The sequence below is a fragment of the Lampris incognitus genome, chromosome 10 (genome assembly GCF_029633865.1).
Source record: "Lampris incognitus isolate fLamInc1 chromosome 10, fLamInc1.hap2, whole genome shotgun sequence".
Taxonomy (NCBI): Eukaryota; Metazoa; Chordata; class Actinopteri; order Lampriformes; family Lampridae; genus Lampris; species Lampris incognitus.
This window is the reverse complement of record NC_079220.1, coordinates 41,090,867-41,162,955: the sequence shown is the minus strand read 5'-3', so window position 1 is coordinate 41,162,955 and position 72,089 is coordinate 41,090,867.

Below are 72,089 nucleotides of genomic sequence, written 5' to 3'. Positions count from 1 at the left end.
AAACGACTCCCGGCCTTATTTAATTCACATTTTTACTTTTGGTAAGCTAGCCCGTATTCATAACGCACTAAACCTTTTTATCGCGTGAAAAGCTTTTTCTCGACGAGAAAAGCACAATTTCATCAAAAGCAAACAAAACAAGAAAAATGAATCTATTCAACAAGTCTGCAACACGTCCTTAAGAGTTACATGATTTCACCCAATGTCAATGTGTAATTTCTCCAGTTCTGATCATTTTTTAGGTTGTTGGTAGCTTGGTCAATGCCAAAACACAGTGAAATCTTTTTATGGCTTTAAACGCATTTTCTCCTCGAGAGAAACATGATTTCACTAAAAACGTTATAGCTTAAACATGCCTGTTGTACAAGTCTGCAAACATTCAGAGCCTTAAAATAGGGGTTTCACCAATGTGCTTTTTGCTGAGAAACCTTCTATTTCAAGGTTCTGTGCGTTTTCAGACACGTACAATATGTATTTTAGCGTTTCTGATGAAATCCCTCCTTTTAATGCAATTTCTCACAGAAAATGCGTCTCTCGACATAGGAAAATGGCTTTTTAAAAAAAGCATATTCTGGTCGAGAAATCGTGTTTTAAACAATAAAAACGACTCCCGGCCTTATTTAGTTCACATTTTTACTTTTGGTAACCTAGCACGTATTCATAACGCACTAAACCTTTTTATTGCGTTAAACGCCCTTTCTCGACAAGAAAAGCACAATTTCATCAAAAACAAACAAAACAAGAAAAATGAATCTATTCAACAAGTCTGCAACACATCCTTAAGAGTTACATGATTTCACCCAATGTCAATGTGTAATTTCTCCAGTTCTGATCATTGTTTAGGTTCTTGGTAGCTTGGTCAATGCCAAAACACAGTGAAATCTTTTTATGGCTTTAAACGCATTTTCTCCTCGAGAGAAACATGATTTCACTAAAAACGTTATAGTTTAAACATGCCTGTTGTACAAGTCTGCAAACATTCAGAGCCTTAAAATAGGGGTTTCACCAATGTGTTTTTTGCTGAGAAACCTTCTATTACAAGGTTCTGTGCGTTTTCAGACACGTACAATATGTATGTATAGTGTTTCTGATGAAATCCCTCCTTTTAATCCATTTTCTCACAGAAAACGAGTCTCTCGCCATGGGAACATGGCTTTTTTGAAAAAGCATATTCTGCTCGAGAAATCGTGTTTTACAACAATAAAAACGACTCCCGGCCTTATTTAGTTCACATTTTTACTTTTGGTAAGCTAGCCCGTATTCATAACGCACTAAACCTTTTTATCGCGTTAAACGCCCTTTCTCGACGAGAAAAGCACAATTTCATCAAAAACAAACAAAACAAGAAAAATGAATCTATTCAACAAGTCTGCAAAACGTCCTTAAGAGTTACATTATTTCACCCAACGTCAATGTGTAATTTCTCCAGTTCTGATCATTTTCTAGGTTGTTGGTAGCTTGGTCAATGCCAAAACACAGTGAAATCTTTTTATGACTTTAAACGCGTTTTCTCCTCGAGAGAAACATGATTTCACTAAAAACGTTATAGTTTAAACATGCCTGTTGTACATATGTGCAAACACTCAGAGCCTTGAGATAGGGGTTTCACCAATGTGTTTTTTGGTGAGAAACCTTCTATTTCAAGGTTCTGTGCGTTTTCAGACAAGTACAATATGTATGTATAGTGTTTCTGATGAAATCCCTCCTTTTAATGCATTTTCTCACAGAAAACGAGTCTCTCGCCATGGGAACATGGCTTTTTTGAAAAAGCATATTCTGCTCGAGAAATCGTGTTTTAAACAATAAAAACGACTCCCGGCCTTATTTAATTCACATTTTTACTTTTGGTAAGCTAGCCCGTATTCATAACGCACTAAACCTTTTTATCGCTTGAAACGCTTTTTCTCGACGAGAAAAGCACAATTTCATCAAAAGCAAACAAAACAAGAAAAATGAATCTATTCAACAAGTCTGCAACACGTCCTTAAGAGTTACATGATTTCACCCAATGTCAATGTGTAATTTCTCCAGTTCTGATCATTTTTTAGGTTGTTGGTAGCTTGGTCAATGCCAAAACACAGTGAAATCTTTTTATGGCTTTAAACGCATTTTCTCCTCGAGAGAAACATGATTTCACTAAAAACGTTATAGTTTAAACATGCCTGTTGTACATGTGTGCAAACACTCAGAGCCTTGAGATAGGGGTTTCACCAATGTGTTTTTTGGTGAGAAACCTTCTATTTCAAGGTTCTGTGTGTTTTCAGACACGTACAATATGTATTTTAAGTGTTTCTGATGAAATCCCTCCTTTTAAAGCATTTTGTTACAGAAAATGATTTTCTCGCCATGGGAAAATGGCTTTTTTGAAAAAGCATATTCTGGTCGAGAAATCGTGTTTTAAACAATAAAAACGACTCCCGGCCTTATTTAGTTCACATTTTTACTTTTGGTAACCTAGTACGTATTCATAAAGCACTAAACCTTTTTATCGCGTTAAACGCCCTTTCTCGACAAGAAAAGCACAATTTCATCAAAAACAAACAAAACAAGAAAAATGAATCTATTCAACAAGTCTGCAACACATCCTTAAGAGTTACATGATTTCACCCAATGTCAATGTGTAATTTCTCCAGTTCTGATCATTTTTTAGGTTGTTGGTAGCTTGGTCCAATGCCAAACACAGTGAATCCTTTTTATGGCTTTAAACGCGTTTTCTCCTCGAGAGAAACATGATTTCACTAAAAACGTTATAGTTTAAACATGCCTGTTGTACATGTGTGCAAACACTCAGAGCCTTGAGATAGGGGTTTCACCAATGTGGTTTTTGGTGAGAAACCTTCTATTTCAAGGTTCTGTGCGTTTTCAGACAAGTACAATATGTATGTATAGTGTTTCTGATGAAATCCCTCCTTTTAATGCATTTTCTCACAGAAAACGAGTCTCTCGCCATGGGAACATGGCTTTTTTGAAAAAGCATATTCTGCTCGAGAAATCGTGTTTTACAACAATAAAAACGACTCCCGGCCTTATTTAGTTCACATTTTTACTTTTGGTAAACTAGCCCGTATTCATAACGCACTAAACCTTTTTATCGCGTTAAACGCCCTTTCTCGACGAGAAAAGCACAATTTCATCAAAAACAAACAAAACAAGAAAAATGAATCTATTCAACAAGTCTGCAACACGTCCTTAAGAGTTACATGATTTCACCCAATGTCAATGTGTAATTTCTCCAGTTCTGATCATTTTTTAGGTTGTTGGTAGCTTGGTCCAATGCCAAAACACAGTGAAATCTTTTTATGGCTTTAAACGCGTTTTCTCCTCGAGAGAAACATGATTTCACTAAAAACCTTATAGTTTAAACATGCCTGTTGTACATGTGTGCAAACACTCAGAGCCTTGAGATAGGGGTTTCACCAATGTGTTTTTTGGTGAGAAACCTTCTATTTCAAGGTTCTGTGCGTTTTCAGACAAGTACAATATGTATGTATAGTGTTTCTGATGAAATCCCTCCTTTTAATGCATTTTCTCACAGAAAACGAGTCTCTCGCCATGGGAACATGGCTTTTTTGAAAAAGCATATTCTGCTCGAGAAATCGTGTTTTACAACAATAAAAACGACTCCCGGCCTTATTTAGTTCACATTTGTACTTTTGGTAAACTAGCCCGTATTCATAACAGACTAAACGTTTTTATCGCGTTAAACGCCCTTTCTCGACGAGAAAAGCACAATTTCATCAAAAACAAACAAAACAAGAAAAATGAATCTATTCAACAAGTCTGCAACACGTCCTTAAGAGTTACATGATTTCACCCAATGTCAATGTGTAATTTCTCCAGTTCTGATCATTTTTTAGGTTGTTGGTAGCTTGGTCAATGCCAAAACACAGTGAAATCTTTTTATGGATTTAAACGCGTTTTCTCCTCGAGAGAAACATGATTTCACTTAAAAACTTTATAGTTTAAACATGCCTGTTGTACATGTGTGCAAACACTCAGAGCCTTGAGATAGGGGTTTCACCAATGTGTTTTTTGGTGAGAAACCTTCTATTTCAAGGTTCTGTGCGTTTTCAGACAAGTACAATATGTATGTATAGTGTTTCTGATGAAATCCCTCCTTTTAATGCATTTTCTCACAGAAAACGAGTCTCTCGCCATGGGAACATGGCTTTTTTGAAAAAGCATATTCTGCTCGAGAAATCGTGTTTTAAACAATAAAAACGACTCCCGGCCTTATTTAATTCAAATTTTTACTTTTGGTAAGCTAGCCCGTATTCATAACGCACTAAACCTTTTTATCGCGTGAAACGCTTTTTCTCGACGAGAAAAGCACAATTTCATCAAAAGCAAACAAAACAAGAAAAATGAATCTATTCAAGAAGTCTGCAACACGTCCTTAAGAGTTACATGATTTCACCCAATGTCAATGTGTAATTTCTCCAGTTCTGATCATTTTTTAGGTTGTTGGTAGCTTGGTCAATGCCAAAACACAGTGAAATCTTTTTATGGCTTTAAACGCGTTTTCTCCTCGAGAGAAACATGATTTCACTAAAAACCTTATAGTTTAAACATGCCTGTTGTACATGTGTGCAAACACTCAGAGCCTTGAGATAGGGGTTTCACCAATGTGTTTTTTGGTGAGAAACCTTCTATTTCAAGGTTCTGTGCGTTTTCAGACAAGTACAATATGTATGTATAGTGTTTCTGATGAAATCCCTCCTTTTAATGCATTTTCTCACAGAAAACGAGTCTCTCGCCATGGGAACATGGCTTTTTTGAAAAAGCATATTCTGCTCGAGAAATCGTGTTTTACAACAATAAAAACGACTCCCGGCCTTATTTAGTTCACATTTTTACTTTTGGTAACCTAGCACGTATTCGAAACGCACTAAATCTTTTTATCGCGTTAAACGCCTTTTCTCGACAAGAAAAGCACAATTTCATCAAAAACAAACAAAACAAGAAAAATGAATCTATTCAACAAGTCTGCAACACGTCCTTAAGAGTTACATGATTTCACCCAATGTCAATGTGTAATTTCTCCAGTTCTGATCATTTTTTAGGTTGTTGGTAGCTTGGTCAATGCCAAAACACAGTGAAATCTTTTTATGGCTTTAAACGCGTTTTCTCCTCGAGAGAAACATGATTTCACTAAAAACCTTATAGTTTAAACATGCCTGTTGTACATGTGTGCAAACACTCAGAGCCTTGAGATAGGGGTTTCACCAATGTGTTTTTTGGTGAGAAACCTTCTATTTCAAGGTTCTGTGTGTTTTCAGACAAGTACAATATGTATGTATAGTGTTTCTGATGAAATCCCTCCTTTTAATGCATTTTCTCACAGAAAACGAGTCTCTCGCCATGGGAACACGGCTTTTTTGAAAAAGCATATTCTGCTCGAGAAATCGTGTTTTACAACAATAAAAACGACTCCCGGCCTTATTTGGTTCACATTTGTACTTTTGGTAAGCTAGCCCGTATTCATAACGCACTAAACCTTTTTGTCGCGTTAAACGCCCTTTCTCGACGAGAAAAGCACAATTTCATCAAAAACAAACAAAACAAGAAAAATGAATCTATTCAACAAGTCTGCAACACGTCCTTAAGAGTTACATGATTTCACCCAATGTCAATGTGTAATTTATCCAGTTCTGATCATTTTTTAGGTTGTTGGTAGCTTGGTCAATGCCAAAACACAGTGAAATCTTTTTATGGCTTTAAACGCGTTTTCTCCTCGAGAGAAACATGATTTCACTAAAAACGTTATAGTTTAAACATGCCTGTTGTACATGTGTGCAAACACTCAGAGCCTTGAGATAGGGGTTTCACCAATGTGTTTTTTGGTGAGAAACCTTCTATTTCAAGGTTCTGTAAGTTTTCAGACAAGTACAATATGTATGTATAGTGTTTCTGATGAAATCCCTCCTTTTAATGCATTTTCTCACAGAAAACGAGTCTCTCGCCATGGGAAAATGGCTTTTTTGAAAAAGCTTATTCTGCTCGAGAAATCGTGTTTTACAACAATAAAAACGACTCCCGGCCTTATTTAGTTCACATTTTTACTTTTGGTAACCTAGCACGTATTCATAACGCACTAAATCTTTTTATCGCGTTAAACGCCTTTTCTCGACAAGAAAAGCACAATTTCATCAAAAACAAACAAAACAAGAAAAATGAATCTATTCAACAAGTCTGCAACACATCCTTAAGAGCTACATGATTTCACCCAATGTCAATGTGTAATTTCTCCAGTTCTGATCATTTTTTAGGTTGTTGGTAGCTTGGTCCAATGCCAAACACAGTGAATCCTTTTTATGGCTTTAAACGCGTTTTCTCCTCGAGAGAAACATGATTTCACTAAAAACCTTATAGTTTAAACATGCCTGTTGTACATGTGTGCAAACACTCAGAGCCTTGAGATAGGGGTTTCACCAATGTGTTTTTTGGTGAGAAACCTTCTATTTCAAGGTTCTGTGCGTTTTCAGACAAGTACAATATGTATGTATAGTGTTTCTGATGAAATCCCTCCTTTTAATGCATTTTCTCACAGAAAACGAGTCTCTCGCCATGGGAAAATGGCTTTTTTGAAAAAGCTTATTCTGCTCGAGAAATCGTTTTTTACAACAATAAAAACGACTCCCGGCCTTATTTAGTTCACATTTTTACTTTTGGTAACCTAGCACGTATTCATAACGCACTAAATCTTTTTATCGCGTTAAACGCCTTTTCTCGACAAGAAAAGCACAATTTCATCAAAAACAAACAAAACAAGAAAAATGAATCTATTCAACAAGTCTGCAACACATTCTTAAGAGTTACATGATTTCACCCAATGTCAATGTGTAATTTCTCCAGTTCTGATCATTGTTTAGGTTCTTGGTAGCTTGGTCCAATTCCAAACACAGTGAATCCTTTTTATGGCTTTAAACGCATTTTCTCCTCGAGAGAAACATGATTTCACTAAAAACGTTATAGTTTAAACATGCCTGTTGTAAAAGTCTGCAAACATTCAGAGCCTTAAAATAGGGGTTTCACCAATGTGTTTTTTGGTGAGAAACCTTCTATTTCAAGGTTCTTCGTGTTTTCAGACACGTACAATATGTATTTTAAGTGTTTCTGATGAAATCCCTCCTTTTAAAGCATTTTGTTACAGAAAATGATTTTCTCGCCATGGGAAAATGGCTTTTTTGAAAAAGCATATTCTGCTCGAGAAATCGTGTTTTAAACAATAAAAACGACTCCCGGCCTTATTTAGTTGACATTTTTACTTTTGGTAACCTAGCACGTATTCATAACGCGCTAAACCTTTTTATCGCGTTAAACGCCTTTTCTCGACAAGAAAAGCACAATTTCATCAAAAACAAACAAAACAAGAAAAATGAATCTATTCAACAAGTCTGCAACACATCCTTAAGAGTTACATGATTTCACCCAATGTCAATGTGTAATTTCTACAGTTCTGATCATTTTTTAGGTTGTTGGTAGCTTGGTCCAATGCCAAACACAGTGAATCCTTTTTATGGCTTTAAACGCGTTTTCTCCTCGAGAGAAACATGATTTCACTAAAAACGTTATAGTTTAAACATGCCTGTTGTACATGTGTGCAAACACTCAGAGCCTTGAGATAGGGGTTTCACCAATGTGTTTTTTGCTGAGAAACCTTCTATTTCAAGGTTCTGTGCGTTTTCAGACACGTAACAATATGTATTTTAGCGTTTCTGATGAAATCCCTCCTTTTAAATGCATTTTCTCACAGAAAATGCGTCTCTCGACATAGGAAAATGGCTTTTTAAAAAAAGCATATTCTGGTCGAGAAATCGTGTTTTAAACAATGAAAAAGACTACCCGCCTTATTTAATTCACATTTTTACTTTTGGTAACCTAGCACGTATTCATAACGCACTAAACCTTTTTATCGCGTTAAACGCCCTTTCTCGACAAGAAAAGCACAATTTCATCAAAAACAAACAAAACAAGAAAAATGAATCTATTCAACAAGTCTGCAACACATCCTTAAGAGTTACATGATTTCACCCAATGTCAATGTGTAATTTCTCCAGTTCTGATCATTGTTTAGGTTCTTGGTAGCTTGGTCCAATGCCAAACACAGTGAATCCTTTTTATGGCTTTAAACGCATTTTCTCCTCGAGAGAAACATGATTTCACTAAAAACGTTATAGTTTAAACATGCCTGTTGTACAAGTCTGCAAACATTAAGAGCCTTAAAATAGGGGTTTCACCAATGTGTTTTTTGGTGAGAAACCTTCTATTTCAAGGTTCTGTGCGTTTTCTGACACGTACAATATGTATTTTAGCGTTTTTGATGAAATCCCTCCTTTTAAATGCATTTTGTCACAGAAAATGCGTCTCTCGACATAGGAAAATGGCTTTTTTGAAAAAGCATATTCTGGTCGAGAAATCGTGTTTTAAACAAAAAAAACGACTCCCGGCCTTATTTAGTTCACATTTTTACTTTTGGTAACCTAGCACGTATTCATAACGCACTAAACCTTTTTATCGCGTTAAACGCCTTTTCTCGACAAGAAAAGCACAATTTCATCAAAAACAAACAAAACAAGAAAAATGAATCTATTCAACAAGTCTGCAACACATCCTTAAGAGTTACATGATTTCACCCAATGTCAATGTGTAATTTCTCCAGTTCTGATCATTTTTTAGGTTGTTGGTAGCTTGGTCCAATGCCAAACACAGTGAATCCTTTTTATGGCTTTAAACGCGTTTTCTCCTCGAGAGAAACATGATTTCACTAAAAACGTTATAGTTTAAACATGCCTGTTGTACATGTGTGCAAACACTCAGAGCCTTGAGATAGGGGTTTCACCAATGTGTTTTTTGGTGAGAAACCTTCTATTTCAAGGTTCTGTGTGTTTTCAGACACGTACAATATGTATTTTAAGTGTTTCTGATGAAATCCCTCCTTTTAAAGCATTTTGTTACAGAAAATGATTTTCTCGCCATGGGAAAATGGCTTTTTTGAAAAAGCATATTCTGGTCGAGAAATCGTGTTTTAAACAATAAAAACGACTCCCGGCCTTATTTAGTTCACATTTTTACTTTTGGTAACCTAGCACGTATTCATAACGCACTAAACCTTTTTATTGCGTTAAACGCCCTTTCTCGACAAGAAAAGCACAATTTCATCAAAAACAAACAAAACAAGAAAAATGAATCTATTCAACAAGTCTGCAACACATCCTTAAGAGTTACATGATTTCACCCAATGTCAATGTGTAATTTCTCCAGTTCTGATCATTGTTTAGGTTCTTGGTAGCTTGGTCAATGCCAAAACACAGTGAAATCTTTTTATGGCTTTAAACGCATTTTCTCCTCGAGAGAAACATGATTTCACTAAAAACGTTATAGTTTAAACATGCCTGTTGTACAAGTCTGCAAACATTCAGAGCCTTAAAATAGGGGTTTCACCAATGTGTTTTTTGCTGAGAAACCTTCTATTACAAGGTTCTGTGCGTTTTCAGACACGTACAATATGTATGTATAGTGTTTCTGATGAAATCCCTCCTTTTAATGCATTTTCTCACAGAAAACGAGTCTCTCGCCATGGGAACATGGCTTTTTTGAAAAAGCATATTCTGCTCGAGAAATCGTGTTTTACAACAATAAAAACGACTCCCGGCCTTATTTAATTCACATTTTTACTTTTGGTAAGCTAGCCCGTATTCATAACGCACTAAACCTTTTTATCGCGTTAAACGCCCTTTCTCGACGAGAAAAGCACAATTTCATCAAAAACAAACAAAACAAGAAAAATGAATCTATTCAACAAGTCTGCAAAACGTCCTTAAGAGTTACATTATTTCACCCAACGTCAATGTGTAATTTCTCCAGTTCTGATCATTTTCTAGGTTGTTGGTAGCTTGGTCAATGCCAAAACACAGTGAAATCTTTTTATGGCTTTAAACGCGTTTTCTCCTCGAGAGAAACATGATTTCACTAAAAACGTTATAGTTTAAACATGCCTGTTGTACATATGTGCAAACACTCAGAGCCTTGAGATAGGGGTTTCACCAATGTGTTTTTTGGTGAGAAACCTTCTATTTCAAGGTTCTGTGCGTTTTCAGACAAGTACAATATGTATGTATAGTGTTTCTGATGAAATCCCTCCTTTTAATGCATTTTCTCACAGAAAACGAGTCTCTCGCCATGGGAACATGGCTTTTTTGAAAAAGCATATTCTGCTCGAGAAATCGTGTTTTAAACAATAAAAACGACTCCCGGCCTTATTTAATTCACATTTTTACTTTTGGTAAGCTAGCCCGTATTCATAACGCACTAAACCTTTTTATCGCGTGAAACGCTTTTTCTCGACGAGAAAAGCACAATTTCATCAAAAGCAAACAAAACAAGAAAAATGAATCTATTCAACAAGTCTGCAACACGTCCTTAAGAGTTACATGATTTCACCCAATGTCAATGTGTAATTTCTCCAGTTCTGATCATTTTTTAGGTTGTTGGTAGCTTGGTCAATGCCAAAACACAGTGAAATCTTTTTATGGCTTTAAACGCATTTTCTCCTCGAGAGAAACATGATTTCACTAAAAACGTTATAGTTTAAACATGCCTGTTGTACATGTGTGCAAACACTCAGAGCCTTGAGATAGGGGTTTCACCAATGTGTTTTTTGGTGAGAAACCTTCTATTTCAAGGTTCTGTGTGTTTTCAGACACGTACAATATGTATTTTAAGTGTTTCTGATGAAATCCCTCCTTTTAAAGCATTTTGTTACAGAAAATGATTTTCTCGCCATGGGAAAATGGCTTTTTTGAAAAAGCATATTCTGGTCGAGAAATCGTGTTTTAAACAATAAAAACGACTCCCGGCCTTATTTAGTTCACATTTTTACTTTTGGTAACCTAGTACGTATTCATAAAGCACTAAACCTTTTTATCGCGTTGAACGCCCTTTCTCGACAAGAAAAGCACAATTTCATCAAAAACAAACAAAACAAGAAAAATGAATCTATTCAACAAGTCTGCAACACATCCTTAAGAGTTACATGATTTCACCCAATGTCAATGTGTAATTTCTCCAGTTCTGATCATTTTTTAGGTTGTTGGTAGCTTGGTCCAATGCCAAACACAGTGAATCCTTTTTATGGCTTTAAACGCGTTTTCTCCTCGAGAGAAACATGATTTCACTAAAAACGTTATAGTTTAAACATGCCTGTTGTACATGTGTGCAAACACTCAGAGCCTTGAGATAGGGGTTTCACCAATGTGGTTTTTGGTGAGAAACCTTCTATTTCAAGGTTCTGTGCGTTTTCAGACAAGTACAATATGTATGTATAGTGTTTCTGATGAAATCCCTCCTTTTAATGCATTTTCTCACAGAAAACGAGTCTCTCGCCATGGGAACATGGCTTTTTTGAAAAAGCATATTCTGCTCGAGAAATCGTGTTTTACAACAATAAAAACGACTCCCGGCCTTATTTAGTTCACATTTTTACTTTTGGTAAACTAGCCCGTATTCATAACGCACTAAACCTTTTTATCGCGTTAAACGCCCTTTCTCGACGAGAAAAGCACAATTTCATCAAAAACAAACAAAACAAGAAAAATGAATCTATTCAACAAGTCTGCAACACGTCCTTAAGAGTTACATGATTTCACCCAATGTCAATGTGTAATTTCTCCAGTTCTGATCATTTTTTAGGTTGTTGGTAGCTTGGTCCAATGCCAAAACACAGTGAAATCTTTTTATGGCTTTAAACGCGTTTTCTCCTCGAGAGAAACATGATTTCACTAAAAACGTTATAGTTTAAACATGCCTGTTGTACATGTGTGCAAACACTCAGAGCCTTGAGATAGGGGTTTCACCAATGTGTTTTTTGGTGAGAAACCTTCTATTTCAAGGTTCTGTGCGTTTTCAGACAAGTACAATATGTATGTATAGTGTTTCTGATGAAATCCCTCCTTTTAATGCATTTTCTCACAGAAAACGAGTCTCTCGCCATGGGAACATGGCTTTTTTGAAAAAGCATATTCTGCTCGAGAAATCGTGTTTTAAACAATAAAAACGACTCCCGGCCTTATTTAATTCAAATTTTTACTTTTGGTAAGCTAGCCCGTATTCATAACGCACTAAACCTTTTTATCGCGTGAAACGCTTTTTCTCGACGAGAAAAGCACAATTTCATCAAAAGCAAACAAAACAAGAAAAATGAATCTATTCAACAAGTCTGCAACACGTCCTTAAGAGTTACATGATTTCACCCAATGTCAATGTGTAATTTCTCCAGTTCTGATCATTTTTTAGGTTGTTGGTAGCTTGGTCAATGCCAAAACACAGTGAAATCTTTTTATGGCTTTAAACGCGTTTTCTCCTCGAGAGAAACATGATTTCACTAAAAACCTTATAGTTTAAACATGCCTGTTGTACATGTGTGCAAACACTCAGAGCCTTGAGATAGGGGTTTCACCAATGTGTTTTTTGGTGAGAAACCTTCTATTTCAAGGTTCTGTGCGTTTTCAGACAAGTACAATATGTATGTATAGTGTTTCTGATGAAATCCCTCCTTTTAATGCATTTTCTCACAGAAAACGAGTCTCTCGCCATGGGAACATGGCTTTTTTGAAAAAGCATATTCTGCTCGAGAAATCGTGTTTTACAACAATAAAAACGACTCCCGGCCTTATTTAGTTCACATTTTTACTTTTGGTAACCTAGCACGTATTCGAAACGCACTAAATCTTTTTATCGCGTTAAACGCCTTTTCTCGACAAGAAAAGCACAATTTCATCAAAAACAAACAAAACAAGAAAAATGAATCTATTCTACAAGTCTGCAACACATCCTTAAGAGCTACATGATTTCACCCAATGTCAATGTGTAATTTCTCCAGTTCTGATCATTTTTTAGGTTGTTGGTAGCTTGGTCCAATGCCAAACACAGTGAATCCTTTTTATGGCTTTAAACGCGTTTTCTCCTCGAGAGAAACATGATTTCACTAAAAACCTTATAGTTTAAACATGCCTGTTGTACATGTGTGCAAACACTCAGAGCCTTGAGATAGGGGTTTCACCAATGTGTTTTTTGGTGAGAAACCTTCTATTTCAAGGTTCTGTGCGTTTTCAGACAAGTACAATATGTATGTATAGTGTTTCTGATGAAATCCCTCCTTTTAATGCATTTTCTCACAGAAAACGAGTCTCTCGCCATGGGAAAATGGCTTTTTTGAAAAAGCTTATTCTGCTCGAGAAATCGTGTTTTACAACAATAAAAACGACTCCCGGCCTTATTTAGTTCACATTTTTACTTTTGGTAACCTAGCACGTATTCATAACGCACTAAATCTTTTTATCGCGTTAAACGCCTTTTCTCGACAAGAAAAGCACAATTTCATCAAAAACAAACAAAACAAGAAAAATGAATCTATTCAACAAGTCTGCAACACATTCTTAAGAGTTACATGATTTCACCCAATGTCAATGTGTAATTTCTCCAGTTCTGATCATTGTTTAGGTTCTTGGTAGCTTGGTCCAATTCCAAACACAGTGAATCCTTTTTATGGCTTTAAACGCATTTTCTCCTCGAGAGAAACATGATTTCACTAAAAACGTTATAGTTTAAACATGCCTGTTGTACAAGTCTGCAAACATTCAGAGCCTTAAAATAGGGGTTTCACCAATGTGTTTTTTGGTGAGAAACCTTCTATTTCAAGGTTCTTCGTGTTTTCAGACACGTACAATATGTATTTTAAGTGTTTCTTATGAAATCCCTCCTTTTAAAGCATTTTGTTACAGAAAATGATTTTCTCGCCATGGGAAAATGGCTTTTTTGAAAAAGCATATTCTGCTCGAGAAATCGTGTTTTAAACAATAAAAACGACTCCCGGCCTTATTTAGTTGACATTTTTACTTTTGGTAACCTAGCACGTATTCATAACGCGCTAAACCTTTTTATCGCGTTAAACGCCTTTTCTCGACAAGAAAAGCACAATTTCATCAAAAACAAACAAAACAAGAAAAATGAATCTATTCAACAAGTCTGCAACACATCCTTAAGAGTTACATGATTTCACCCAATGTCAATGTGTAATTTCTACAGTTCTGATCATTTTTTAGGTTGTTGGTAGCTTGGTCCAATGCCAAACACAGTGAATCCTTTTTATGGCTTTAAACGCGTTTTCTCCTCGAGAGAAACATGATTTCACTAAAAACGTTATAGTTTAAACATGCCTGTTGTACATGTGTGCAAACACTCAGAGCCTTGAGATAGGGGTTTCACCAATGTGTTTTTTGCTGAGAAACCTTCTATTTCAAGGTTCTGTGCGTTTTCAGACACGTAACAATATGTATTTTAGCGTTTCTGATGAAATCCCTCCTTTTAAATGCATTTTCTCACAGAAAATGCGTCTCTCGACATAGGAAAATGGCTTTTTAAAAAAAGCATATTCTGGTCGAGAAATCGTGTTTTAAACAATGAAAAAGACTACCCGCCTTATTTAATTCACATTTTTACTTTTGGTAACCTAGCACGTATTCATAACGCACTAAACCTTTTTATCGCGTTAAACGCCCTTTCTCGACAAGAAAAGCACAATTTCATCAAAAACAAACAAAACAAGAAAAATGAATCTATTCAACAAGTCTGCAACACATCCTTAAGAGTTACATGATTTCACCCAATGTCAATGTGTAATTTCTCCAGTTCTGATCATTTTTTAGGTTGTTGGTAGCTTGGTCCAATGCCAAACACAGTGAATCCTTTTTATGGCTTTAAACGCGTTTTCTCCTCGAGAGAAACATGATTTCACTAAAAACGTTATAGTTTAAACATGCCTGTTGTACATGTGTGCAAACACTCAGAGCCTTGAGATAGGGGTTTCACCAATGTGTTTTTTGGTGAGAAACCTTCTATTTCAAGGTTCTGTGTGTTTTCAGACACGTACAATATGTATTTTAAGTGTTTCTGATGAAATCCCTCCTTTTAAAGCATTTTGTTACAGAAAATGATTTTCTCGCCATGGGAAAATGGCTTTTTTTAAAAAGCATATTCTGGTCGAGAAAACGTGTTTTAAACAATAAAAACGACTCCCGGCCTTATTTAGTTGACATTTTTACTTTTGGTAACCTAGCACGTATTCATAAAGCACTAAACCTTTTTATCGCGTTAAACGCCCTTTCTCGACAAGAAAAGCACAATTTCATCAAAAACAAACAAAACAAGAAAAATGAATCTATTCAACAAGTCTGCAACACATCCTTAAGAGTTACATGATTTCACCCAATGTCAATGTGTAATTTCTCCAGTTCTGATCATTTTTTAGGTTGTTGGTAGCTTGGTCCAATGCCAAACACAGTGAATCCTTTTTATGGCTTTAAACGCGTTTTCTCCTCGAGAGAAACATGATTTCACTAAAAACGTTATAGTTTAAACATGCCTGTTGTACATGTGTGCAAACACTCAGAGCCTTGAGATAGGGGTTTCACCAATGTGGTTTTTGGTGAGAAACCTTCTATTTCAAGGTTCTGTGCGTTTTCAGACAAGTACAATATGTATGTATAGTGTTTCTGATGAAATCCCTCCTTTTAATGCATTTTCTCACAGAAAACGAGTCTCTCGCCATGGGAACATGGCTTTTTTGAAAAAGCATATTCTGCTCGAGAAATCGTGTTTTACAACAATAAAAACGACTCCCGGCCTTATTTAGTTCACATTTTTACTTTTGGTAAACTAGCCCGTATTCATAACGCACTAAACCTTTTTATCGCGTTAAACGCCCTTTCTCGACGAGAAAAGCACAATTTCATCAAAAACAAACAAAACAAGAAAAATGAATCTATTCAACAAGTCTGCAACACGTCCTTAAGAGTTACATGATTTCACCCAATGTCAATGTGTAATTTCTCCAGTTCTGATCATTTTTTAGGTTGTTGGTAGCTTGGTCCAATGCCAAAACACAGTGAAATCTTTTTATGGCTTTAAACGCGTTTTCTCCTCGAGAGAAACATGATTTCACTAAAAACGTTATAGTTTAAACATGCCTGTTGTACATGTGTGCAAACACTCAGAGCCTTGAGATAGGGGTTTCACCAATGTGTTTTTTGCTGAGAAACCTTCTATTTCAAGGTTCTGTGCGTTTTCAGACAAGTACAATATGTATGTATAGTGTTTCTGATGAAATCCCTCCTTTTAATGCATTTTCTCACAGAAAACGAGTCTCTCGCCATGGGAACATGGCTTTTTTGAAAAAGCATATTCTGCTCGAGAAATCGTGTTTTACAACAATAAAAACGACTCCCGGCCTTATTTAGTTCACATTTGTACTTTTGGTAAACTAGCCCGTATTCATAACGCACTAAACCTTTTTATCGCGTTAAACGCCCTTTCTCGACGAGAAAAGCACAATTTCATCAAAAACAAACAAAACAAGAAAAATGAATCTATTCAACAAGTCTGCAACACGTCCTTAAGAGTTACATGATTTCACCCAATGTCAATGTGTAATTTCTCCAGTTCTGATCATTTTTTAGGTTGTTGGTAGCTTGGTCAATGCCAAAACACAGTGAAATCTTTTTATGGCTTTAAACGCGTTTTCTCCTCGAGAGAAACATGATTTCACTAAAAACTTTATAGTTTAAACATGCCTGTTGTACATGTGTGCAAACACTCAGAGCCTTGAGATAGGGGTTTCGCCAATGTGTTTTTTGGTGAGAAACCTTCTATTTCAAGGTTCTGTGCGTTTTCAGACAAGTACAATATGTATGTATAGTGTTTCTGATGAAATCCCTCCTTTTAATGCATTTTCTCACAGAAAACGAGTCTCTCGCCATGGGAACACGGCTTTTTTGAAAAAGCATATTCTGCTCGAGAAATCGTGTTTTACAACAATAAAAACGACTCCCGGCCTTATTTGGTTCACATTTGTACTTTTGGTAAGCTAGCCCGTATTCATAACGCACTAAACCTTTTTGTCGCGTTAAACGCCCTTTCTCGACGAGAAAAGCACAATTTCATCAAAAACAAACAAAACAAGAAAAATGAATCTATTCAACAAGTCTGCAACACGTCCTTAAGAGTTACATGATTTCACCCAATGTCAATGTGTAATTTCTCCAGTTCTGATCATTTTTTAGGTTGTTGGTAGCTTGGTCAATGCCAAAACACAGTGAAATCTTTTTATGGCTTTAAACGCGTTTTCTCCTCGAGAGAAACATGATTTCACTAAAAACGTTATAGTTTAAACATGCCTGTTGTACATGTGTGCAAACACTCAGAGCCTTGAGATAGGGGTTTCACCAATGTGTTTTTTGGTGAGAAACCTTCTATTTCAAGGTTCTGTGCGTTTTCAGACAAGTACAATATGTATGTATAGTGTTTCTGATGAAATCCCTCCTTTTAATGCATTTTCTCACAGAAAACGAGTCTCTCGCCATGGGAAAATGGCTTTTTTGAAAAAGCTTATTCTGCTCGAGAAATCGTGTTTTACAACAATAAAAACGACTCCCGGCCTTATTTAGTTCACATTTTTACTTTTGGTAACCTAGCACGTATTCATAACGCACTAAATCTTTTTATCGCGTTAAACGCCTTTTCTCGACAAGAAAAGCACAATTTCATCAAAAACAAACAAAACAAGAAAAATGAATCTATTCAACAAGTCTGCAACACATCCTTAAGAGCTACATGATTTCACCCAATGTCAATGTGTAATTTCTCCAGTTCTGATCATTTTTTAGGTTGTTGGTAGCTTGGTCCAATGCCAAACACAGTGAATCCTTTTTATGGCTTTAAACGCGTTTTCTCCTCGAGAGAAACATGATTTCACTAAAAACGTTATAGTTTAAACATGCCTGTTGTACATGTGTGCAAACACTCAGAGCCTTGAGATAGGGGTTTCACCAATGTGTTTTTTGGTGAGAAACCTTCTATTTCAAGGTTCTGTGCGTTTTCAGACAAGTACAATATGTATGTATAGTGTTTCTGATGAAATCCCTCCTTTTAATGCATTTTCTCACAGAAAACGAGTCTCTCGCCATGGGAACATGGCTTTTTTGAAAAAGCATATTCTGCTCGAGAAATCGTGTTTTACAACAATAAAAACGACTCCCGGCCTTATTTAGTTCACATTTTTACTTTTGGTAAGCTAGCCCGTATTCATAACGCACTAAACCTTTTTATCGCGTTAAACGCCCTTTCTCGACGAGAAAAGCACAATTTCATCAAAAACAAACAAAACAAGAAAAATGAATCTATTCAACAAGTCTGCAACACGTCCTTAAGAGTTACATGATTTCACCCAATGTCAATGTGTAATTTCTCCAGTTCTGATCATTTTTTAGGTTGTTGGTAGCTTGGTCAATGCCAAAACACAGTGAAATCTTTTTATGGCTTTAAACGCGTTTTCTCCTCGAGAGAAACATGATTTCACTAAAAACGTTATAGTTTAAACATGCCTGTTGTACATGTGTGCAAACACTCAGAGCCTTGAGATAGGGGTTTCACCAATGTGTTTTTTGGTGAGAAACCTTCTATTTCAAGGTTCTGTGCGTTTTCAGACAAGTACAATATGTATGTATAGTGTTTCTGATGAAATCCCTCCTTTTAATGCATTTTCTCACAGAAAACGAGTCTCTCGCCATGGGAAAATGGCTTTTTTGAAAAAGCTTATTCTGCTCGAGAAATCGTGTTTTACAACAATAAAAACGACTCCCGGCCTTATTTAGTTCACATTTTTACTTTTGGTAACCTAGAACGTATTCATAACGCACTAAATCTTTTTATCGCGTTAAACGCCTTTTCTCGACAAGAAAAGCACAATTTCATCAAAAACAAACAAAACAAGAAAAATGAATCTATTCAACAAGTCTGCAACACATCCTTAAGAGCTATATGATTTCACCCAATGTCAATGTGTAATTTCTCCAGTTCTGATCATTTTTTAGGTTGTTGGTAGCTTGGTCCAATGCCAAACACAGTGAATCCTTTTTATGGCTTTAAACGCGTTTTCTCCTCGAGAGAAACATGATTTCACTAAAAACGTTATAGTTTAAACATGCCTGTTGTACATGTGTGCAAACACTCAGAGCCTTGAGATAGGGGTTTCACCAATGTGTTTTTTGGTGAGAAACCTTCTATTTCAAGGTTCTGTGCGTTTTCAGACAAGTACAATATGTATGTATAGTGTTTCTGATGAAATCCCTCCTTTTAATGCATTTTCTCACAGAAAACGAGTCTCTCGCCATGGGAACATGGCTTTTTTGAAAAAGCATATTCTGCTCGAGAAATCGTGTTTTACAACAATAAAAACGACTCCCGGCCTTATTTAGTTCACATTTTTACTTTTGGTAAGCTAGCCCGTATTCATAACGCACTAAACCTTTTTATCGCGTTAAACGCCCTTTCTCGACGAGAAAAGCACAATTTCATCAAAAACAAACAAAACAAGAAAAATGAATCTATTCAACAAGTCTGCAACACGTCCTTAAGAGTTACATGATTTCACCCAATGTCAATGTGTAATTTCTCCAGTTCTGATCATTTTTTAGGTTGTTGGTAGCTTGGTCAATGCCAAAACACAGTGAAATCTTTTTATGGCTTTAAACGCGTTTTCTCCTCGAGAGAAACATGATTTCACTAAAAACGTTATAGTTTAAACATGCCTGTTGTACATGTGTGCAAACACTCAGAGCCTTGAGATAGGGGTTTCACCAATGTGTTTTTTGGTGAGAAACCTTCTATTTCAAGGTTCTGTGCGTTTTCAGACAAGTACAATATGTATGTATAGTGTTTCTGATGAAATCCCTCCTTTTAATGCATTTTCTCACAGAAAACGAGTCTCTCGCCATGGGAACATGGCTTTTTTGAAAAAGCATATTCTGCTCGAGAAATCGTGTTTTACAACAATAAAAACGACTCCCGGCCTTATTTAGTTCACATTTTTACTTTTGGTAACCTAGCACGTATTCATAACGCACTAAATCTTTTTATCGCGTTAAACGCCTTTTCTCGACAAGAAAAGCACAATTTCATCAAAACAAACAAAACAAGAAAAATGAATCTATTCAACAAGTCTGCAACACATCCTTAAGAGCTACATGATTTCACCCAATGTCAATGTGTAATTTCTCCAGTTCTGATCATTTTTTAGGTTGTTGGTAGCTTGGTCCAATGCCAAACACAGTGAATCCTTTTTATGGCTTTAAACGCGTTTTCTCCTCGAGAGAAACATGATTTCACTAAAAACGTTATAGTTTAAACATGCCTGTTGTACATGTGTGCAAACACTCAGAGCCTTGAGATAGGGGTTTCACCAATGTGGTTTTTGGTGAGAAACCTTCTATTTCAAGGTTCTGTGCGTTTTCAGACAAGTACAATATGTATGTATAGTGTTTCTGATGAAATCCCTCCTTTTAATGCATTTTCTCACAGAAAACGAGTCTCTCGCCATGGGAACACGGCTTTTTTGAAAAAGCATATTCTGCTCGAGAAATCGTGTTTTACAACAATAAAAACGACTCCCGGCCTTATTTGGTTCACATTTGTACTTTTGGTAAGCTAGCCCGTATTCATAACGCACTAAACCTTTTTGTCGCGTTAAACGCCCTTTCTCGACGAGAAAAGCACAATTTCATCAAAAACAAACAAAACAAGAAAAATGAATCTATTCAACAAGTCTGCAACACGTCCTTAAGAGTTACATGATTTCACCCAATGTCAATGTGTAATTTCTCCAGTTCTGATCATTTTTTAGGTTGTTGGTAGCTTGGTCAATGCCAAAACACAGTGAAATCTTTTTATGGCTTTAAACGCGTTTTCTCCTCGAGAGAAACATGATTTCACTAAAAACGTTATAGTTTAAACATGCCTGTTGTACATGTGTGCAAACACTCAGAGCCTTGAGATAGGGGTTTCACCAATGTGTTTTTTGGTGAGAAAACTTCTATTTCAAGGTTCTGTGCGTTTTCAGACAAGTACAATATGTATGTATAGTGTTTCTGATGAAATCCCTCCTTTTAATGCATTTTCTCACAGAAAACGAGTCTCTCGCCATGGGAAAATGGCTTTTTTGAAAAAGCTTATTCTGCTCGAGAAATCGTGTTTTACAACAATAAAAACGACTCCCGGCCTTATTTAGTTCACATTTTTACTTTTGGTAACCTAGCACGTATTCATAACGCACCAAATCTTTTTATCGCGTTAAACGCCTTTTCTCGACAAGAAAAGCACAATTTCATCAAAAACAAACAAAACAAGAAAAATGAATCTATTCAACAAGTCTGCAACACATCCTTAAGAGCTACATGATTTCACCCAATGTCAATGTGTAATTTCTCCAGTTCTGATCATTTTTTAGGTTGTTGGTAGCTTGGTCCAATGCCAAACACAGTGAATCCTTTTTATGGCTTTAAACGCGTTTTCTCCTCGAGAGAAACATGATTTCACTAAAAACGTTATAGTTTAAACATGCCTGTTGTACATGTGTGCAAACACTCAGAGCCTTGAGATAGGGGTTTCACCAATGTGTTTTTTGGTGAGAAACCTTCTATTTCAAGGTTCTGTGCGTTTTCAGACAAGTACAATATGTATGTATAGTGTTTCTGATGAAATCCCTCCTTTTAATGCATTTTCTCACAGAAAACGAGTCTCTCGCCATGGGAACATGGCTTTTTTGAAAAAGCATATTCTGCTCGAGAAATCGTGTTTTACAACAATAAAAACGACTCCCGGCCTTATTTAGTTCACATTTTTACTAAGCTAGCCCGTATTCATAACGCACTAAACCTTTTTATCGCGTTAAACGCCCTTTCTCGACGAGAAAAGCACAATTTCATCAAAAACAAACAAAACAAGAAAAATGAATCTATTCAACAAGTCTGCAACACGTCCTTAAGAGTTACATGATTTCACCCAATGTCAATGTGTAATTTCTCCAGTTCTGATCATTTTTTAGGTTGTTGGTAGCTTGGTCAATGCCAAAACACAGTGAAATCTTTTTATGGCTTTAAACGCGTTTTCTCCTCGAGAGAAACATGATTTCACTAAAAACGTTATAGTTTAAACATGCCTGTTGTACATGTGTGCAAACACTCAGAGCCTTGAGATAGGGGTTTCACCAATGTGTTTTTTGGTGAGAAACCTTCTATTTCAAGGTTCTGTGCGTTTTCAGACAAGTACAATATGTATGTAAAGTGTTTCTGATGAAATCCCTCCTTTTAATGCATTTTCTCACAGAAAACGAGTCTCTCGCCATGGGAACACGGCTTTTTTGAAAAAGCATATTCTGCTCGAGAAATCGTGTTTTACAACAATAAAAACGACTCCCGGCCTTATTTAGTTCACATTTGTACTTTTGGTAAGCTAGCCCGTATTCATAACGCACTAAACCTTTTTATCGCGTTAAACACCCTTTCTCGACGAGAAAAGCACAATTTCATCAAAAACAAACAAAACAAGAAAAATGAATCTATTCAACAAGTCTGCAACACGTCCTTAAGAGTTACATGATTTCACCCAATGTCAATGTGTAATTTCTCCAGTTCTGATCATTTTTTAGGTTGTTGGTAGCTTGGTCAATGCCAAAACACAGTGAAATCTTTTTATGGCTTTAAACGCGTTTTCTCCTCGAGAGAAACATGATTTCACTAAAAACGTTATAGTTTAAACATGCCTGTTGTACATGTGTGCAAACACTCAGAGCCTTGAGATAGGGGTTTCACCAATGTGTTTTTTGGTGAGAAACCTTCTATTTCAAGGTTCTGTGCGTTTTCAGACAAGTACAATATGTATGTATAGTGTTTCTGATGAAATCCCTCCTTTTAATGCATTTCTCACAGAAAACGAGTCTCTCGCCATGGGAAAATGGCTTTTTTGAAAAAGCTTATTCTGCTCGAGAAATCGTGTTTTACAACAATAAAAACGACTCCCGGCCTTATTTAGTTCACATTTTTACTTTTGGTAACCTAGCACGTATTCATAACGCACTAAATCTTTTTATCGCGTTAAACGCCTTTTCTCGACAAGAAAAGCACAATTTCATCAAAAACAAACAAAACAAGAAAAATGAATCTATTCAACAAGTCTGCAACACATCCTTAAGAGCTACATGATTTCACCCAATGTCAATGTGTAATTTCTCCAGTTCTGATCATTTTTTAGGTTGTTGGTAGCTTGGTCCAATGCCAAACACAGTGAATCCTTTTTATGGCTTTAAACGCGTTTTCTCCTCGAGAGAAACATGATTTCACTAAAAACGTTATAGTTTAAACATGCCTGTTGTACATGTGTGCAAACACTCAGAGCCTTGAGATAGGGGTTTCACCAATGTGTTTTTTGGTGAGAAACCTTCTATTTCAAGGTTCTGTGCGTTTTCAGACAAGTACAATATGTATGTATAGTGTTTCTGATGAAATCCCTCCTTTTAATGCATTTTCTCACAGAAAACGAGTCTCTCGCCATGGGAACATGGCTTTTTTGAAAAAGCATATTCTGCTCGAGAAATCGTGTTTTACAACAATAAAAACGACTCCCGGCCTTATTTAGTTCACATTTTTACTTTTGGTAAGCTAGCCCGTATTCATAACGCACTAAACCTTTTTATCGCGTTAAACGCCCTTTCTCGACGAGAAAAGCACAATTTCATCAAAAACAAACAAAACAAGAAAAATGAATCTATTCAACAAGTCTGCAACACGTCCTTAAGAGTTACATGATTTCACCCAATGTCAATGTGTAATTTCTCCAGTTCTGATCATTTTTTAGGTTGTTGGTAGCTTGGTCAATGCCAAAACACAGTGAAATCTTTTTATGGCTTTAAACGCGTTTTCTCCTCGAGAGAAACATGATTTCACTAAAAACGTTATAGTTTAAACATGCCTGTTGTACATGTGTGCAAACACTCAGAGCCTTGAGATAGGGGTTTCACCAATGTGTTTTTTGGTGAGAAACCTTCTATTTCAAGGTTCTGTGCGTTTTCAGACAAGTACAATATGTATGTATAGTGTTTCTGATGAAATCCCTCCTTTTAATGCATTTTCTCACAGAAAACGAGTCTCTCGCCATGGGAAAATGGCTTTTTTGAAAAAGCTTATTCTGCTCGAGAAATCGTGTTTTACAACAATAAAAACGACTCCCGGCCTTATTTAGTTCACATTTTTACTTTTGGTAACCTAGAACGTATTCATAACGCACTAAATCTTTTTATCGCGTTAAACGCCTTTTCTCGACAAGAAAAGCACAATTTCATCAAAAACAAACAAAACAAGAAAAATGAATCTATTCAACAAGTCTGCAACACATCCTTAAGAGCTATATGATTTCACCCAATGTCAATGTGTAATTTCTCCAGTTCTGATCATTTTTTAGGTTGTTGGTAGCTTGGTCCAATGCCAAACACAGTGAATCCTTTTTATGGCTTTAAACGCGTTTTCTCCTCGAGAGAAACATGATTTCACTAAAAACGTTATAGTTTAAACATGCCTGTTGTACATGTGTGCAAACACTCAGAGCCTTGAGATAGGGGTTTCACCAATGTGTTTTTTGGTGAGAAAACTTCTATTTCAAGGTTCTGTGCGTTTTCAGACAAGTACAATATGTATGTATAGTGTTTCTGATGAAATCCCTCCTTTTAATGCATTTTCTCACAGAAAACGAGTCTCTCGCCATGGGAACATGGCTTTTTTGAAAAAGCTTATTCTGCTCGAGAAATCGTGTTTTACAACAATAAAAACGACTCCCGGCCTTATTTAGTTCACATTTTTACTTTTGGTAAGCTAGCCCGTATTCATAACGCACTAAACCTTTTTATCGCGTTAAACGCCCTTTCTCGACGAGAAAAGCACAATTTCATCAAAAACAAACAAAACAAGAAAAATGAATCTATTCAACAAGTCTGCAACACGTCCTTAAGAGTTACATGATTTCACCCAATGTCAATGTGTAATTTCTCCAGTTCTGATCATTTTTTAGGTTGTTGGTAGCTTGGTCAATGCCAAAACACAGTGAAATCTTTTTATGGCTTTAAACGCGTTTTCTCCTCGAGAGAAACATGATTTCACTAAAAACGTTATAGTTTAAACATGCCTGTTGTACATGTGTGCAAACACTCAGAGCCTTGAGATAGGGGTTTCACCAATGTGTTTTTTGGTGAGAAACCTTCTATTTCAAGGTTCTGTGCGTTTTCAGACAAGTACAATATGTATGTATAGTGTTTCTGATGAAATCCCTCCTTTTAATGCATTTTCTCACAGAAAACGAGTCTCTCGCCATGGGAACATGGCTTTTTTGAAAAAGCATATTCTGCTCGAGAAATCGTGTTTTACAACAATAAAAACGACTCCCGGCCTTATTTAGTTCACATTTTTACTTTTGGTAACCTAGCACGTATTCATAACGCACTAAATCTTTTTATCGCGTTAAACGCCTTTTCTCGACAAGAAAAGCACAATTTCATCAAAAACAAACAAAACAAGAAAAATGAATCTATTCAACAAGTCTGCAACACATCCTTAAGAGCTACATGATTTCACCCAATGTCAATGTGTAATTTCTCCAGTTCTGATCATTTTTTAGGTTGTTGGTAGCTTGGTCCAATGCCAAACACAGTGAATCCTTTTTATGGCTTTAAACGCGTTTTCTCCTCGAGAGAAACATGATTTCACTAAAAACGTTATAGTTTAAACATGCCTGTTGTACATGTGTGCAAACACTCAGAGCCTTGAGATAGGGGTTTCACCAATGTGGTTTTTGGTGAGAAACCTTCTATTTCAAGGTTCTGTGCGTTTTCAGACAAGTACAATATGTATGTATAGTGTTTCTGATGAAATCCCTCCTTTTAATGCATTTTCTCACAGAAAACGAGTCTCTCGCCATGGGAACACGGCTTTTTTGAAAAAGCATATTCTGCTCGAGAAATCGTGTTTTACAACAATAAAAACGACTCCCGGCCTTATTTGGTTCACATTTGTACTTTTGGTAAGCTAGCCCGTATTCATAACGCACTAAACCTTTTTGTCGCGTTAAACGCCCTTTCTCGACGAGAAAAGCACAATTTCATCAAAAACAAACAAAACAAGAAAAATGAATCTATTCAACAAGTCTGCAACACGTCCTTAAGAGTTACATGATTTCACCCAATGTCAATGTGTAATTTCTCCAGTTCTGATCATTTTTTAGGTTGTTGGTAGCTTGGTCAATGCCAAAACACAGTGAAATCTTTTTATGGCTTTAAACGCGTTTTCTCCTCGAGAGAAACATGATTTCACTAAAAACGTTATAGTTTAAACATGCCTGTTGTACATGTGTGCAAACACTCAGAGCCTTGAGATAGGGGTTTCACCAATGTGTTTTTTGGTGAGAAAACTTCTATTTCAAGGTTCTGTGCGTTTTCAGACAAGTACAATATGTATGTATAGTGTTTCTGATGAAATCCCTCCTTTTAATGCATTTTCTCACAGAAAACGAGTCTCTCGCCATGGGAAAATGGCTTTTTTGAAAAAGCTTATTCTGCTCGAGAAATCGTGTTTTACAACAATAAAAACGACTCCCGGCCTTATTTAGTTCACATTTTTACTTTTGGTAACCTAGCACGTATTCATAACGCACCAAATCTTTTTATCGCGTTAAACGCCTTTTCTCGACAAGAAAAGCACAATTTCATCAAAAACAAACAAAACAAGAAAAATGAATCTATTCAACAAGTCTGCAACACATCCTTAAGAGCTACATGATTTCACCCAATGTCAATGTGTAATTTCTCCAGTTCTGATCATTTTTTAGGTTGTTGGTAGCTTGGTCCAATGCCAAACACAGTGAATCCTTTTTATGGCTTTAAACGCGTTTTCTCCTCGAGAGAAACATGATTTCACTAAAAACGTTATAGTTTAAACATGCCTGTTGTACATGTGTGCAAACACTCAGAGCCTTGAGATAGGGGTTTCACCAATGTGGTTTTTGGTGAGAAACCTTCTATTTCAAGGTTCTGTGCGTTTTCAGACAAGTACAATATGTATGTATAGTGTTTCTGATGAAATCCCTCCTTTTAATGCATTTTCTCACAGAAAACGAGTCTCTCGCCATGGGAACATGGCTTTTTTGAAAAAGCATATTCTGCTCGAGAAATCGTGTTTTACAACAATAAAAACGACTCCCGGCCTTATTTAGTTCACATTTTTACTTTTGGTAAGCTAGCCCGTATTCATAACGCACTAAACCTTTTTATCGCGTTAAACGCCCTTTCTCGACGAGAAAAGCACAATTTCATCAAAAACAAACAAAACAAGAAAAATGAATCTATTCAACAAGTCTGCAACACGTCCTTAAGAGTTACATGATTTCACCCAATGTCAATGTGTAATTTCTCCAGTTCTGATCATTTTTTAGGTTGTTGGTAGCTTGGTCAATGCCAAAACACAGTGAAATCTTTTTATGGCTTTAAACGCGTTTTCTCCTCGAGAGAAACATGATTTCACTAAAAACCTTATAGTTTAAACATGCCTGTTGTACATGTGTGCAAACACTCAGAGCCTTGAGATAGGGGTTTCACCAATGTGTTTTTTGGTGAGAAACCTTCTATTTCAAGGTTCTGTGCGTTTTCAGACAAGTACAATATGTATGTAAAGTGTTTCTGATGAAATCCCTCCTTTTAATGCATTTTCTCACAGAAAACGAGTCTCTCGCCATGGGAACACGGCTTTTTTGAAAAAGCATATTCTGCTCGAGAAATCGTGTTTTACAACAATAAAAACGACTCCCGGCCTTATTTAGTTCACATTTTTACTTTTGGTAAGCTAGCCCGTATTCATAACGCACTAAACCTTTTTATCGCGTTAAACACCCTTTCTCGACGAGAAAAGCACAATTTCATCAAAAACAAACAAAACAAGAAAAATGAATCTATTCAACAAGTCTGCAACACGTCCTTAAGAGTTACATGATTTCACCCAATGTCAATGTGTAATTTCTCCACTTCTGATCATTTTTTAGGTTGTTGGTAGCTTGGTCAATGCCAAAACACAGTGAAATCTTTTTATGGCTTTAAACGCGTTTTCTCCTCGAGAGAAACATGATTTCACTAAAAACGTTATAGTTTAAACATGCCTGTTGTACATGTGTGCAAACACTCAGAGCCTTGAGATAGGGGTTTCACCAATGTGTTTTTTGGTGAGAAACCTTCTATTTCAAGGTTCTGTGCGTTTTCAGACAAGTACAATATGTATGTATAGTGTTTCTGATGAAATCCCTCCTTTTAATGCATTTTCTCACAGAAAACGAGTCTCTCGCCATGGGAAAATGGCTTTTTTGAAAAAGCTTATTCTGCTCGAGAAATCGTGTTTTACAACAATAAAAACGACTCCCGGCCTTATTTAGTTCACATTTTTACTTTTGGTAACCTAGCACGTATTCATAACGCACTAAATCTTTTTATCGCGTTAAACGCCTTTTCTCGACAAGAAAAGCACAATTTCATCAAAAACAAACAAAACAAGAAAAATGAATCTATTCAACAAGTCTGCAACACATTCTTAAGAGTTACATGATTTCACCCAATGTCAATGTGTAATTTCTCCAGTTCTGATCATTGTTTAGGTTCTTGGTAGCTTGGTCCAATTCCAAACACAGTGAATCCTTTTTATGGCTTTAAACGCATTTTCTCCTCGAGAGAAACATGATTTCACTAAAAACGTTATAGTTTAAACATGCCTGTTGTACAAGTCTGCAAACATTCAGAGCCTTAAAATAGGGGTTTCACCAATGTGTTTTTTGGTGAGAAACCTTCTATTTCAAGGTTCTTCGTGTTTTCAGACACGTACAATATGTATTTTAAGTGTTTCTGATGAAATCCCTCCTTTTAAAGCATTTTGTTACAGAAAATTATTTTCTCGCCATGGGAAAATGGCTTTTTAAAAAAAGCATATTCTGGTCGAGAAATCGTGTTTTAAACAATGAAAAAGACTCCCCGCCTTATTTAATTCACATTTTTACTTTTGGTAACCTAGCACGTATTCATAACGCACTAAACCTTTTTATCGCGTTAAACGCCCTTTCTCGACAAGAAAAGCACAATTTCATCATAAACAAACAAAACAAGAAAAATGAATCTATTCAACAAGTCTGCAACACATCCTTAAGAGTTACATGATTTCACCCAATGTCAATGTGTAATTTCTCCAGTTCTGATCATTGTTTAGGTTCTTGGTAGCTTGGTCCAATGCCAAACACAGTGAATCCTTTTTATGGCTTTAAACGCATTTTCTCCTCGAGAGAAACATGATTTCACTAAAAACGTTATAGTTTAAACATGCCTGTTGTACAAGTCTGCAAACATTAAGAGCCTTAAAATAGGGGTTTCACCAATGTGTTTTTTGGTGAGAAACCTTCTATTTCAAGGTTCTGTGCGTTTTCTGACACGTACAATATGTATTTTAGCGTTTTTGATGAAATCCCTCCTTTTAAATGCATTTTGTCACAGAAAATGCGTCTCTCGACATAGGAAAATGGCTTTTTTGAAAAAGCATATTCTGGTCGAGAAATCGTGTTTTAAACAAAAAAAACGACTCCCGGCCTTATTTAGTTCACATTTTTACTTTTGGTAACCTAGCACGTATTCATAACGCACTAAACCTTTTTATCGCGTTAAACGCCTTTTCTCGACAAGAAAAGCACAATTTCATCAAAAACAAAAAAAACAAGAAAAATGAATCTATTCAACAAGTCTGCAACACATCCTTAAGAGTTACATGATTTCACCCAATGTCAATGTGTAATTTCTCCAGTTCTGATCATTTTTTAGGTTGTTGGTAGCTTGGTCCAATGCCAAACACAGTGAATCCTTTTTATGGCTTTAAACGCGTTTTCTCCTCGAGAGAAACATGATTTCACTAAAAACGTTATAGTTTAAACATGCCTGTTGTACATGTGTGCAAACACTCAGAGCCTTGAGATAGGGGTTTCACCAATGTGTTTTTTGGTGAGAAACCTTCTATTTCAAGGTTCTGTGTGTTTTCAGACACGTACAATATGTATTTTAAGTGTTTCTGATGAAATCCCTCCTTTTAAAGCATTTTGTTACAGAAAATGATTTTCTCGCCATGGGAAAATGGCTTTTTTGAAAAAGCATATTCTGGTCGAGAAATCGTGTTTTAAACAATAAAAACGACTCCCGGCCTTATTTAGTTCACATTTTTACTTTTGGTAACCTAGCACGTATTCATAAAGCACTAAACCTTTTTATCGCGTTAAACGCCCTTTCTCGACAAGAAAAGCACAATTTCATCAAAAACAAACAAAACAAGAAAAATGAATCTATTCAACAAGTCTGCAACACATCCTTAAGAGTTACATGATTTCACCCAATGTCAATGTGTAATTTCTCCAGTTTTGATCATTTTTTAGGTTGTTGGTAGCTTGGTCCAATGCCAAACACAGTGAATCCTTTTTATGGCTTTAAACGCGTTTTCTCCTCGAGAGAAACATGATTTCACTAAAAACGTTATAGTTTAAACATGCCTGTTGTACATGTGTGCAAACACTCAGAGCCTTGAGATAGGGGTTTCACCAATGTGTTTTTTGCTGAGAAACCTTCTATTTCAAGGTTCTGTGCGTTTTCAGACACGTACAATATGTATTTTAGCGTTTCTGATGAAATCCCTCCTTTTAAATGCATTTTCTCACAGAAAATGCGTCTCTCGACATAGGAAAATGGCTTTTTAAAAAAAGCATATTCTGGTCGAGAAATCGTGTTTTAAACAATGAAAAAGACTCCCCGCCTTATTTAATTCACATTTTTACTTTTGGTAACCTAGCCCGTATTCATAACGCACTAAACCTTTTTATCGCGTTAAACGCCCTTTCTCGACAAGAAAAGCACAATTTCATCAAAAACAAACAAAACAAGAAAAATGAATCTATTCAACAAGTCTGCAACACGTCCTTAAGAGTTACATGATTTCACCCAATGTCAATGTGTAATTTCTCCAGTTCTGATCATTTTTTAGGTTGTTGGTAGCTTGGTCCAATGCCAAACACAGTGAAATCTTTTTATGGCTTTAAACGCGTTTTCTCCTCGAGAGAAACATGATTTCACTAAAAACCTTATAGTTTAAACATGCCTGTTGTACATGTGTGCAAACACTCAGAGCCTTGAGATAGGGGTTTCACCAATGTGTTTTTTGGTGAGAAACCTTCTATTTCAAGGTTCTGTGCGTTTTCAGACAAGTACAATATGTATGTAAAGTGTTTCTGATGAAATCCCTCCTTTTAATGCATTTTCTCACAGAAAACGAGTCTCTCGCCATGGGAACACGGCTTTTTTGAAAAAGCATATTCTGCTCGAGAAATCGTGTTTTACAACAATAAAAACGACTCCCGGCCTTATTTAGTTCACATTTTTACTTTTGGTAAGCTAGCCCGTATTCATAACGCACTAAACCTTTTTATCGCGTTAAACACCCTTTCTCGACGAGAAAAGCACAATTTCATCAAAAACAAACAAAACAAGAAAAATGAATCTATTCAACAAGTCTGCAACACGTCCTTAAGAGTTACATGATTTCACCCAATGTCAATGTGTAATTTCTCCACTTCTGATCATTTTTTAGGTTGTTGGTAGCTTGGTCAATGCCAAAACACAGTGAAATCTTTTTATGGCTTTAAACGCGTTTTCTCCTCGAGAGAAACATGATTTCACTAAAAACGTTATAGTTTAAACATGCCTGTTGTACATGTGTGCAAACACTCAGAGCCTTGAGATAGGGGTTTCACCAATGTGTTTTTTGGTGAGAAACCTTCTATTTCAAGGTTCTGTGCGTTTTCAGACAAGTACAATATGTATGTATAGTGTTTCTGATGAAATCCCTCCTTTTAATGCATTTTCTCACAGAAAACGAGTCTCTCGCCATGGGAAAATGGCTTTTTTGAAAAAGCTTATTCTGCTCGAGAAATCGTGTTTTACAACAATAAAAACGACTCCCGGCCTTATTTAGTTCACATTTTTACTTTTGGTAACCTAGCACGTATTCATAACGCACTAAATCTTTTTATCGCGTTAAACGCCTTTTCTCGACAAGAAAAGCACAATTTCATCAAAAACAAACAAAACAAGAAAAATGAATCTATTCAACAAGTCTGCAACACATTCTTAAGAGTTACATGATTTCACCCAATGTCAATGTGTAATTTCTCCAGTTCTGATCATTGTTTAGGTTCTTGGTAGCTTGGTCCAATTCCAAACACAGTGAATCCTTTTTATGGCTTTAAACGCATTTTCTCCTCGAGAGAAACATGATTTCACTAAAAACGTTATAGTTTAAACATGCCTGTTGTACAAGTCTGCAAACATTCAGAGCCTTAAAATAGGGGTTTCACCAATGTGTTTTTTGGTGAGAAACCTTCTATTTCAAGGTTCTTCGTGTTTTCAGACACGTACAATATGTATTTTAAGTGTTTCTGATGAAATCCCTCCTTTTAAAGCATTTTGTTACAGAAAATTATTTTCTCGCCATGGGAAAATGGCTTTTTAAAAAAAGCATATTCTGGTCGAGAAATCGTGTTTTAAACAATGAAAAAGACTCCCCGCCTTATTTAATTCACATTTTTACTTTTGGTAACCTAGCACGTATTCATAACGCACTAAACCTTTTTATCGCGTTAAACGCCCTTTCTCGACAAGAAAAGCACAATTTCATCATAAACAAACAAAACAAGAAAAATGAATCTATTCAACAAGTCTGCAACACATCCTTAAGAGTTACATGATTTCACCCAATGTCAATGTGTAATTTCTCCAGTTCTGATCATTGTTTAGGTTCTTGGTAGCTTGGTCCAATGCCAAACACAGTGAATCCTTTTTATGGCTTTAAACGCATTTTCTCCTCGAGAGAAACATGATTTCACTAAAAACGTTATAGTTTAAACATGCCTGTTGTACAAGTCTGCAAACATTAAGAGCCTTAAAATAGGGGTTTCACCAATGTGTTTTTTGGTGAGAAACCTTCTATTTCAAGGTTCTGTGCGTTTTCTGACACGTACAATATGTATTTTAGCGTTTTTGATGAAATCCCTCCTTTTAAATGCATTTTGTCACAGAAAATGCGTCTCTCGACATAGGAAAATGGCTTTTTTGAAAAAGCATATTCTGGTCGAGAAATCGTGTTTTAAACAAAAAAAACGACTCCCGGCCTTATTTAGTTCACATTTTTACTTTTGGTAACCTAGCACGTATTCATAACGCACTAAACCTTTTTATCGCGTTAAACGCCTTTTCTCGACAAGAAAAGCACAATTTCATCAAAAACAAAAAAAACAAGAAAAATGAATCTATTCAACAAGTCTGCAACACATCCTTAAGAGTTACATGATTTCACCCAATGTCAATGTGTAATTTCTCCAGTTCTGATCATTTTTTAGGTTGTTGGTAGCTTGGTCCAATGCCAAACACAGTGAATCCTTTTTATGGCTTTAAACGCGTTTTCTCCTCGAGAGAAACATGATTTCACTAAAAACGTTATAGTTTAAACATGCCTGTTGTACATGTGTGCAAACACTCAGAGCCTTGAGATAGGGGTTTCACCAATGTGTTTTTTGGTGAGAAACCTTCTATTTCAAGGTTCTGTGTGTTTTCAGACACGTACAATATGTATTTTAAGTGTTTCTGATGAAATCCCTCCTTTTAAAGCATTTTGTTACAGAAAATGATTTTCTCGCCATGGGAAAATGGCTTTTTTGAAAAAGCATATTCTGGTCGAGAAATCGTGTTTTAAACAATAAAAACGACTCCCGGCCTTATTTAGTTCACATTTTTACTTTTGGTAACCTAGCACGTATTCATAAAGCACTAAACCTTTTTATCGCGTTAAACGCCCTTTCTCGACAAGAAAAGCACAATTTCATCAAAAACAAACAAAACAAGAAAAATGAATCTATTCAACAAGTCTGCAACACATCCTTAAGAGTTACATGATTTCACCCAATGTCAATGTGTAATTTCTCCAGTTTTGATCATTTTTTAGGTTGTTGGTAGCTTGGTCCAATGCCAAACACAGTGAATCCTTTTTATGGCTTTAAACGCGTTTTCTCCTCGAGAGAAACATGATTTCACTAAAAACGTTATAGTTTAAACATGCCTGTTGTACATGTGTGCAAACACTCAGAGCCTTGAGATAGGGGTTTCACCAATGTGTTTTTTGCTGAGAAACCTTCTATTTCAAGGTTCTGTGCGTTTTCAGACACGTACAATATGTATTTTAGCGTTTCTGATGAAATCCCTCCTTTTAAATGCATTTTCTCACAGAAAATGCGTCTCTCGACATAGGAAAATGGCTTTTTAAAAAAAGCATATTCTGGTCGAGAAATCGTGTTTTAAACAATGAAAAAGACTCCCCGCCTTATTTAATTCACATTTTTACTTTTGGTAACCTAGCCCGTATTCATAACGCACTAAACCTTTTTATCGCGTTAAACGCCCTTTCTCGACAAGAAAAGCACAATTTCATCAAAAACAAACAAAACAAGAAAAATGAATCTATTCAACAAGTCTGCAACACATCCTTAAGAGTTACATGATTTCACCCAATGTCAATGTGTAATTTCTCCAGTTCTGATCATTGTTTAGGTTCTTGGTAGCTTGGTCCAATGCCAAACACAGTGAATACTTTTTATGGCTTTAAACGCATTTTCTCCTCGAGAGAAACATGATTTCACTAAAAACGTTATAGTTTAAACATGCCTGTTGTACAAGTATGCAAACATTAAGAGCCTTAAAATAGGGGTTTCACCAATGTGTTTTTTGGTGAGAAACCTTCTATTTCAAGGTTCTGTGCGTTTTCTGACACGTACAATATGTATTTTAGCGTTTTTGATGAAATCCCTCCTTTTAAATGCATTTTGTCACAGAAAATGCGTCTCTCGACATAGGAAAATGGCTTTTTTGAAAAAGCATATTCTGCTCGAGAAATCGTGTTTTAAACAAAAAAAACGACTCCCGGCCTTATTTAGTTCACATTTTTACTTTTGGTAAACTAGCCCGTATTCATAACAGACTAAACCTTTTTATCGCGTTAAACGCCCTTTCTCGACGAGAAAAGCACAATTTCATCAAAAACAAACAAAACAAGAAAAATGAATCTATTCAACAAGTCTGCAACACGTCCTTAAGAGTTACATGATTTCACCCAATGTCAATGTGTAATTTCTCCAGTTCTGATCATTTTTTAGGTTGTTGGTAGCTTGGTCAATGCCAAAACACAGTGAAATCTTTTTATGGCTTTAAACGCGTTTTCTCCTCGAGAGAAACATGATTTCACTTAAAAACTTTATAGTTTAAACATGCCTGTTGTACATGTGTGCAAACACTCAGAGCCTTGAGATAGGGGTTTCACCAATGTGTTTTTTGGTGAGAAACCTTCTATTTCAAGGTTCTGTGCGTTTTCAGACAAGTACAATATGTATGTATAGTGTTTCTGATGAAATCCCTCCTTTTAATGCATTTTCTCACAGAAAACGAGTCTCTCGCCATGGGAACATGGCTTTTTTGAAAAAGCATATTCTGCTCGAGAAATCGTGTTTTAAACAATAAAAACGACTCCCGGCCTTATTTAATTCAAATTTTTACTTTTGGTAAGCTAGCCCGTATTCATAACGCACTAAACCTTTTTATCGCGTGAAACGCTTTTTCTCGACGAGAAAAGCACAATTTCATCAAAAGCAAACAAAACAAGAAAAATGAATCTATTCAACAAGTCTGCAACACGTCCTTAAGAGTTACATGATTTCACCCAATGTCAATGTGTAATTTCTCCAGTTCTGATCATTTTTTAGGTTGTTGGTAGCTTGGTCAATGCCAAAACACAGTGAAATCTTTTTATGGCTTTAAACGCGTTTTCTCCTCGAGAGAAACATGATTTCACTAAAAACCTTATAGTTTAAACATGCCTGTTGTACATGTGTGCAAACACTCAGAGCCTTGAGATAGGGGTTTCACCAATGTGTTTGTTGGTGAGAAACCTTCTATTTCAAGGTTCTGTGTGTTTTCAGACAAGTACAATATGTATGTATAGTGTTTCTGATGAAATCCCTCCTTTTAATGCATTTTCTCACAGAAAACGAGTCTCTCGCCATGGGAACACGGCTTTTTTGAAAAAGCATATTCTGCTCGAGAAATCGTGTTTTACAACAATAAAAACGACTCCCGGCCTTATTTGGTTCACATTTGTACTTTTGGTAAGCTAGCCCGTATTCATAACGCACTAAACCTTTTTGTCGCGTTAAACGCCCTTTCTCGACGAGAAAAGCACAATTTCATCAAAAACAAACAAAACAAGAAAAATGAATCTATTCAACAAGTCTGCAACACGTCCTTAAGAGTTACATGATTTCACCCAATGTCAATGTGTAATTTATCCAGTTCTGATCATTTTTTAGGTTGTTGGTAGCTTGGTCAATGCCAAAACACAGTGAAATCTTTTTATGGCTTTAAACGCGTTTTCTCCTCGAGAGAAACATGATTTCACTAAAAACGTTATAGTTTAAACATGCCTGTTGTACATGTGTGCAAACACTCAGAGCCTTGAGATAGGGGTTTCACCAATGTGTTTTTTGGTGAGAAACCTTCTATTTCAAGGTTCTGTGTGTTTTCAGACAAGTACAATATGTATGTATAGTGTTTCTGATGAAATCCCTCCTTTTAATGCATTTTCTCACAGAAAACGAGTCTCTCGCCATGGGAACACGGCTTTTTTGAAAAAGCATATTCTGCTCGAGAAATCGTGTTTTACAACAATAAAAACGACTCCCGGCCTTATTTGGTTCACATTTGTACTTTTGGTAAGCTAGCCCGTATTCATAACGCACTAAACCTTTTTGTCGCGTTAAACGCCCTTTCTCGACGAGAAAAGCACAATTTCATCAAAAACAAACAAAACAAGAAAAATGAATCTATTCAACAAGTCTGCAACACGTCCTTAAGAGTTACATGATTTCACCCAATGTCAATGTGTAATTTATCCAGTTCTGATCATTTTTTAGGTTGTTGGTAGCTTGGTCAATGCCAAAACACAGTGAAATCTTTTTATGGCTTTAAACGCGTTTTCTCCTCGAGAGAAACATGATTTCACTAAAAACCTTATAGTTTAAACATGCCTGTTGTACATGTGTGCAAACACTCAGAGCCTTGAGATAGGGGTTTCACCAATGTGTTTTTTGGTGAGAAACCTTCTATTTCAAGGTTCTGTGCGTTTTCAGACAAGTACAATATGTATGTATAGTGTTTCTGATGAAATCCCTCCTTTTAATGCATTTTCTCACAGAAAACGAGTCTCTCACCATGGGAACATGGCTTTTTTGAAAAAGCATATTCTGCTCGAGAAATCGTGTTTTACAACAATAAAAACGACTCCCGGCCTTATTTAGTTCACATTTTTACTTTTGGTAAGCTAGCCCGTATTCATAACGCACTAAACCTTTTTATCGCGTTAAACGCCCTTTCTCGACGAGAAAAGCACAATTTCATCAAAAACAAACAAAACAAGAAAAATGAATCTATTCAACAAGTCTGCAACACGTCCTTAAGAGTTACATGATTTCACCCAATGTCAATGTGTAATTTCTCCAGTTCTGATCATTTTTTAGGTTGTTGGTAGCTTGGTCAATGCCAAAACACAGTGAAATCTTTTTATGGCTTTAAACGCGTTTTCTCCTCGAGAGAAACATGATTTCACTAAAAACGTTATAGTTTAAACATGCCTGTTGTACATGTGTGCAAACACTCAGAGCCTTGAGATAGGGGTTTCACCAATGTGTTTTTTGGTGAGAAACCTTCTATTTCAAGGTTCTGTGCGTTTTCAGACAAGTACAATATGTATATATAGTGTTTCTGATGAAATCCCTCCTTTTAATGCATTTTCTCACAGAAAACGAGTCTCTCGCCATGGGAAAATGGCTTTTTTGAAAAAGCTTATTCTGCTCGAGAAATCGTGTTTTACAACAATAAAAACGACTCCCGGCCTTATTTAGTTCACATTTTTACTTTTGGTAACCTAGAACGTATTCATAACGCACTAAATCTTTTTACCGCGTTAAACGCCTTTTCTCGACAAGAAAAGCACAATTTCATCAAAAACAAACAAAACAAGAAAAATGAATCTATTCAACAAGTCTGCAACACATCCTTAAGAGCTATATGATTTCACCCAATGTCAATGTGTAATTTCTCCAGTTCTGATCATTTTTTAGGTTGTTGGTAGCTTGGTCCAATGCCAAACACAGTGAATCCTTTTTATGGCTTTAAACGCGTTTTCTCCTCGAGAGAAACATGATTTCACTAAAAACGTTATAGTTTAAACATGCCTGTTGTACATGTGTGCAAACACTCAGAGCCTTGAGATAGGGGTTTCACCAATGTGTTTTTTGGTGAGAAACCTTCTATTTCAAGGTTCTGTGCGTTTTCAGACAAGTACAATATGTATGTATAGTGTTTCTGATGAAATCCCTCCTTTTAATGCATTTTCTCACAGAAAACGAGTCTCTCACCATGGGAACATGGCTTTTTTGAAAAAGCATATTTCTGCTCGAGAAATCGTGTTTTACAACAATAAAAACGACTCCCGGCCTTATTTAGTTCACATTTTTACTTTTGGTAAGCTAGCCCGTATTCATAACGCACTAAACCTTTTTATCGCGTTAAACGCCCTTTCTCGACGAGAAAAGCACAATTTCATCAAAAACAAACAAAACAAGAAAAATGAATCTATTCAACAAGTCTGCAACACGTCCTTAAGAGTTACATGATTTCACCCAATGTCAATGTGTAATTTCTCCAGTTCTGATCATTTTTTAGGTTGTTGGTAGCTTGGTCAATGCCAAAACACAGTGAAATCTTTTTATGGCTTTAAACGCGTTTTCTCCTCGAGAGAAACATGATTTCACTAAAAACCTTATAGTTTAAACATGCCTGTTGTACATGTGTGCAAACACTCAGAGCCTTGAGATAGGGGTTTCACCAATGTGTTTTTTGGTGAGAAACCTTCTATTTCAAGGTTCTGTGCGTTTTCAGACAAGTACAATATGTATGTATAGTGTTTCTGATGAAATCCCTCCTTTTAATGCATTTTCTCACAGAAAACGAGTCTCTCGCCATGGGAACATGGCTTTTTTGAAAAAGCATATTCTGCTCGAGAAATCGTGTTTTACAACAATAAAAACGACTCCCGGCCTTATTTAGTTCACATTTTTACTTTTGGTAACCTAGCACGTATTCATAACGCATTAAATCTTTTTATCGCGTTAAACGCCTTTTCTCGACAAGAAAAGCACAATTTCATCAAAAACAAACAAAACAAGAAAAATGAATCTATTCAACAAGTCTTTAACACATCCTTAAGAGCTACATGATTTCACCCAATGTCAATGTGTAATTTCTCCAGTTCTGATCATTTTTTAGGTTGTTGGTAGCTTGGTCAATGCCAAAACACAGTGAAATCTTTTTATGGCTTTAAACGCGTTTTCTCCTCGAGAGAAACATGATTTCACTAAAAACGTTATAGTTTAAACATGCCTGTTGTACATGTGTGCAAACACTCAGAGCCTTGAGATAGGGGTTTCACCAATGTGTTTTTTGGTGAGAAACCTTCTATTTCAAGGTTCTGTGCGTTTTCAGACAAGTACAATATGTATATATAGTGTTTCTGATGAAATCCCTCCTTTTAATGCATTTTCTCACAGAAAACGAGTCTCTCGCCATGGGAAAATGGCTTTTTTGAAAAAGCTTATTCTGCTCGAGAAATCGTGTTTTACAACAATACCAACGACTCCCGGCCTTATTTAGTTCACATTTTTACTTTTGGTAACCTAGAACGTATTCATAACGCACTAAATCTTTTTACCGCGTTAAACGCCTTTTCTCGACAAGAAAAGCACAATTTCATCAAAAACAAACAAAACAAGAAAAATGAATCTATTCAACAAGTCTGCAACACATCCTTAAGAGCTATATGATTTCACCCAATGTCAATGTGTAATTTCTCCAGTTCTGATCATTTTTTAGGTTGTTGGTAGCTTGGTCCAATGCCAAACACAGTGAATCCTTTTTATGGCTTTAAACGCGTTTTCTCCTCGAGAGAAACATGATTTCACTAAAAACGTTATAGTTTAAACATGCCTGTTGTACATGTGTGCAAACACTCAGAGCCTTGAGATAGGGGTTTCACCAATGTGTTTTTTGGTGAGAAACCTTCTATTTCAAGGTTCTGTGCGTTTTCAGACAAGTACAATATGTATGTATAGTGTTTCTGATGAAATCCCTCCTTTTAATGCATTTTCTCACAGAAAACGAGTCTCTCACCATGGGAACATGGCTTTTTTGAAAAAGCATATTTCTGCTCGAGAAATCGTGTTTTACAACAATAAAAACGACTCCCGGCCTTATTTAGTTCACATTTTTACTTTTGGTAAGCTAGCCCGTATTCATAACGCACTAAACCTTTTTATCGCGTTAAACGCCCTTTCTCGACGAGAAAAGCACAATTTCATCAAAAACAAACAAAACAAGAAAAATGAATCTATTCAACAAGTCTGCAACACGTCCTTAAGAGTTACATGATTTCACCCAATGTCAATGTGTAATTTCTCCAGTTCTGATCATTTTTTAGGTTGTTGGTAGCTTGGTCAATGCCAAAACACAGTGAAATCTTTTTATGGCTTTAAACGCGTTTTCTCCTCGAGAGAAACATGATTTCACTAAAAACCTTATAGTTTAAACATGCCTGTTGTACATGTGTGCAAACACTCAGAGCCTTGAGATAGGGGTTTCACCAATGTGTTTTTTGGTGAGAAACCTTCTATTTCAAGGTTCTGTGCGTTTTCAGACAAGTACAATATGTATGTATAGTGTTTCTGATGAAATCCCTCCTTTTAATGCATTTTCTCACAGAAAACGAGTCTCTCGCCATGGGAACATGGCTTTTTTGAAAAAGCATATTCTGCTCGAGAAATCGTGTTTTACAACAATAAAAACGACTCCCGGCCTTATTTAGTTCACATTTTTACTTTTGGTAACCTAGCACGTATTCATAACGCACTAAATCTTTTTATCGCGTTAAACGCCTTTTCTCGACAAGAAAAGCACAATTTCATCAAAAACAAACAAAACAAGAAAAATGAATCTATTCAACAAGTCTGCAACACATCCTTAAGAGCTACATGATTTCACCCAATGTCAATGTGTAATTTCTCCAGTTCTGATCATTTTTTAGGTTGTTGGTAGCTTGGTCAATGCCAAAACACAGTGAATCCTTTTTATGGCTTTAAACGCGTTTTCTCCTCGAGAGAAACATGATTTCACTAAAAACGTTATAGTTTAAACATGCCTGTTGTACATGTGTGCAAACACTCAGAGCCTTGAGATAGGGGTTTCACCAATGTGTTTTTTGGTGAGAAACCTTCTATTTCAAGGTTCTGTGCGTTTTCAGACAAGTACAATATGTATGTATAGTGTTTCTGATGAAATCCCTCCTTTTAATGCATTTTCTCACAGAAAACGAGTCTCTCGCCATGGGAACACGGCTTTTTTGAAAAAGCATATTCTGCTCGAGAAATCGTGTTTTACAACAATAAAAACGACTCCCGGCCTTATTTGGTTCACATTTGTACTTTTGGTAAGCTAGCCCGTATTCATAACGCACTAAACCTTTTTGTCGCGTTAAACGCCCTTTCTCGACGAGAAAAGCACAATTTCATCAAAAACAAACAAAACAAGAAAAATGAATCTATTCAACAAGTCTGCAACACGTCCTTAAGAGTTACATGATTTCACCCAATGTCAATGTGTAATTTCTCCAGTTCTGATCATTTTTTAGGTTGTTGGTAGCTTGGTCAATGCCAAAACACAGTGAAATCTTTTTATGGCTTTAAACGCGTTTTCTCCTCGAGAGAAACATGATTTCACTAAAAACGTTATAGTTTAAACATGCCTGTTGTACATGTGTGCAAACACTCAGAGCCTTGAGATAGGGGTTTCACCAATGTGTTTTTTGGTGAGAAAACTTCTATTTCAAGGTTCTGTGCGTTTTCAGACAAGTACAATATGTATGTATAGTGTTTCTGATGAAATCCCTCCTTTTAATGCATTTTCTCACAGAAAACGAGTCTCTCGCCATGGGAACACGGCTTTTTTGAAAAAGCATATTCTGCTCGAGAAATCGTGTTTTACAACAATAAAAACGACTCCCGGCCTTATTTAGTTCACATTTGTACTTTTGGTAAGCTAGCCCGTATTCATAACGCACTAAACCTTTTTATCGCGTTAAACACCCTTTCTCGACGAGAAAAGCACAATTTCATCAAAAACAAACAAAACAAGAAAAATGAATCTATTCAACAAGTCTGCAACACGTCCTTAAGAGTTACATGATTTCACCCAATGTCAATGTGTAATTTCTCCAGTTCTGATCATTTTTTAGGTTGTTGGTAGCTTGGTCAATGCCAAAACACAGTGAAATCTTTTTATGGCTTTAAACGCGTTTTCTCCTCGAGAGAAACATGATTTCACTAAAAACGTTATAGTTTAAACATGCCTGTTGTACATGTGTGCAAACACTCAGAGCCTTGAGATAGGGGTTTCACCAATGTGTTTTTTGGTGAGAAACCTTCTATTTCAAGGTTCTGTGCGTTTTCAGACAAGTACAATATGTATGTATAGTGTTTCTGATGAAATCCCTCCTTTTAATGCATTTTCTCACAGAAAACGAGTCTCTCGCCATGGGAAAATGGCTTTTTTGAAAAAGCTTATTCTGCTCGAGAAATCGTGTTTTACAACAATAAAAACGACTCCCGGCCTTATTTAGTTCACATTTTTACTTTTGGTAACCTAGCACGTATTCATAACGCACTAAATCTTTTTATCGCGTTAAACGCCTTTTCTCGACAAGAAAAGCACAATTTCATCAAAAACAAACAAAACAAGAAAAATGAATCTATTCAACAAGTCTGCAACACATTCTTAAGAGTTACATGATTTCACCCAATGTCAATGTGTAATTTCTCCAGTTCTGATCATTGTTTAGGTTCTTGGTAGCTTGGTCCAATTCCAAACACAGTGAATCCTTTTTATGGCTTTAAACGCATTTTCTCCTCGAGAGAAACATGATTTCACTAAAAACGTTATAGTTTAAACATGCCTGTTGTACAAGTCTGCAAACATTCAGAGCCTTAAAATAGGGGTTTCACCAATGTGTTTTTTGGTGAGAAACCTTCTATTTCAAGGTTCTTCGTGTTTTCAGACACGTACAATATGTATTTTAAGTGTTTCTGATGAAATCCCTCCTTTTAAAGCATTTTGTTACAGAAAATGATTTTCTCGCCATGGGAAAATAGCTTTTTAAAAAAAGCATATTCTGGTCGAGAAATCGTGTTTTAAACAATGAAAAAGACTCCCCGCCTTATTTAATTCACATTTTTACTTTTGGTAACCTAGCACGTATTCATAACGCACTAAACCTTTTTATCGCGTTAAACGCCCTTTCTCGACAAGAAAAGCACAATTTCATCAAAAACAAACAAAACAAGAAAAATGAATCTATTCAACAAGTCTGCAACACATCCTTAAGAGTTACATGATTTCACCCAATGTCAATGTGTAATTTCTCCAGTTCTGATCATTGTTTAGGTTCTTGGTAGCTTGGTCCAATGCCAAACACAGTGAATCCTTTTTATGGCTTTAAACGCGTTTTCTCCTCGAGAGAAACATGATTTCACTAAAAACGTTATAGTTTAAACATGCCTGTTGTACATGTGTGCAAACACTCAGAGCCTTGAGATAGGGGTTTCACCAATGTGTTTTTTGCTGAGAAACCTTCTATTTCAAGGTTCTGTGCGTTTTCAGACACGTACAATATGTATTTTAGCGTTTCTGATGAAATCCCTCCTTTTAAATGCATTTTCTCACAGAAAATGCGTCTCTCGACATAGGAAAATGGCTTTTTAAAAAAAGCATATTCTGGTCGAGAAATCGTGTTTTAAACAATGAAAAAGACTCCCCGCCTTATTTAATTCACATTTTTACTTTTGGTAACCTAGCCCGTATTCATAACGCACTAAACCTTTTTATCGCGTTAAACGCCCTTTCTCGACAAGAAAAGCACAATTTCATCAAAAACAAACAAAACAAGAAAAATGAATCTATTCAACAAGTCTGCAACACATCCTTAAGAGTTACATGATTTCACCCAATGTCAATGTGTAATTTCTCCAGTTCTGATCATTGTTTAGGTTCTTGGTAGCTTGGTCCAATGCCAAACACAGTGAATCCTTTTTATGGCTTTAAACGCATTTTCTCCTCGAGAGAAACATGATTTCACTAAAAACGTTATAGTTTAAACATGCCTGTTGTACAAGTCTGCAAACATTAAGAGCCTTAAAATAGGGGTTTCACCAATGTGTTTTTTGGTGAGAAACCTTCTATTTCAAGGTTCTGTGCGTTTTCAGACAAGTACAATATGTATGTGTAGTGTTTCTGATGAAATCCCTCCTTTTAATGCATTTTCTCACAGAAAACGAGTCTCTCGCCATGGGAACATGGCTTTTTGAAAAAGCATATTCTGGTCGAGAAATCGTGTTTTAAACAATAAAAACGACTCCCGGCCTTATTTAGTTCACATTTTTACTTTTGGTAACCTAGCACGTATTCATAACGCACTAAACCTTTTTATCGCGTTAAACGCCTTTTCTCGACAAGAAAAGCACAATTTCATCAAAAACAAACAAAACAAGAAAAATGAATCTATTCAACAAGTCTGCAACACATCCTTAAGAGTTACATGATTTCACCCAATGTCAATGTGTAATTTCTCCAGTTCTGATCATTTTTTAGGTTGTTGGTAGCTTGGTCCAATGCCAAACACAGTGAATCCTTTTTATGGCTTTAAACGCGTTTTCTCCTCGAGAGAAACATGATTTCACTAAAAACGTTATAGTTTAAACATGCCTGTTGACATGTGTGCAAACACTCAGAGCCTTGAGATAGGGGTTTCACCAATGTGTTTTTTGGTGAGAAACCTTCTATTTCAAGGTTCTGTGTGTTTTCAGACACGTACAATATGTATTTTAAGTGTTTCTGATGAAATCCCTCCTTTTAAAGCATTTTGTTACAGAAAATGATTTTCTCGCCATGGGAAAATGGCTTTTTTGAAAAAGCATATTCTGGTCGAGAAATCGTGTTTTAAACAATAAAAACGACTCCCGGCCTTATTTAGTTGACACTTTTACTTTTGGTAACCTAGCACGTATTCATAAAGCACTAAACCTTTTTATCGCGTTAAACGCCCTTTCTCGACAAGAAAAGCACAATTTCATCAAAAACAAACAAAACAAGAAAAATGAATCTATTCAACAAGTCTGCAACACATCCTTAAGAGTTACATGATTTCACCCAATGTCAATGTGTAATTTCTCCAGTTTTGATCATTTTTTAGGTTGTTGGTAGCTTGGTCCAATGCCAAACACAGTGAATCCTTTTTATGGCTTTAAACGCATTTTCTCCTCGAGAGAAACATGATTTCACTAAAAACGTTATAGTTTAAACATGCCTGTTGTACAAGTCTGCAAACATTAAGAGCCTTAAAATAGGGGTTTCACCAATGTGTTTTTTGGTGAGAAACCTTCTATTTCAAGGTTCTGTGCGTTTTCTGACACGTACAATATGTATTTTAGCGTTTTTGATGAAATCCCTCCTTTTAAATGCATTTTGTCACAGAAAATGCGTCTCTCGACATAGGAAAATGGCTTTTTTGAAAAAGCATATTCTGGTCGAGAAATCGTGTTTTAAACAAAAAAAACGACTCCCGGCCTTATTTAGTTCACATTTTTACTTTTGGTAACCTAGCACGTATTCATAACGCACTAAACCTTTTTATCGCGTTAAACGCCTTTTCTCGACAAGAAAAGCACAATTTCATCAAAAACAAAAAAAACAAGAAAAATGAATCTATTCAACAAGTCTGCAACACATCCTTAAGAGTTACATGATTTCACCCAATGTCAATGTGTAATTTCTCCAGTTCTGATCATTTTTTAGGTTGTTGGTAGCTTGGTCCAATGCCAAACACAGTGAATCCTTTTTATGGCTTTAAACGCGTTTTCTCCTCGAGAGAAACATGATTTCACTAAAAACGTTATAGTTTAAACATGCCTGTTGTACATGTGTGCAAACACTCAGAGCCTTGAGATAGGGGTTTCACCAATGTGTTTTTTGGTGAGAAACCTTCTATTTCAAGGTTCTGTGTGTTTTCAGACAAGTACAATATGTATTTTAAGTGTTTCTGATGAAATCCCTCCTTTTAAAGCATTTTGTTACAGAAAATGATTTTCTCGCCATGGGAAAATGGCTTTTTTGAAAAAGCATATTCTGGTCGAGAAATCGTGTTTTAAACAATGAAAAAGACTCCCCGCCTTATTTAATTCACATTTTTACTTTTGGTAACCTAGCCCGTATTCATAACGCACTAAACCTTTTTATCGCGTTAAACGCCCTTTCTCGACAAGAAAAGCACAATTTCATCAAAAACAAACAAAACAAGAAAAATGAATCTATTCAACAAGTCTGCAACACATCCTTAAGAGTTACATGATTTCACCCAATGTCAATGTGTAATTTCTCCAGTTCTGATCATTGTTTAGGTTCTTGGTAGCTTGGTCCAATGCCAAACACAGTGAATACTTTTTATGGCTTTAAACGCATTTTCTCCTCGAGAGAAACATGATTTCACTAAAAACGTTATAGTTTAAACATGCCTGTTGTACAAGTATGCAAACATTAAGAGCCTTAAAATAGGGGTTTCACCAATGTGTTTTTTGGTGAGAAACCTTCTATTTCAAGGTTCTGTGCGTTTTCTGACACGTACAATATGTATTTTAGCGTTTTTGATGAAATCCCTCCTTTTAAATGCATTTTGTCACAGAAAATGCGTCTCTCGACATAGGAAAATGGCTTTTTTGAAAAAGCATATTCTGCTCGAGAAATCGTGTTTTAAACAAAAAAAACGACTCCCGGCCTTATTTAGTTCACATTTTTACTTTTGGTAAACTAGCCCGTATTCATAACAGACTAAACCTTTTTATCGCGTTAAACGCCCTTTCTCGACGAGAAAAGCACAATTTCATCAAAAACAAACAAAACAAGAAAAATGAATCTATTCAACAAGTCTGCAACACGTCCTTAAGAGTTACATGATTTCACCCAATGTCAATGTGTAATTTCTCCAGTTCTGATCATTTTTTAGGTTGTTGGTAGCTTGGTCAATGCCAAAACACAGTGAAATCTTTTTATGGCTTTAAACGCGTTTTCTCCTCGAGAGAAACATGATTTCACTTAAAAACTTTATAGTTTAAACATGCCTGTTGTACATGTGTGCAAACACTCAGAGCCTTGAGATAGGGGTTTCACCAATGTGTTTTTTGGTGAGAAACCTTCTATTTCAAGGTTCTGTGCGTTTTCAGACAAGTACAATATGTATGTATAGTGTTTCTGATGAAATCCCTCCTTTTAATGCATTTTCTCACAGAAAACGAGTCTCTCGCCATGGGAACATGGCTTTTTTGAAAAAGCATATTCTGCTCGAGAAATCGTGTTTTAAACAATAAAAACGACTCCCGGCCTTATTTAATTCAAATTTTTACTTTTGGTAAGCTAGCCCGTATTCATAACGCACTAAACCTTTTTATCGCGTGAAACGCTTTTTCTCGACGAGAAAAGCACAATTTCATCAAAAGCAAACAAAACAAGAAAAATGAATCTATTCAACAAGTCTGCAACATGTCCTTAAGAGTTACATGATTTCACCCAATGTCAATGTGTAATTTCTCCAGTTCTGATCATTTTTTAGGTTGTTGGTAGCTTGGTCAATGCCAAAACACAGTGAAATCTTTTTATGGCTTTAAACGCGTTTTCTCCTCGAGAGAAACATGATTTCACTAAAAACCTTATAGTTTAAACATGCCTGTTGTACATGTGTGCAAACACTCAGAGCCTTGAGATAGGGGTTTCACCAATGTGTTTGTTGGTGAGAAACCTTCTATTTCAAGGTTCTGTGTGTTTTCAGACAAGTACAATATGTATGTATAGTGTTTCTGATGAAATCCCTCCTTTTAATGCATTTTCTCACAGAAAACGAGTCTCTCGCCATGGGAACACGGCTTTTTTGAAAAAGCATATTCTGCTCGAGAAATCGTGTTTTACAACAATAAAAACGACTCCCGGCCTTATTTGGTTCACATTTGTACTTTTGGTAAGCTAGCCCGTATTCATAACGCACTAAACCTTTTTGTCGCGTTAAACGCCCTTTCTCGACGAGAAAAGCACAATTTCATCAAAAACAAACAAAACAAGAAAAATGAATCTATTCAACAAGTCTGCAACACGTCCTTAAGAGTTACATGATTTCACCCAATGTCAATGTGTAATTTATCCAGTTCTGATCATTTTTTAGGTTGTTGGTAGCTTGGTCAATGCCAAAACACAGTGAAATCTTTTTATGGCTTTAAACGCGTTTTCTCCTCGAGAGAAACATGATTTCACTAAAAACGTTATAGTTTAAACATGCCTGTTGTACATGTGTGCAAACACTCAGAGCCTTGAGATAGGGGTTTCACCAATGTGTTTTTTGGTGAGAAACCTTCTATTTCAAGGTTCTGTGTGTTTTCAGACAAGTACAATATGTATGTATAGTGTTTCTGATGAAATCCCTCCTTTTAATGCATTTTCTCACAGAAAACGAGTCTCTCGCCATGGGAACACGGCTTTTTTGAAAAAGCATATTCTGCTCGAGAAATCGTGTTTTACAACAATAAAAACGACTCCCGGCCTTATTTGGTTCACATTTGTACTTTTGGTAAGCTAGCCCGTATTCATAACGCACTAAACCTTTTTGTCGCGTTAAACGCCCTTTCTCGACGAGAAAAGCACAATTTCATCAAAAACAAACAAAACAAGAAAAATGAATCTATTCAACAAGTCTGCAACACGTCCTTAAGAGTTACATGATTTCACCCAATGTCAATGTGTAATTTATCCAGTTCTGATCATTTTTTAGGTTGTTGGTAGCTTGGTCAATGCCAAAACACAGTGAAATCTTTTTATGGCTTTAAACGCGTTTTCTCCTCGAGAGAAACATGATTTCACTAAAAACCTTATAGTTTAAACATGCCTGTTGTACATGTGTGCAAACACTCAGAGCCTTGAGATAGGGGTTTCACCAATGTGTTTTTTGGTGAGAAACCTTCTATTTCAAGGTTCTGTGCGTTTTCAGACAAGTACAATATGTATGTATAGTGTTTCTGATGAAATCCCTCCTTTTAATGCATTTTCTCACAGAAAACGAGTCTCTCACCATGGGAAAATGGCTTTTTTGAAAAAGCATATTCTGCTCGAGAAATCGTGTTTTACAACAATAAAAACGACTCCCGGCCTTATTTAGTTCACATTTTTACTTTTGGTAACCTAGAACGTATTCATAACGCACTAAATCTTTTTACCGCGTTAAACGCCTTTTCTCGACAAGAAAAGCACAATTTCATCAAAAACAAACAAAACAAGAAAAATGAATCTATTCAACAAGTCTGCAACACATCCTTAAGAGCTATATGATTTCACCCAATGTCAATGTGTAATTTCTCCAGTTCTGATCATTTTTTAGGTTGTTGGTAGCTTGGTCCAATGCCAAACACAGTGAATCCTTTTTATGGCTTTAAACGCGTTTTCTCCTCGAGAGAAACATGATTTCACTAAAAACGTTATAGTTTAAACATGCCTGTTGTACATGTGTGCAAACACTCAGAGCCTTGAGATAGGGGTTTCACCAATGTGTTTTTTTGGTGAGAAACCTTCTATTTCAAGGTTCTGTGCGTTTTCAGACAAGTACAATATGTATGTATAGTGTTTCTGATGAAATCCCTCCTTTTAATGCATTTTCTCACAGAAAACGAGTCTCTCACCATGGGAACATGGCTTTTTTGAAAAAGCATATTTCTGCTCGAGAAATCGTGTTTTACAACAATAAAAACGACTCCCGGCCTTATTTAGTTCACATTTTTACTTTTGGTAAGCTAGCCCGTATTCATAACGCACTAAACCTTTTTATCGCGTTAAACGCCCTTTCTCGACGAGAAAAGCACAATTTCATCAAAAACAAACAAAACAAGAAAAATGAATCTATTCAACAAGTCTGCAACACGTCCTTAAGAGTTACATGATTTCACCCAATGTCAATGTGTAATTTCTCCAGTTCTGATCATTTTTTAGGTTGTTGGTAGCTTGGTCAATGCCAAAACACAGTGAAATCTTTTTATGGCTTTAAACGCGTTTTCTCCTCGAGAGAAACATGATTTCACTAAAAACCTTATAGTTTAAACATGCCTGTTGTACATGTGTGCAAACACTCAGAGCCTTGAGATAGGGGTTTCACCAATGTGTTTTTTGGTGAGAAACCTTCTATTTCAAGGTTCTGTGCGTTTTCAGACAAGTACAATATGTATGTATAGTGTTTCTGATGAAATCCCTCCTTTTAATGCATTTTCTCACAGAAAACGAGTCTCTCGCCATGGGAACATGGCTTTTTTGAAAAAGCATATTCTGCTCGAGAAATCGTGTTTTACAACAATAAAAACGACTCCCGGCCTTATTTAGTTCACATTTTTACTTTTGGTAACCTAGCACGTATTCATAACGCATTAAATCTTTTTATCGCGTTAAACGCCTTTTCTCGACAAGAAAAGCACAATTTCATCAAAAACAAACAAAACAAGAAAAATGAATCTATTCAACAAGTCTTTAACACATCCTTAAGAGCTACATGATTTCACCCAATGTCAATGTGTAATTTCTCCAGTTCTGATCATTTTTTAGGTTGTTGGTAGCTTGGTCAATGCCAAAACACAGTGAAATCTTTTTATGGCTTTAAACGCGTTTTCTCCTCGAGAGAAACATGATTTCACTAAAAACGTTATAGTTTAAACATGCCTGTTGTACATGTGTGCAAACACTCAGAGCCTTGAGATAGGGGTTTCACCAATGTGTTTTTTGGTGAGAAACCTTCTATTTCAAGGTTCTGTGCGTTTTCAGACAAGTACAATATGTATATATAGTGTTTCTGATGAAATCCCTCCTTTTAATGCATTTTCTCACAGAAAACGAGTCTCTCGCCATGGGAAAATGGCTTTTTTGAAAAAGCTTATTCTGCTCGAGAAATCGTGTTTTACAACAATAAAAACGACTCCCGGCCTTATTTAGTTCACATTTTTACTTTTGGTAACCTAGAACGTATTCATAACGCACTAAATCTTTTTACCGCGTTAAACGCCTTTTCTCGACAAGAAAAGCACAATTTCATCAAAAACAAACAAAACAAGAAAAATGAATCTATTCAACAAGTCTGCAACACATCCTTAAGAGCTATATGATTTCACCCAATGTCAATGTGTAATTTCTCCAGTTCTGATCATTTTTTAGGTTGTTGGTAGCTTGGTCCAATGCCAAACACAGTGAATCCTTTTTATGGCTTTAAACGCGTTTTCTCCTCGAGAGAAACATGATTTCACTAAAAACGTTATAGTTTAAACATGCCTGTTGTACATGTGTGCAAACACTCAGAGCCTTGAGATAGGGGTTTCACCAATGTGTTTTTTGGTGAGAAACCTTCTATTTCAAGGTTCTGTGCGTTTTCAGACAAGTACAATATGTATGTATAGTGTTTCTGATGAAATCCCTCCTTTTAATGCATTTTCTCACAGAAAACGAGTCTCTCACCATGGGAACATGGCTTTTTTGAAAAAGCATATTTCTGCTCGAGAAATCGTGTTTTACAACAATCAAAACGACTCCCGGCCTTATTTAGTTCACATTTTTACTTTTGGTAAGCTAGCCCGTATTCATAACGCACTAAACCTTTTTATCGCGTTAAACGCCCTTTCTCGACGAGAAAAGCACAATTTCATCAAAAACAAACAAAACAAGAAAAATGAATCTATTCAACAAGTCTGCAACACGTCCTTAAGAGTTACATGATTTCACCCAATGTCAATGTGTAATTTCTCCAGTTCTGATCATTTTTTAGGTTGTTGGTAGCTTGGTCAATGCCAAAACACAGTGAAATCTTTTTATGGCTTTAAACGCGTTTTCTCCTCGAGAGAAACATGATTTCACTAAAAACCTTATAGTTTAAACATGCCTGTTGTACATGTGTGCAAACACTCAGAGCCTTGAGATAGGGGTTTCACCAATGTGTTTTTTGGTGAGAAACCTTCTATTTCAAGGTTCTGTGCGTTTTCAGACAAGTACAATATGTATGTATAGTGTTTCTGATGAAATCCCTCCTTTTAATGCATTTTCTCACAGAAAACGAGTCTCTCGCCATGGGAACATGGCTTTTTTGAAAAAGCATATTCTGCTCGAGAAATCGTGTTTTACAACAATAAAAACGACTCCCGGCCTTATTTAGTTCACATTTTTACTTTTGGTAACCTAGCACGTATTCATAACGCACTAAATCTTTTTATCGCGTTAAACGCCTTTTCTCGACAAGAAAAGCACAATTTCATCAAAAACAAACAAAACAAGAAAAATGAATCTATTCAACAAGTCTGCAACACATCCTTAAGAGCTACATGATTTCACCCAATGTCAATGTGTAATTTCTCCAGTTCTGATCATTTTTTAGGTTGTTGGTAGCTTGGTCCAATGCCAAACACAGTGAATCCTTTTTATGGCTTTAAACGCGTTTTCTCCTCGAGAGAAACATGATTTCACTAAAAACGTTATAGTTTAAACATGCCTGTTGTACATGTGTGCAAACACTCAGAGCCTTGAGATAGGGGTTTCACCAATGTGTTTTTTGGTGAGAAACCTTCTATTTCAAGGTTCTGTGCGTTTTCAGACAAGTACAATATGTATGTATAGTGTTTCTGATGAAATCCCTCCTTTTAATGCATTTTCTCACAGAAAACGAGTCTCTCGCCATGGGAACACGGCTTTTTTGAAAAAGCATATTCTGCTCGAGAAATCGTGTTTTACAACAATAAAAACGACTCCCGGCCTTATTTGGTTCACATTTGTACTTTTGGTAAGCTAGCCCGTATTCATAACGCACTAAACCTTTTTGTCGCGTTAAACGCCCTTTCTCGACGAGAAAAGCACAATTTCATCAAAAACAAACAAAACAAGAAAAATGAATCTATTCAACAAGTCTGCAACACGTCCTTAAGAGTTACATGATTTCACCCAATGTCAATGTGTAATTTCTCCAGTTCTGATCATTTTTTAGGTTGTTGGTAGCTTGGTCAATGCCAAAACACAGTGAAATCTTTTTATGGCTTTAAACGCGTTTTCTCCTCGAGAGAAACATGATTTCACTAAAAACGTTATAGTTTAAACATGCCTGTTGTACATGTGTGCAAACACTCAGAGCCTTGAGATAGGGGTTTCACCAATGTGTTTTTTGGTGAGAAAACTTCTATTTCAAGGTTCTGTGCGTTTTCAGACAAGTACAATATGTATGTATAGTGTTTCTGATGAAATCCCTCCTTTTAATGCATTTTCTCACAGAAAACGAGTCTCTCGCCATGGGAACACGGCTTTTTTGAAAAAGCATATTCTGCTCGAGAAATCGTGTTTTACAACAATAAAAACGACTCCCGGCCTTATTTAGTTCACATTTGTACTTTTGGTAAGCTAGCCCGTATTCATAACGCACTAAACCTTTTTATCGCGTTAAACACCCTTTCTCGACGAGAAAAGCACAATTTCATCAAAAACAAACAAAACAAGAAAAATGAATCTATTCAACAAGTCTGCAACACGTCCTTAAGAGTTACATGATTTCACCCAATGTCAATGTGTAATTTCTCCAGTTCTGATCATTTTTTAGGTTGTTGGTAGCTTGGTCAATGCCAAAACACAGTGAAATCTTTTTATGGCTTTAAACGCGTTTTCTCCTCGAGAGAAACATGATTTCACTAAAAACGTTATAGTTTAAACATGCCTGTTGTACATGTGTGCAAACACTCAGAGCCTTGAGATAGGGGTTTCACCAATGTGTTTTTTGGTGAGAAACCTTCTATTTCAAGGTTCTGTGCGTTTTCAGACAAGTACAATATGTATGTATAGTGTTTCTGATGAAATCCCTCCTTTTAATGCATTTTCTCACAGAAAACGAGTCTCTCGCCATGGGAAAATGGCTTTTTTGAAAAAGCTTATTCTGCTCGAGAAATCGTGTTTTACAACAATAAAAACGACTCCCGGCCTTATTTAGTTCACATTTTTACTTTTGGTAACCTAGCACGTATTCATAACGCACTAAATCTTTTTATCGCGTTAAACGCCTTTTCTCGACAAGAAAAGCACAATTTCATCAAAAACAAACAAAACAAGAAAAATGAATCTATTCAACAAGTCTGCAACACATTCTTAAGAGTTACATGATTTCACCCAATGTCAATGTGTAATTTCTCCAGTTCTGATCATTGTTTAGGTTCTTGGTAGCTTGGTCCAATTCCAAACACAGTGAATCCTTTTTATGGCTTTAAACGCATTTTCTCCTCGAGAGAAACATGATTTCACTAAAAACGTTATAGTTTAAACATGCCTGTTGACATGTGTGCAAACACTCAGAGCCTTGAGATAGGGGTTTCACCAATGTGTTTTTTGGTGAGAAACCTTCTATTTCAAGGTTCTGTGTGTTTTCAGACACGTACAATATGTATTTTAAGTGTTTCTGATGAAATCCCTCCTTTTAAAGCATTTTGTTACAGAAAATGATTTTCTCGCCATGGGAAAATGGCTTTTTTGAAAAAGCATATTCTGGTCGAGAAATCGTGTTTTAAACAATAAAAACGACTCCCGGCCTTATTTAGTTGACACTTTTACTTTTGGTAACCTAGCACGTATTCATAAAGCACTAAACCTTTTTATCGCGTTAAACGCCCTTTCTCGACAAGAAAAGCACAATTTCATCAAAAACAAACAAAACAAGAAAAATGAATCTATTCAACAAGTCTGCAACACATCCTTAAGAGTTACATGATTTCACCCAATGTCAATGTGTAATTTCTCCAGTTTTGATCATTTTTTAGGTTGTTGGTAGCTTGGTCCAATGCCAAACACAGTGAATCCTTTTTATGGCTTTAAACGCGTTTTCTCCTCGAGAGATACATGATTTCACTAAAAACGTTATAGTTTAAACATGCCTGTTGTACATGTGTGCAAACACTCAGAGCCTTGAGATAGGGGTTTCACCAATGTGTTTTTTGCTGAGAAACCTTCTATTTCAAGGTTCTGTGCGTTTTCTGACACGTACAATATGTATTTTAGCGTTTCTGATGAAATCCCTCCTTTTAAATGCATTTTCTCACAGAAAATGCGTCTCTCGACATAGGAAAATGGCTTTTTAAAAAAAGCATATTCTGGTCGAGAAATCGTGTTTTAAACAATGAAAAAGACTCCCCGCCTTATTTAATTCACATTTTTACTTTTGGTAACCTAGCCCGTATTCATAACGCACTAAACCTTTTTATCGCGTTAAACGCCCTTTCTCGACAAGAAAAGCACAATTTCATCAAAAACAAACAAAACAAGAAAAATGAATCTATTCAACAAGTCTGCAACACATCCTTAAGAGTTACATGATTTCACCCAATGTCAATGTGTAATTTCTCCAGTTCTGATCATTGTTTAGGTTCTTGGTAGCTTGGTCCAATGCCAAACACAGTGAATCCTTTTTATGGCTTTAAACGCATTTTCTCCTCGAGAGAAACATGATTTCACTAAAAACGTTATAGTTTAAACATGCCTGTTGTACAAGTCTGCAAACATTAAGAGCCTTAAAATAGGGGTTTCACCAATGTGGTTTTTGGTGAGAAACCTTCTATTTCAAGGTTCTGTGCGTTTTCTGACACGTACAATATGTATTTTAGCGTTTTTGATTAAATCCCTCCTTTTAAATGCATTTTGTCACAGAAAATGCGTCTCTCGACATAGGAAAATGGCTTTTTTGAAAAAGCATATTCTGCTCGAGAAATCGTGTTTTAAACAAAAAAAACGACTCCCGGCCTTATTTAGTTCACATTTTTACTTTTGGTAACCTAGCACGTATTCATAACGCACTAAACCTTTTTATCGCGTTAAACGCCTTTTCTCGACAAGAAAAGCACAATTTCATCAAAAACAAACAAAACAAGAAAAATGAATCTATTCAACAAGTCTGCAACACATCCTTAAGAGTTACATGATTTCACCCAATGTCAATGTGTAATTTCTCCAGTTCTGATCATTTTTTAGGTTGTTGGTAGCTTGGTCCAATGCCAAACACAGTGAATCCTTTTTATGGCTTTAAACGCGTTTTCTCCTCGAGAGAAACATGATTTCACTAAAAACCTTATAGTTTAAACATGCCTGTTGTACATGTGTGCAAACACTCAGAGCCTTGAGATAGGGGTTTCACCAATGTGTTTTTTGGTGAGAAACCTTCTATTTCAAGGTTCTGTGCGTTTTCAGACAAGTACAATATGTATGTATAGTGTTTCTGATGAAATCCCTCCTTTTAATGCATTTTCTCACAGAAAACGAGTCTCTCGCCATGGGAACATGGCTTTTTGAAAAAGCATATTCTGGTCGAGAAATCGTGTTTTAAACAATAAAAACGACTCCCGGCCTTATTTAGTTCACATTTTTACTTTTGGTAACCTAGCACGTATTCATAACGCACTAAACCTTTTTATCGCGTTAAACGCCTTTTCTCGACAAGAAAAGTACAATTTCATCAAAAACAAACAAAACAAGAAAAATGAATCTATTCAACAAGTCTGCAACACATCCTTAAGAGTTACATGATTTCACCCAATGTCAATGTGTAATTTCTCCAGTTCTGATCATTTTTTAGGTTGTTGGTAGCTTGGTCCAATGCCAAACACAGTGAATCCTTTTTATGGCTTTAAACGCGTTTTCTCCTCGAGAGAAACATGATTTCACTAAAAACGTTATAGTTTAAACATGCCTGTTGTACATGTGTGCAAACACTCAGAGCCTTGAGATAGGGGTTTCACCAATGTGTTTTTTGGTGAGAAACCTTCTATTTCAAGGTTCTGTGTGTTTTCAGACACGTACAATATGTATTTTAAGTGTTTCTGATGAAATCCCTCCTTTTAAAGCATTTTGTTACAGAAAATGATTTTCTCGCCATGGGAAAATGGCTTTTTTGAAAAAGCATATTCTGGTCGAGAAATCGTGTTTTAAACAATAAAAACGACTCCCGGCCTTATTTAGTTGACATTTTTACTTTTGGTAACCTAGCACGTATTCATAAAGCACTAAACCTTTTTATCGCGTTAAACGCCCTTTCTCGACAAGAAAAGCACAATTTCATCAAAAACAAACAAAACAAGAAAAATGAATCTATTCAACAAGTCTGCAACACATCCTTAAGAGTTACATGATTTCACCCAATGTCAATGTGTAATTTCTCCAGTTTTGATCATTTTTTAGGTTGTTGGTAGCTTGGTCCAATGCCAAACACAGTGAATCCTTTTTATGGCTTTAAACGCGTTTTCTCCTCGAGAGAAACATGATTTCACTAAAAACGTTATAGTCTAAACATGCCTGTTGTACATGTGTGCAAACACTCAGAGCCTTGAGATAGGGGTTTCACCAATGTGTTTTTTGCTGAGAAACCTTCTATTTCAAGGTTCTGTGCGTTTTCAGACACGTACAATATGTATTTTAGCGTTTCTGATGAAATCCCTCCTTTTAAATGCATTTTCTCACAGAAAATGCGTCTCTCGACATAGGAAAATGGCTTTTTAAAAAAAGCATATTCTGGTCGAGAAATCGTGTTTTAAACAATGAAAAAGACTCCCCGCCTTATTTAATTCACATTTTTACTTTTGGTAACCTAGCCCGTATTCATAACGCACTAAACCTTTTTATCGCGTTAAACGCCCTTTCTCGACAAGAAAAGCACAATTTCATCAAAAACAAACAAAACAAGAAAAATGAATCTATTCAACAAGTCTGCAACACATCCTTAAGAGTTACATGATTTCACCCAATGTCAATGTGTAATTTCTCCAGTTCTGATCATTGTTTAGGTTCTTGGTAGCTTGGTCCAATGCCAAACACAGTGAATACTTTTTATGGCTTTAAACGCATTTTCTCCTCGAGAGAAACATGATTTCACTAAAAACGTTATAGTTTAAACATGCCTGTTGTACAAGTCTGCAAACATTAAGAGCCTTAAAATAGGGGTTTCACCAATGTGTTTTTTGGTGAGAAACCTTCTATTTCAAGGTTCTGTGCGTTTTCTGACACGTACAATATGTATTTTAGCGTTTTTGATGAAATCCCTCCTTTTAAATGCATTTTGTCACAGAAAATGCGTCTCTCGACATAGGAAAATGGCTTTTTTGAAAAAGCATATTCTGGTCGAGAAATCGTGTTTTAAACAAAAAAAACGACTCCCGGCCTTATTTAGTTCACATTTTTACTTTTGGTAACCTAGCACGTATTCATAACGCACTAAACCTTTTTATCGCGTTAAACGCCTTTTCTCGACAAGAAAAGCACAATTTCATCAAAAACAAACAAAACAAGAAAAATGAATCTATTCAACAAGTCTGCAACACATCCTTAAGAGTTACATGATTTCACCCAATGTCAATGTGTAATTTCTCCAGTTCTGATCATTTTTTAGGTTGTTGGTAGCTTGGTCCAATGCCAAACACAGTGAATCCTTTTTATGGCTTTAAACGCGTTTTCTCCTCGAGAGAAACATGATTTCACTAAAAACGTTATAGTTTAAACATGCCTGTTGTACATGTGTGCAAACACTCAGAGCCTTGAGATAGGGGTTTCACCAATGTGTTTTTTGGTGAGAAACCTTCTATTTCAAGGTTCTGTGTGTTTTCAGACACGTACAATATGTATTTTAAGTGTTTCTGATGAAATCCCTCCTTTTAAAGCATTTTGTTACAGAAAATGATTTTCTCGCCATGGGAAAATGGCTTTTTTGAAAAAGCATATTCTGGTCGAGAAATCGTGTTTTAAACAATAAAAACGACTCCCGGCCTTATTTAGTTGACATTTTTACTTTTGGTAACCTAGCACGTATTCATAAAGCACTAAACCTTTTTATCGCGTTAAACGCCCTTTCTCGACAAGAAAAGCACAATTTCATCAAAAACAAACAAAACAAGAAAAATGAATCTATTCAACAAGTCTGCAACACATCCTTAAGAGTTACATGATTTCACCCAATGTCAATGTGTAATTTCTCCAGTTCTGATCATTTTTTAGGTTGTTGGTAGCTTGGTCCAATGCCAAACACAGTGAATCCTTTTTATGGCTTTAAACGCGTTTTCTCCTCGAGAGAAACATGATTTCACTAAAAACGTTATAGTTTAAACATGCCTGTTGTACATGTGTGCAAACACTCAGAGCCTTGAGATAGGGGTTTCACCAATGTGGTTTTTGGTGAGAAACCTTCTATTTCAAGGTTCTGTGCGTTTTCAGACAAGTACAATATGTATGTATAGTGTTTCTGATGAAATCCCTCCTTTTAATGCATTTTCTCACAGAAAACGAGTCTCTCGCCATGGGAACATGGCTTTTTTGAAAAAGCATATTCTGCTCGAGAAATCGTGTTTTACAACAATAAAAACGACTCCCGGCCTTATTTAGTTCACATTTTTACTTTTGGTAAACTAGCCCGTATTCATAACGCACTAAACCTTTTTATCGCGTTAAACGCCCTTTCTCGACGAGAAAAGCACAATTTCATCAAAAACAAACAAAACAAGAAAAATGAATCTATTCAACAAGTCTGCAACACGTCCTTAAGAGTTACATGATTTCACCCAATGTCAATGTGTAATTTCTCCAGTTCTGATCATTTTTTAGGTTGTTGGTAGCTTGGTCCAATGCCAAAACACAGTGAAATCTTTTTATGGCTTTAAACGCGTTTTCTCCTCGAGAGAAACATGATTTCACTAAAAACCTTATAGTTTAAACATGCCTGTTGTACATGTGTGCAAACACTCAGAGCCTTGAGATAGGGGTTTCACCAATGTGTTTTTTGGTGAGAAACCTTCTATTTCAAGGTTCTGTGCGTTTTCAGACAAGTACAATATGTATGTATAGTGTTTCTGATGAAATCCCTCCTTTTAATGCATTTTCTCACAGAAAACGAGTCTCTCGCCATGGGAACATGGCTTTTTTGAAAAAGCATATTCTGCTCGAGAAATCGTGTTTTACAACAATAAAAACGACTCCCGGCCTTATTTAGTTCACATTTGTACTTTTGGTAAACTAGCCCGTATTCATAACGCACTAAACCTTTTTATCGCGTTAAACGCCCTTTCTCGACGAGAAAAGCACAATTTCATCAAAAACAAACAAAACAAGAAAAATGAATCTATTCAACAAGTCTGCAACACGTCCTTAAGAGTTACATGATTTCACCCAATGTCAATGTGTAATTTCTCCAGTTCTGATCATTTTTTAGGTTGTTGGTAGCTTGGTCAATGCCAAAACACAGTGAAATCTTTTTATGGCTTTAAACGCGTTTTCTCCTCGAGAGAAACATGATTTCACTTAAAAACTTTATAGTTTAAATATGCCTGTTGTACATGTGTGCAAACACTCAGAGCCTTGAGATAGGGGTTTCACCAATGTGTTTTTTGGTGAGAAACCTTCTATTTCAAGGTTCTGTGCGTTTTCAGACAAGTACAATATGTATGTATAGTGTTTCTGATGAAATCCCTCCTTTTAATGCATTTTCTCACAGAAAACGAGTCTCTCGCCATGGGAACATGGCTTTTTTGAAAAAGCATATTCTGATCGAGAAATCGTGTTTTACAACAATAAAAACGACTCCCGGCCTTATTTAGTTCACATTTTTACTTTTGGTAAGCTAGCCCGTATTCATAACGCACTAAACCTTTTTATCGCGTTAAACGCCCTTTCTCGACGAGAAAAGCACAATTTCATCAAAAACAAACAAAACAAGAAAAATGAATCTATTCAACAAGTCTGCAACACGTCCTTAAGAGTTACATGATTTCACCCAATGTCAATGTGTAATTTCTCCAGTTCTGATCATTTTTTAGGTTGTTGGTAGCTTGGTCAATGCCAAAACACAGTGAAATCTTTTTATGGCTTTAAACGCGTTTTCTCCTCGAGAGAAACATGATTTCACTAAAAACGTTATAGTTTAAACATGCCTGTTGTACATGTGTGCAAACACTCAGAGCCTTGAGATAGGGGTTTCGCCAATGTGTTTTTTGGTGAGAAACCTTCTATTTCAAGGTTCTGTGCGTTTTCAGACAAGTACAATATGTATGTATAGTGTTTCTGATGAAATCCCTCCTTTTAATGCATTTTCTCACAGAAAACGAGTCTCTCGCCATGGGAACACGGCTTTTTTGAAAAAGCATATTCTGCTCGAGAAATCGTGTTTTACAACAATAAAAACGACTCCCGGCCTTATTTGGTTCACATTTGTACTTTTGGTAAGCTAGCCCGTATTCATAACGCACTAAACCTTTTTGTCGCGTTAAACGCCCTTTCTCGACGAGAAAAGCACAATTTCATCAAAAACAAACAAAACAAGAAAAATGAATCTATTCAACAAGTCTGCAACACGTCCTTAAGAGTTACATGATTTCACCCAATGTCAATGTGTAATTTCTCCAGTTCTGATCATTTTTTAGGTTGTTGGTAGCTTGGTCAATGCCAAAACACAGTGAAATCTTTTTATGGCTTTAAACGCGTTTTCTCCTCGAGAGAAACATGATTTCACTAAAAACCTTATAGTTTAAACATGCCTGTTGTACATGTGTGCAAACACTCAGAGCCTTGAGATAGGGGTTTCACCAATGTGTTTTTTGGTGAGAAACCTTCTATTTCAAGGTTCTGTGCGTTTTCAGACAAGTACAATATGTATGTATAGTGTTTCTGATGAAATCCCTCCTTTTAATGCATTTTCTCACAGAAAACGAGTCTCTCGCCATGGGAAAATGGCTTTTTTGAAAAAGCTTATTCTGCTCGAGAAATCGTGTTTTACAACAATAAAAACGACTCCCGGCCTTATTTAGTTCACATTTTTACTTTTGGTAACCTAGCACGTATTCATAACGCACTAAATCTTTTTATCGCGTTAAACGCCTTTTCTCGACAAGAAAAGCACAATTTCATCAAAAACAAACAAAACAAGAAAAATGAATCTATTCAACAAGTCTGCAACACATCCTTAAGAGCTACATGATTTCACCCAATGTCAATGTGTAATTTCTCCAGTTCTGATCATTTTTTAGGTTGTTGGTAGCTTGGTCCAATGCCAAACACAGTGAATCCTTTTTATGGCTTTAAACGCGTTTTCTCCTCGAGAGAAACATGATTTCACTAAAAACGTTATAGTTTAAACATGCCTGTTGTACATGTGTGCAAACACTCAGAGCCTTGAGATAGGGGTTTCACCAATGTGTTTTTTGGTGAGAAACCTTCTATTTCAAGGTTCTGTGCGTTTTCAGACAAGTACAATATGTATGTATAGTGTTTCTGATGAAATCCCTCCTTTTAATGCATTTTCTCACAGAAAACGAGTCTCTCGCCATGGGAACATGGCTTTTTTGAAAAAGCATATTCTGCTCGAGAAATCGTGTTTTACAACAATAAAAACGACTCCCGGCCTTATTTAGTTCACATTTGTACTTTTGGTAAGCTAGCCCGTATTCATAACGCACTAAACCTTTTTGTCGCGTTAAACGCCCTTTCTCGACGAGAAAAGCACAATTTCATCAAAAACAAACAAAACAAGAAAAATGAATCTATTCAACAAGTCTGCAACACGTCCTTAAGAGTTACATGATTTCACCCAATGTCAATGTGTAATTTCTCCAGTTCTGATCATTTTTTAGGTTGTTGGTAGCTTGGTCAATGCCAAAACACAGTGAAATCTTTTTATGGCTTTAAACGCGTTTTCTCCTCGAGAGAAACATGATTTCACTAAAAACCTTATAGTTTAAACATGCCTGTTGTACATGTGTGCAAACACTCAGAGCCTTGAGATAGGGGTTTCACCAATGTGTTTTTTGCTGAGAAACCTTCTATTACAAGGTTCTGTGCGTTTTCAGACACGTACAATATGTATGTATAGTGTTTCTGATGAAATCCCTCCTTTTAATGCATTTTCTCACAGAAAACGAGTCTCTCGCCATGGGAACATGGCTTTTTTGAAAAAGCATATTCTGCTCGAGAAATCGTGTTTTACAACAATAAAAACGACTCCCGGCCTTATTTAGTTGACATTTTTACTTTTGGTAACCTAGCACGTATTCATAAAGCACTAAACCTTTTTATCGCGTTAAACGCCCTTTCTCGACAAGAAAAGCACAATTTCATCAAAAACAAACAAAACAAGAAAAATGAATCTATTCAACAAGTCTGCAACACATCCTTAAGAGTTACATGATTTCACCCAATGTCAATGTGTAATTTCTCCAGTTCTGATCATTTTTTAGGTTGTTGGTAGCTTGGTCCAATGCCAAACACAGTGAATCCTTTTTATGGCTTTAAACGCGTTTTCTCCTCGAGAGAAACATGATTTCACTAAAAACGTTATAGTTTAAACATGCCTGTTGTACATGTGTGCAAACACTCAGAGCCTTGAGATAGGGGTTTCACCAATGTGGTTTTTGGTGAGAAACCTTCTATTTCAAGGTTCTGTGCGTTTTCAGACAAGTACAATATGTATGTATAGTGTTTCTGATGAAATCCCTCCTTTTAATGCATTTTCTCACAGAAAACGAGTCTCTCGCCATGGGAACATGGCTTTTTTGAAAAAGCATATTCTGCTCGAGAAATCGTGTTTTACAACAATAAAAACGACTCCCGGCCTTATTTAGTTCACATTTTTACTTTTGGTAAACTAGCCCGTATTCATAACGCACTAAACCTTTTTATCGCGTTAAACGCCCTTTCTCGACGAGAAAAGCACAATTTCATCAAAAACAAACAAAACAAGAAAAATGAATCTATTCAACAAGTCTGCAACACGTCCTTAAGAGTTACATGATTTCACCCAATGTCAATGTGTAATTTCTCCAGTTCTGATCATTTTTTAGGTTGTTGGTAGCTTGGTCCAATGCCAAAACACAGTGAAATCTTTTTATGGCTTTAAACGCGTTTTCTCCTCGAGAGAAACATGATTTCACTAAAAACCTTATAGTTTAAACATGCCTGTTGTACATGTGTGCAAACACTCAGAGCCTTGAGATAGGGGTTTCACCAATGTGTTTTTTGGTGAGAAACCTTCTATTTCAAGGTTCTGTGCGTTTTCAGACAAGTACAATATGTATGTATAGTGTTTCTGATGAAATCCCTCCTTTTAATGCATTTTCTCACAGAAAACGAGTCTCTCGCCATGGGAACATGGCTTTTTTGAAAAAGCATATTCTGCTCGAGAAATCGTGTTTTACAACAATAAAAACGACTCCCGGCCTTATTTAGTTCACATTTGTACTTTTGGTAAACTAGCCCGTATTCATAACGCACTAAACCTTTTTATCGCGTTAAACGCCCTTTCTCGACGAGAAAAGCACAATTTCATCAAAAACAAACAAAACAAGAAAAATGAATCTATTCAACAAGTCTGCAACACGTCCTTAAGAGTTACATGATTTCACCCAATGTCAATGTGTAATTTCTCCAGTTCTGATCATTTTTTAGGTTGTTGGTAGCTTGGTCAATGCCAAAACACAGTGAAATCTTTTTATGGCTTTAAACGCGTTTTCTCCTCGAGAGAAACATGATTTCACTAAAAACCTTATAGTTTAAACATGCCTGTTGTACATGTGTGCAAACACTCAGAGCCTTGAGATAGGGGTTTCACCAATGTGTTTTTTGGTGAGAAACCTTCTATTTCAAGGTTCTGTGCGTTTTCAGACAAGTACAATATGTATGTATAGTGTTTCTGATGAAATCCCTCCTTTTAATGCATTTTCTCACAGAAAACGAGTCTCTCGCCATGGGAACACGGCTTTTTTGAAAAAGCATATTCTGCTCGAGAAATCGTGTTTTACAACAATAAAAACGACTCCCGGCCTTATTTGGTTCACATTTGTACTTTTGGTAAGCTAGCCCGTATTCATAACGCACTAAACCTTTTTGTCGCGTTAAACGCCCTTTCTCGACGAGAAAAGCACAATTTCATCAAAAACAAACAAAACAAGAAAAATGAATCTATTCAACAAGTCTGCAACACGTCCTTAAGAGTTACATGATTTCACCCAATGTCAATGTGTAATTTCTCCAGTTCTGATCATTTTTTAGGTTGTTGGTAGCTTGGTCAATGCCAAAACACAGTGAAATCTTTTTATGGCTTTAAACGCGTTTTCTCCTCGAGAGAAACATGATTTCACTAAAAACCTTATAGTTTAAACATGCCTGTTGTACATGTGTGCAAACACTCAGAGCCTTGAGATAGGGGTTTCACCAATGTGTTTTTTGCTGAGAAACCTTCTATTACAAGGTTCTGTGCGTTTTCAGACACGTACAATATGTATGTATAGTGTTTCTGATGAAATCCCTCCTTTTAATGCATTTTCTCACAGAAAACGAGTCTCTCGCCATGGGAACATGGCTTTTTTGAAAAAGCATATTCTGCTCGAGAAATCGTGTTTTACAACAATAAAAACGACTCCCGGCCTTATTTGGTTCACATTTGTACTTTTGGTAAGCTAGCCCGTATTCATAACGCACTAAACCTTTTTGTCGCGTTAAACGCCCTTTCTCGACGAGAAAAGCACAATTTCATCAAAAACAAACAAAACAAGAAAAATGAATCTATTCAACAAGTCTGCAACACGTCCTTAAGAGTTACATGATTTCACCCAATGTCAATGTGTAATTTCTCCAGTTCTGATCATTTTTTAGGTTGTTGGTAGCTTGGTCAATGCCAAAACACAGTGAAATCTTTTTATGGCTTTAAACGCGTTTTCTCCTCGAGAGAAACATGATTTCACTAAAAACCTTATAGTTTAAACATGCCTGTTGTACATGTGTGCAAACACTCAGAGCCTTGAGATAGGGGTTTCACCAATGTGTTTTTTGGTGAGAAACCTTCTATTTCAAGGTTCTGTGCGTTTTCAGACAAGTACAATATGTATGTATAGTGTTTCTGATGAAATCCCTCCTGTTAATGCATTTTCTCACAGAAAACGAGTCTCTCGCCATGGGAAAATGGCTTTTTTGAAAAAGCTTATTCTGCTCGAGAAATCGTGTTTTACAACAATAAAAACGACTCCCGGCCTTATTTAGTTCACATTTTTACTTTTGGTAACCTAGCACGTATTCATAACGCACTAAACCTTTTTATCGCGTTAAACGCCCTTTCTCGACGAGAAAAGCACAATTTCATCAAAAACAAACAAAACAAGAAAAATGAATCTATTCAACAAGTCTGCAACACGTCCTTAAGAGTTACATGATTTCACCCAATGTCAATGTGTAATTTCTCCAGTTCTGATCATTTTTTAGGTTGTTGGTAGCTTGGTCAATGCCAAAACACAGTGAAATCTTTTTATGGCTTTAAACGCGTTTTCTCCTCGAGAGAAACATGATTTCACTAAAAACCTTATAGTTTAAACATGCCTGTTGTACATGTGTGCAAACACTCAGAGCCTTGAGATAGGGGTTTCACCAATGTGTTTTTTGGTGAGAAACCTTCTATTTCAAGGTTCTGTGCGTTTTCAGACAAGTACAATATGTATGTATAGTGTTTCTGATGAAATCCCTCCTTTTAATGCATTTTCTCACAGAAAACGAGTCTCTCGCCATGGGAAAATGGCTTTTTTGAAAAAGCTTATTCTGCTCGAGAAATCGTGTTTTACAACAATAAAAACGACTCCCGGCCTTATTTAGTTCACATTTTTACTTTTGGTAACCTAGAACGTATTCATAACGCACTAAATCTTTTTATCGCGTTAAACGCCTTTTCTCGACAAGAAAAGCACAATTTCATCAAAAACAAACAAAACAAGAAAAATGAATCTATTCAACAAGTCTGCAACACATCCTTAAGAGCTACATGATTTCACCCAATGTCAATGTGTAATTTCTCCAGTTCTGATCATTTTTTAGGTTGTTGGTAGCTTGGTCCAATGCCAAACACAGTGAATCCTTTTTATGGCTTTAAACGCGTTTTCTCCTCGAGAGAAACATGATTTCACTAAAAACGTTATAGTTTAAACATGCCTGTTGTACATGTGTGCAAACACTCAGAGCCTTGAGATAGGGGTTTCACCAATGTGTTTTTTGGTGAGAAACCTTCTATTTCAAGGTTCTGTGCGTTTTCAGACAAGTACAATATGTATGTATAGTGTTTCTGATGAAATCCCTCCTTTTAATGCATTTTCTCACAGAAAACGAGTCTCTCGCCATGGGAACATGGCTTTTTTGAAAAAGCATATTCTGCTCGAGAAATCGTGTTTTACAACAATAAAAACGACTCCCGGCCTTATTTAGTTCACATTTTTACTTTTGGTAAGCTAGCCCGTATTCATAACGCACTAAACCTTTTTATCGCGTTAAACGCCCTTTCTCGACGAGAAAAGCACAATTTCATCAAAAACAAACAAAACAAGAAAAATGAATCTATTCAACAAGTCTGCAACACGTCCTTAAGAGTTACATGATTTCACCCAATGTCAATGTGTAATTTCTCCAGTTCTGATCATTTTTTAGGTTGTTGGTAGCTTGGTCAATGCCAAAACACAGTGAAATCTTTTTATGGCTTTAAACGCGTTTTCTCCTCGAGAGAAACATGATTTCACTAAAAACCTTATAGTTTAAACATGCCTGTTGTACATGTGTGCAAACACTCAGAGCCTTGAGATAGGGGTTTCACCAATGTGGTTTTTGGTGAGAAACCTTCTATTTCAAGGTTCTGTGCGTTTTCAGACAAGTACAATATGTATGTATAGTGTTTCTGATGAAATCCCTCCTTTTAATGCATTTTCTCACAGAAAACGAGTCTCTCGCCATAGGAACATGGCTTTTTTGAAAAAGCATATTCTGCTCGAGAAATCGTGTTTTACAACAATAAAAACGACTCCCGGCCTTATTTAGTTCACATTTTTACTTTTGGTAAGCTAGCCCGTATTCATAACGCACTAAACCTTTTTATCGCGTTAAACGCCCTTTCTCGACGAGAAAAGCACAATTTCATCAAAAACAAACAAAACAAGAAAAATGAATCTATTCAACAAGTCTGCAATACGTCCTTAAGAGTTACATGATTTCACCCAATGTCAATGTGTAATTTCTCCAGTTCTGATCATTTTTTAGGTTGTTGGTAGCTTGGTCAATGCCAAAACACAGTGAAATCTTTTTATGGCTTTAAACGCGTTTTCTCCTCGAGAGAAACATGATTTCACTAAAAACCTTATAGTTAAAACATGCCTGTTGTACATGTGTGCAAACACTCAGAGCCTTGAGATAGGGGTTTCACCAATGTGTTTTTTGGTGAGAAACCTTCTATTTCAAGGTTCTGTGCGTTTTCAGACAAGTACAATATGTATGTATAGTGTTTCTGATGAAATCCCTCCTTTTAATGCATTTTCTCACAGAAAACGAGTCTCTCGCCATGGGAACACGGCTTTTTTGAAAAAGCATATTCTGCTCGAGAAATCGTGTTTTACAACAATAAAAACGACTCCCGGCCTTATTTGGTTCACATTTGTACTTTTGGTAAGCTAGCCCGTATTCATAACGCACTAAACCTTTTTGTCGCGTTAAACGCCCTTTCTCGACGAGAAAAGCACAATTTCATCAAAAACAAACAAAACAAGAAAAATGAATCTATTCAACAAGTCTGCAACACGTCCTTAAGAGTTACATGATTTCACCCAATGTCAATGTGTAATTTCTCCAGTTCTGATCATTTTTTAGGTTGTTGGTAGCTTGGTCAATGCCAAAACACAGTGAGATCTTTTTATGGCTTTAAACGCGTTTTCTCCTCGAGAGAAACATGATTTCACTAAAAACGTTATAGTTTAACCATGCCTGTTGTACATGTGTGCAAACACTCAGAGCCTTAAGATAGGGGTTTCACCAATGTGTTTTTTGGTGAGAAACCTTCTATTTCAAGGTTCTGTGCGTTTTCAGACAAGTACAATATGTATTTATAGTGTTTCTGATGAAATCCCTCCTTTTAATGCATTTTCTCACAGAAAACGAGTCTCTCGCCATGGGAACATGGCTTTTTTGAAAAAGCATATTCTGCTCGAGAAATCGTGTTTTACAACAATAAAAACGACTCCCGGCCTTATTTAGTTCACATTTTTACTTTTGGTAAGCTAGCCCGTATTCATAACGCACTAAACCTTTTTATCGCGTTAAACGCCCTTTCTCGACGAGAAAAGCACAATTTCATCAAAAACAAACAAAACAAGAAAAATGAATCTATTCAACAAGTCTGCAATACGTCCTTAAGAGTTACATGATTTCACCCAATGTCAATGTGTAATTTCTCCAGTTCTGATCATTTTTTAGGTTGTTGGTAGCTTGGTCAATGCCAAAACACAGTGAAATCTTTTTATGGCTTTAAACGCGTTTTCTCCTCGAGAGAAACATGATTTCACTAAAAACCTTATAGTTTAAACATGCCTGTTGTACATGTGTGCAAACACTCAGAGCCTTGAGATAGGGGTTTCACCAATGTGTTTTTTGGTGAGAAACCTTCTATTTCAAGGTTCTGTGCGTTTTCAGACAAGTACAATATGTATGTATAGTGTTTCTGATGAAATCCCTCCTTTTAATGCATTTTCTCACAGAAAACGAGTCTCTCGCCATGGGAACACGGCTTTTTTGAAAAAGCATATTCTGCTCGAGAAATCGTGTTTTACAACAATAAAAACGACTCCCGGCCTTATTTGGTTCACATTTGTACTTTTGGTAAGCTAGCCCGTATTCATAACGCACTAAACCTTTTTGTCGCGTTAAACGCCCTTTCTCGACGAGAAAAGCACAATTTCATCAAAAACAAACAAAACAAGAAAAATGAATCTATTCAACAAGTCTGCAACACGTCCTTAAGAGTTACATGATTTCACCCAATGTCAATGTGTAATTTCTCCAGTTCTGATCATTTTTTAGGTTGTTGGTAGCTTGGTCAATGCCAAAACACAGTGAAATCTTTTTATGGCTTTAAACGCGTTTTCTCCTCGAGAGAAACATGATTTCACTAAAAACGTTATAGTTTAAACATGCCTGTTGTACATGTGTGCAAACACTCAGAGCCTTGAGATAGGGGTTTCACCAATGTGTTTTTTGGTGAGAAAACTTCTATTTCAAGGTTCTGTGCGTTTTCAGACAAGTACAATATGTATGTATAGTGTTTCTGATGAAATCCCTCCTTTTAATGCATTTTCTCACAGAAAACGAGTCTCTCGCCATGGGAAAATGGCTTTTTTGAAAAAGCTTATTCTGCTCGAGAAATCGTGTTTTACAACAATAAAAACGACTCCCGGCCTTATTTAGTTCACATTTTTACTTTTGGTAACCTAGCACGTATTCATAACGCACTAAATCTTTTTATCGCGTTAAACGCCCTTTCTCGACAAGAAAAGCACAATTTCATCAAAAACAAACAAAACAAGAAAAATGAATCTATTCAACAAGTCTGCAACACATCCTTAAGAGCTACATGATTTCACCCAATGTCAATGTGTAATTTCTCCAGTTCTGATCATTTTTTAGGTTGTTGGTAGCTTGGTCCAATGCCAAACACAGTGAATCCTTTTTATGGCTTTAAACGCGTTTTCTCCTCGAGAGAAACATGATTTCACTAAAAACGTTATAGTTTAAACATGCCTGTTGTACATGTGTGCAAACACTCAGAGCCTTGAGATAGGGGTTTCACCAATGTGTTTTTTGGTGAGAAACCTTCTATTTCAAGGTTCTGTGCGTTTTCAGACAAGTACAATATGTATGTATAGTGTTTCTGATGAAATCCCTCCTTTTAATGCATTTTCTCACAGAAAACGAGTCTCTCGCCATGGGAACATGGCTTTTTTGAAAAAGCATATTCTGCTCGAGAAATCGTGTTTTACAACAATAAAAACGACTCCCGGCCTTATTTAGTTCACATTTGTACTTTTGGTAAGCTAGCCCGTATTCATAACGCACTAAACCTTTTTATCGCGTTAAACGCCCTTTCTCGACGAGAAAAGCACAATTTCATCAAAAACAAACAAAACAAGAAAAATGAATCTATTCAACAAGTCTGCAATACGTCCTTAAGAGTTACATGATTTCACCCAATGTCAATGTGTAATTTCTCCAGTTCTGATCATTTTTTAGGTTGTTGGTAGCTTGGTCAATGCCAAAACACAGTGAAATCTTTTTATGGCTTTAAACGCGTTTTCTCCTCGAGAGAAACATGATTTCACTAAAAACCTTATAGTTTAAACATGCCTGTTGTACATGTGTGCAAACACTCAGAGCCTTGAGATAGGGGTTTCACCAATGTGTTTTTTGGTGAGAAACCTTCTATTTCAAGGTTCTGTGCGTTTTCAGACAAGTACAATATGTATGTATAGTGTTTCTGATGAAATCCCTCCTTTTAATGCATTTTCTCACAGAAAACGAGTCTCTCGCCATGGGAACACGGCTTTTTTGAAAAAGCATATTCTGCTCGAGAAATCGTGTTTTACAACAATAAAAACGACTCCCGGCCTTATTTGCTTCACATTTGTACTTTTGGTAAGCTAGCCCGTATTCATAACGCACTAAACCTTTTTGTCGCGTTAAACGCCCTTTCTCGACGAGAAAAGCACAATTTCATCAAAAACAAACAAAACAAGAAAAATGAATCTATTCAACAAGTCTGCAACACGTCCTTAAGAGTTACATGATTTCACCCAATGTCAATGTGTAATTTCTCCAGTTCTGATCATTTTTTAGGTTGTTGGTAGCTTGGTCAATGCCAAAACACAGTGAAATCTTTTTATGGCTTTAAACGCGTTTTCTCCTCGAGAGAAACATGATTTCACTAAAAACGTTATAGTTTAAACATGCCTGTTGTACATGT